Source organism: Oreochromis aureus, linkage group 23, assembly GCF_013358895.1.
Source record: "Oreochromis aureus strain Israel breed Guangdong linkage group 23, ZZ_aureus, whole genome shotgun sequence".
NCBI classification, from domain to species: domain Eukaryota; kingdom Metazoa; phylum Chordata; class Actinopteri; order Cichliformes; family Cichlidae; genus Oreochromis; species Oreochromis aureus.
The window spans coordinates 1,734,470-1,806,558 of NC_052963.1; the positions used below are offsets into that span (position 1 = coordinate 1,734,470).

Genomic DNA, 72,089 nt, shown 5'->3' on the forward strand with positions numbered 1-72,089 from the left:
CGAAGACAAAGACTATGAAGAAGATGAAGACTATGAAGAAGAAGAAGAGGACGAAGAAGACGACCTAGACCCGCGAGGACGAGGCCCCACCGAAGAGGCCGTGGCGGCGGCGCGAGACGAGGCCTCCTCATTCATGGCCTACTTTCCGCCAGAGCTAGAGGACTCGGTGATGGCCATGACCAACCTGGAAGCGGACAGGAGCAGGCCCGCCATCGACGGGTGGAAGCCCATGGGGCGCGTCGAGTTCCGGGCCTACGTGGGGCTGCTGGTGTTCGCCGGCGTGTACAGGTCCCGGGGAGAGGCCTGCGAGAGCCTGTGGGACGCCGAGAGCGGCAGGTCCGTGTTCAGAGCCGCGATGCCGCTCAAGACCTTTCGAGCCTACTCGGGCGCGCTGCGCTTCGACGACAGAGAGACCAGACAAGCCAGGCGAGGCGAGGGCGGCGGCCACGGCTACGACAAACTGGCCCCCATCAGAGCCGTGTGGGATGAGTGGTGCACGAGGCTGCCCGCCATGTACCGCCCGGGACTGGAGGTCACCGTCGACGAGAGACTGGTGCCGTTCAGAGGTACGTACGTGGTGCATGTTGTGTGTGTGTGTGTGTTGTGTGCGTGTTGTGTGCGTGCGTGTGTGACTGGGGAATGAGAGGAGGAAGAGGAGCCTGAACGGCGACAACGCTAGCTTTCTGGGCATTGTTGTCGTTGGGGTCTGCGTGTGTGCTTTTACATGACTCTTTATATCTTCCACGCTTGCAAGCACGTTCTCTGTCAAACTCACGTCTCTTCTTCCGTTTCTGCCCCAATCTCCCACACTTTCCCACATCGCTCTGGGGGACGAGAGGAGGAAGAGGAGCGGGGAACGGCGACAACGCTAGCTCGCTTTGTTGTATTTGTGTTGGATTCTGCGTTTGTGCTTTTACATGACTCTTTATATCTTCCACGCTTGCACGTGCGTTCTCTGTCAAACTCACGTCTCTTCTTCCGTTTCTGCCCCAATCTCCCACACTTTCCCACATCGCTCTCGCTCTCTTTCTGTCTCTCTCTCTCGCCATCAGGAAGGTGTCCGTTCAGACAGTACATGCCCAGCAAACCGGCCAGGTACGGGATCAAGATATGGGTGGCGTGCGACGCGCGTTCCAGCTTCGCGTGGAAGATGCAAGTCTACACCGGCAAGCCCGACAAGCGCGGCCCTCCTGAAAAGCACCTGGCCACTCGAGTGGTCGTGGACCTCACCGAGGGATTGCCGCCGGGACGCAACGTCACGTGCGACAACTTTCTCACCTCGCGCGAGCTTGCCGACAGGCTCTTTCGCGAAAGAGGCCACACCGTGCTGGGCATTCTGCGATCGAACAGACCCGAGATTAGGGCTGAACGAAATATCGCATTTGCCATAATATCGCGATATGATCAAGTGCAATTTTCTAACCGCAAAGGCTGCGATTATACTCTGTTTACGTGACATGCGCGAGTAAAACATGTGATATGATCAAACGAGATTGTCTAACCACAGAGGCTGCACTCTGGTCACGTGACACGGGGAGCAAAGTTTTGAAACAGTCTACCGAGAGTGAACTAGCAAGCAAAGCTGTAGCCTACACAATGGCCTCAGGTTCAACAGAACCAGAGCCTGCGGGGATGCTAGTACCAAAGAGGAACTGCACATCGGCCGTGTGGGAATATTTTGGGTTTAAAAGAGATGATGTCGCACAGAGTCAGGTACTGTGTAAAACCTGTCTTGGTAGAGTTTCTACATCTCGGGGAAACACTACAAATTTGTACCAGCACCTTAAGACTCAGCACAAAACAGAGTATGATAGATGTATGGCTAAAAAATCTAGTAGTGTGCAGAATAAACCTAGTAACGTTACTTGGCAAGGATTATTGACCGAACTGTTTGAAGGTGTTACGCCATATGAACGCACTTCAAAACGGCACGTGGAAATCACCAAAGCAGTAACCCACTGCATCGCGAAAGACATGATGCCCGTCAATACGGTGACCAAGCCTGGATTCAATAATGTGGTAACTACACTGGATAAGAGGTACAGAATGCCCTCCCGCACGTATTTCAGTCAGACTGCAATACCCGAGCTACATATGCAATGTAAGCGGAGGGTTGCAGCGGAGTTAAAGGCTGTTGAGTTTTTTGCGGCGACAACAGACATGTGGTCAAGCCGTACAGCAGAGCCCTATCAAAGTCTGACGGTGCATTACATTACCAAGACCTCCACCTCGAAGCTCGCAGCCTACAAACGGCCTACTTCCCGAAGACCACACAGGGGAAAACATTGCTGCTGGCCTGAGAGAGGGGCTTGCGTGTTGGGATCTCCTGAAGACAACCTTGTCTGCATAACGACGGACAATGCGTCAAATATGGTGAAAGCAGCACAGCTGAACGAATGGACCAGGCTCCAGTGTTTCGGACACAGATTACATCTTGCTATTGGTAAGTTACTGCCGTGAGAGAGAGAGAGAGAGAGAGAGAGAGAGAGAGGTGTGTGTGTGCAGTGCATGCATGTATGCGCGAGCCTGTGTATCACTCTCTCCCACAAACACACCACACTATTATTTATCTTGTTCTTTACTGCTGTTAATTCTAGATATGTTATGTCAACCCCACACTGATGTACCCACCTCTTCTTATGTATTTTCTTTTTGTTTTTTGTCTTATGGTCTTATGTTCTTGTATGTCATGATGTATGTAACAATAGCTTTGGCAACACTGTTCCCATAGTCATGCTAATAAAGCAACTTTGAATTTGAGAGAGAGAGAGAAATGGTGAAACCTTGCATCATAACTGCAATTGTATGTCTAACACTAATTTTACTTTTTACTTTATTTTTTTTTCCTCCAGAAAATGCAATCAAAGATGGTAGAGTATCAAGAGCAATTGGGCTGTGCAAGAAGTTGGTGGGGCACTTCTCGCACAGTTGGAAGAAAAAGGCAGCACTCACTGAGGCACAGAAGGAGCTTAAGCTTCCTGAGCACTCTCTCATTACTGAGTGCCCTACAAGATGGGGGTCCAAAGAGAAAATGATTGCCAGAGTGCTGGAACAGATGAAAGCCATATCGCAGGTATTGACAGGTGACCGACATGCACGCTCCCTCATCCCAACCTGGCAGGATGCTGAAGTGTTGGAGTCCATTCATAAGGCACTGCATCCTCTCTCCGAATTTACTGATGCTCTTTCTGGAGAAGAGTATGTGAGCATCTCCTACCTCAAGCCAGTTCTCCATCTTCTGGCAACATCAGTCTTGGCTGAAGATGCTGAGGACACTGATCTGACTAGATCAATTAAAACCAAGGTCCTGGCATACCTCAACGACAAGTATAGTGACCTCAACACCCAGGAGCTTTTGGATGTTGCGTCGTTCATGGACCCTAGGTTCAAAACGCATAATACATCAGCGCAGACAACCTTCCTGCCATTAAGGCCCGACTGAAGACAGAAATGGTGGAATCGGCTAGACGTACACATAATCAGGTAAATCCTTGAAAATTATATTTCCACAAACACATAATATTTATATATAAGCTAACTGCAAAACTAATGTCTCTTCCCATCTGGCAGGAGAAGAGGTCTCGCACTGAAACTGCTCAAAATTCTCCAAGTGCACAGGCCTCTGGGGAAAGGCAAAGAAGACTCTTGGTAGTCTTTTTAAAACCAGTGCGGCCTCTTCAGCTTTGCCTCTGCCACTTGAAGATGTCGTGGAGGCAGAGTTGAATAGTTACCTGTTGACCCCTGTCATTGACAGAGAGGATGATCCCTTAGCCTGGTGGAAGGTGCACAACATTCACTTTCCACGACTGTGCAAGATGGCCCGCAAATATCTGTGTGTGCCAGCCACAAGTGCCCCCTCAGAGCGTCTGTTCAGCACTGGAGGAATATAGTGACCTGCACTCGCTCATCCTTAAAGCCAGCAAAAGTAGATATGCTGGTCTTCCTAGCAAAAAAACCTGTGAGCTAGGATGATTATGGCTAGCTGAGCCATACTCATTGTGCACTTTAGTTTGTGCTGTGTTGCTGTTACTTACTGCAGATAATCAAGATGTTCAGCCAGTTTTAATTTAAAGGCGTGTTTGTGTGTGTGTTTATACAATTGCTATTATGTTTGCACTTTATGTGTAATGTTACTGACTGCAGAGATCAGTAAGATGTGTGTATTTTTTATTTTATTAGTTTTATTTATTTAATATTATTTTTAATTTAATGACTGTCTAGTAGTTCACAGATGTCGAAAAACTGAGTGTGGTAAAGCCACTGATTTTTTTATGTATATTTCTGCAATCTGCACATTGTACTGACTTTCATTTTAATGTTTACACCAGGGTTCCTTGTCAGCACTTTATGCTCAGATGTTTGTAAGCTAAAAATAAACTATTGTGTATGTTCAAATATACTGTTGTGATTGAAGAAGTTAAATAAAAATGTCAGTCATCAATTCATGCATCACCTCATGTCATCATAACAGAGGTCTGTCTTCCAGGAAAGAACAGTTTAAAATTAATGTAATATAGTATTGGCCATACTATATGATGTATTGCTTGTCTTTGTTTAATAATACAGAAGACAAAGACCTTAAAAAATAATCGCATCGCAATCGCAATATTGGGGCAAAAAATCGCAATTAGATTATTTTCCATAATCGTTCAGCCCTACCCGAGATCCCCAGAGAGCTGCGCTGCGTCAAGGGCAGGGCCGTGGGCTCCGTGGAATCCGTAGTACTCGGCGGCTCCGCGGCACAAGGAGGAGGAGAAGGAGGTGGAGGAAGAGGGCCAGACACGATCATCCTCTCCTACGTGGCCAAGAAGAACAAGAACGTGCTGCTCCTCACCACCGCTCCTCGCTACCACCACCGCTCCGGCCCCAAGTCCCGGCCTAGCCGCCGCAGCAGCAACAGCAAAAGCATCGGCAGCAGCAGCAGCGGCGGCAACGGCGGCGGCGGCAAACCTCCCTCCCTTGGTGCTGCATTACAACCGCACCAAGGGAGGCGTCGACAACCTGCACAAGCTTGAGCACGTACAGCTGCAGGAGAAAGACCTGCAGGTGGCCCGTGGCCCTTTTCCACAACATGGTCGACGTGGCGGCCTACAACGCGTTCGTGCTCTGGAGGGACCGACGTCGTAGTAACACAAGCGCCCCTCGGGGGTCCTAACAACCCCCTAGCGACCCCCACCCTAAACATCATAACACATATGCCCCGAGGGGGTCCTAGCGACCCCCACCCTAAACATCATCATAACGCATATGCCCCGAGGGGGTCCTAGCGACCCCCACCCTATCATCATCATAACGCATATGCCCCGAGGGGGTCCTAGCGACCCCCCCACACCCTATCACTATGATCATCATCATCATCATCAACACCATCATCATAATAACACACACGCCCCTCGGGGGTCTCCACGACATAGGCCCCGAGAACAGGCGGGCGCACAAGAGTTAACAGAACCGCAGAGAAAGACTGTTATGTTTGCTCACACATGCCGAGCGTATTAACACAACCATATATGGGAAACACCCCGAGAATGACTTTTGTAAAGTGCACAACAACATCAACATCCTCATCCAGGAAGAAGCGCTCAACTTTAACAAGTTTTAAAGAGACTGTTGATCGTAATTGGGCTTTTCCTGATTTTATTTTGTTTTCTTTACTTATGTTATTCTTTGTTTAAAGCTGTAATTTCACAGATGATAAGTTTGTCACTCACAGCATACGTAGATGTACCAAAACCGATGACGATCATGAAGACTTCATTTCATATTTGTTAGATAAAGATGAAGTGTAACTAATGAGGTGGTAACTGAGAATGTGAAAGACAAGTAGTTACCTATTATACATTTCATTTCTCTGATAAACAGGGCGGAATGTTACAAGATTATTGAACATATATGTGATCAGCTCCATGAAATGTGTTCCTTAATTTATCATGTCTACGTGACTTTTCACCTAGTAACTTGTGTGCAGCTACTAACCGCTTCCTGTCTTCAGAGAACATTTAGATATAGAGAAGTGAAACCTCAGCTCTTTTGCGAGTAGAGAAGGGAAAAACCTGCTGCTCTGAGTGACGTTGTTACCTTGACACACACACACACAGACACAGAATAAATAAAGAACGCAGACAGAGATGGGACGCAGATCCTGCGTTCCATGGCTGCCCTCGCGAGTTAAAGAAAATCTGCAGTGTTTGTGTTTTCTAACTCAGGTGTCTCAGCTGAACAAAGAACGGCAGGGTGATTTAAAGAAATCCCCTGTCAATTATTTTTCAAGAATAATTAAACAGAGTCAACATCTTTCTTCAACAGAATTGCAGACTGCACAGATGGTATCTTCCCAAAGGAAAAAGTACTATAGCTTACTAGGGTATATTAGACTTAACAGTTACTATATACAGTAATGGACTTCTATACATTTTACATCAGATTAAAACTTTGGGTGTAAGATTCAGATAATTATTTATTAAAAGCTAGACATTTTAAATGAGAATAAGAAAGAAAAGTATGTATTTGTGCCCCCTTTTCCCTGTTAATGCCCTATCAGCCCCCCTGGCTACACTTTGCTAGATCCGCCCCTGCACAGTTACCAGCCGTCAGCTACGTAGAAAAGGATCCTGGTGTAGAAAGTAATATTAAATACATTCTAACAACAGCTTATCAAGCTTAAACGTGCTGCTGTTGTTCAGCCGCTGGTTTCCTCTTTCTGGTGCAAAGTGGGCCAAAAACAAAGAAGAGAGACGGACTCGCGACAGAAAAGCCGATCAGCTGATCATTGATCAGTTTCATGATTGAAGTAGCAGCAGGAGAGGGAGAGAGAGAGGCAGTCGCTCCATATATCAGTTGTTAAGCTTAACGTGGGAACGCTTTACAAACATTCAGAGATGAACTTACACACTTGCTTTACTTCTCTCTGGGATAACTTCCTTGGAGATGAAGTGCTGGTTTGGTAGCGAGGCTACAAATACACACAGCCGCTCTATCACGTGACGCACACTGCTCCGACTTGCTACGGTTATGAGCCGAGTTACGCCGTGTCGCAAGTTTTGTGAGGTGCTTTTTTGATATTTAATGGATCGGATTACATTTTTTATTTCTCTCCGATATCCGATCCAGTAATTTACGTCAGTATCGGAGGGCTCGCGTGCGGAGTGAAGCGGAAAAAAAGTGCGAGAGAGAGGACGAGGGAAAGAAAAAAAAAAAACACGGCTCCCAATAAGGAGCCGGCTTGCATCGTTCACTTCAAAGAGTCAGCTGTATGGCGACAGAACGATGCCACCTTGAAATGAAACCGAAAAAAATATTGTAACTGAAATAAATGTAATGAAAAATCTTGTATTGAAACTGAAAAAAAAAATTGATAGTGAAAAACAATTAATTGAAACTGTAAATTTTTTGTTTTCGCTTACATTTTTTTTTTCAGTTTCAATCCATTTTTCAGTTTCAATCTGCTGGCACTGTTTTGGCGTCCGGGGGCGCGCTGGGGGGACGGGGATTCCGACCTGCATGTATTTGCATACATTATAGAGCCGACTAGTGCTGACCAAGCTGCCATCTTTCTCTCTTCCCGTCTTTCAATGGCTGCTTCAATTTCAGCTTGACCCTCTAAACCGCAGGTAAGTAATCATTTTTTGTCATCTTTCCTTGCTGTCCCACTGTACTGGAAATTAGTTTTTTTAGCTACATCTGGTGAAGTTGTGGTAAAATGCTGTTATTATCCTGTTTGTTGTAGCAAGCTAGCCTGAAGCTAATATTTGCTAAATTTAGGGATACCCGTATCTCTTTAGGAGTTGGAGGCCGGTGTTTTAGGAGCGGCACAAGATCTCATCAACAGGCAGTGTTGGGGAGTAACGTAATACATACGTATTTAATATACAAAATATGAGTAAATGTATCCGTTACAGTTACCGTTTAATAGGTGATATTGAGAATACAGTTACTTTGTTGAAATAAATGGATTACATGGCGGTATTTTCCTGTTTCATATGTTAGGCTATGGTCTCTCTATTTTTGGTAATTCTACGCCGGTGGAAACCCAAACAAAACACACAATAAGAGGCTCTAATGCCTGCGTCTCAATCTCACGGCTCATGTCACCCCTACTTAGTGAGTGAAGAAATATTTTTAAAAATTATTATACAAAAATTATTTAATATGAAGGCAATAGGCAGAGTGTTACAGGCAATGCCCTAATGCATGTAGCCTCATGGGCAGTGTAGTCCGTGCTGCAGGGAGAATGGACTGCCATACCCGTTATGTGTCTGTGAGTGAGGGAGGGAGAAAAAGGAAAAGTACGAGTTGTCACGGACCAGAAACGGGAGCTGGAAGCATGTAAATATAATAATAACCACTGCAGCCAAAAAGAGTGCCTGACGAGCCCAGTTGTAAGTAAGCTATTAAGACTCGACTGTACACTGTGCTCGTGTTTTCCTCCGAAACAATAAGTTCCGTTGGAGCAGCCTTTCAACGCCTCTCTCTGTCTCTCGCTAGCAAAGTTGACCCAGACAACAAAGTAAAGCTAGTTTTCGGCTACGAGTCCGGCACGAACCCGACGTATTAGCCAGAGGTCCCTTTGCTACGGTTCGGAGCCGCCGACCTGTTTTATATACGCGCGGAATAGTTTTCTATACAAGATCGCTGCAAAAAGTGCAGCCTTACCTAATGTTACTCTTTTATATTAAGATTTAAACATCTAGTTGGTATTGGTATGGTGAGTAACCTTCAGTAATAGTAATAAATCACACAGCAATAGTACATTCATGTAGTTGTAAAGTATTCAGAATACGTTACTTCTGTAATCTGTAGTGCAATACATTTTAAAAGTAACCTTCCCAACACTGTCAACAGGTTAGCACCTCATACTGCAGTGCACCAAAAGCAGCCTCATGAGCGCTGGGAAGGACAAGCCCAGAGCCCAGTGACAGTGCAGGAGATGACAAGGTTAGTATTTGTATGGTGAAAATGATACTTTTAGTTATTTTGATTGGCAAAAAAAAAGTAAATACAAAATCTGCTTCTCACATATAGGGCATTTCCAAGATTTTTTTCAAAACTTTATTTCATTACAGCTGTCCTGTGCCAGATGTTCTGTTGACCCACTGTGAGAGGCATCATTTCAGAAACACCAGGAAGACCGAAACTCATCGCAGGGATCAAGCAGGGCTCGTGATCTTCACCAGCAGCTCCCTCACAAGAGGGATAAACCCAGCATTTTATGAACATTGTGATGAAGACCTTTGCTTTGTGTAATGTAAAGGGTCTGGACTTTTACATAATATAATATCTTTAAGTCCTGTTGAAAGTTAAATATGTCATGGTCCCTGTGCCTTCCTGGCCAGCCCAGTGTGGCCACAAGTGTTTGTAGTTTCTCTCTCTCTCGCTCTCGCTCCCTCTCTCTCTCTCCCCCCTACCTGTCTGCCTGGGCGGAGCTCTGACTGGGCTCCCGCCCTTGGCCCACGCACCTGCAGCTGATCTCGAGTAATTTGCAGTTGATCTCTGGCTCATAAGGCTGGCGCTCTGAGCTATTCGTCGCTGGAATATTGAGTAACCCTCGTCAGTATTGCCTGGCTTCATTGTGAATCAGTTGTTCCCGTGCTTGCCGCCGACTAACCCTCGTCTATGTTTACAGGTTTATCTGGACCCCGTGAGTGTGAGTGGGTTGTTCGTGTGAGGAGTGTTTGGACAAGGAGCGGAGCAAGTGTGAAGAAGTGTGTTTCCCCGGGACCCTGGTGTTTCTCCCCCCCTTCACGTGTACATAGCGCACCGGAGTGATAAATAAAGTATTGTAGAACCGTGCTACCTCAGTCTGCGCCTGAGTCCGTCCACCACCGTGACAGAATATTCCAGCCACCATGGACTCAGCAGATTCAGCTTCCTCCGCCCCGGTCACACTGGAAGCAATCTTACAACGCCACGAGCAAATGCTTGTTCGCCTCAGTAAGAACGTCGCTGCCTTAACACTAGCAGCCGCTCAGCGCACTCCATTGCCGGAACCATCGCCTACCAGCGAACCCGCCCAGGCATCCTCAAGCTCCGCAGTAAGTGTTGTCTCACCGGCTCAAGTTCCGGCTGTGTGTGAGTTTAACCTCCCCACACCTGAACTGTTTTCAGGGGATGTAGGGAAGTGTGCGGGCTTTCTTATGCAGTGCTCACTTCAGTTTCGCCAGCGGCCTCATGCCTTCTCTAATGACGGGAGTAAGATCGCATATTTTGTTCAGTTGCTACGGGATCGTGCGCTGACCTGGGCACAAGCTGTGCTGAGCGCTAGTCCCGAAATTGCTTATGATGATTTTTTGTCTCTGTTTCGGAGTGTTTTTGATAAGGGCTCCACTGCTGCGGCGGCTGGGCTCCGCCTCATGAATCTGAAGCAAGGTAAGCAGAGCATGGCAGATTTTTCAGTTGACTTTTGGACACTAGCGACGCAAACCGGGTGGGGGCAGGAAGCATTAAAGACGACACTGCTAAATAATGTGTGTGAGGAGATTAAAGATGAACTGATGGTGCGTGAATTACCCTCCTCTTTAGATGAAATCATGTCCCTGTGCATCCGAATAGACGATCGCCTGCGTGCACGGCGAAGCACGCAACGCCGCTTCGCTCAGCCTCGGCCACCGAGGGACGCCTTACCGGAGCCTGGAGCGGCGCGCGAGCACGGCGAAGTTGAGGAGGGGGAGCAGCCCATGCAACTTGGACGTTCGCAGCTCTCGCCTGCAGAACGTCGACGGCGTATGGCCGCCGGTGAGTGTTTATATTGCGGCCGTAAGGGCCATTTTGCCTCTTCATGCCGGGCACGGGCAAAAGGGCGCGCTCGCCAGTAACTGAGAGAATACTGGTGGGCGATATAACGACTAAAAGTTCTCTCCCCCGGCTTATGTTACCTGCAAAACTCACCGTTAAGAACGTCACCCACTCTCTTCAGGCACTAGTGGATTCAGGTGCTGAGCAAAGTTTCATTGACGCAGCTCTGGCAAAAAAGCTAAACATCACACTCCATGCCTTACCCGATCCACTCGCTGTCACAGCCTTATCTGGGCAACGCTTGTCGGACATAACCCAAATCACCGAACCCCTGTCTCTTACTCTCTCGGGTAACCACTCAGAGCGCATCGAGCTTTTTGTGTTTCAAGCGCCGCGCACCCCCCTTTTATTGGGTTATCCATGGCTGTTCCAACACAATCCGCACATTGATTGGAAGAAAGAGAGAGTAACCGGGTGGAGCATTGACTGCCACATGAACTGTCTCCAAGCTGCACCTGCTCCACCCACGTCCAAAGGGTCTGACCAGCCGGTCGAGCCTCCAGATTTGACCTCGGTCCCGCGTGTTTATCATGATTTGGCTGAAGTGTTTAGTAAAGACAGAGCACGTTCACTTCCCCCTCACAGACCGTATGACTGCGCGATTGATCTCCTCCCTGGGGCTCCGCTTCCATCTGGTCGTTTGTACAGCATTTCTCAGCCAGAGAGGGAGTCTATGGAGAAATACATTACAGACTCTCTCGCTGCGGGCATCATTCGGCCGTCGTCCTCCCCAGTGGGAGCGGGGTTTTTCTTTGTTGCTAAGAAGGACAAGACCCTTCGCCCCTGCATCGACTATCGCGGGCTTAACAAAATCACTGTTCGTAACAAGTATCCTCTGCCCCTTCTTTCTTCTGCTTTTGAGTTACTTCAGGGCGCCACGATCTTCAGTAAGTTGGACTTGCGCAATGCCTACCATCTGGTGAGAATCCGTGAAGGGGATGAGTGGAAAACGGCCTTCAATACTCACCTGGGCCATTTCGAGTATCTTGTGATGCCGTTCGGCCTGACCAACGCCCCGGCCGTGTTCCAGGCTCTTGTTAATGATGTTCTCAGAGACTTTATTAACCGGTGTGCTTTTGTCTACTTAGATGACATTCTCATCTTCTCCAAATCTAGAGCGGAACATGAGGTCCATGTCCGGCAAATCCTGCAGCGCCTACTGGAAAATAGGCTTTTTGTTAAGGGGGAGAAATGTGAATTCCACATGGATTCGGTGGCGTTTCTGGGCTACATCATCACCAGGGGAGATTTGAAACCTGACCCGGCAAAAGTTCAAGCAGTGTTGGACTGGCCCAAACCACCCGATCGCCGGCAGCTTCAGCGCTTTCTGGGGTTTGCTAACTTCTACAGACGTTTCATTAGAGACTTCAGTAAGACTGCTCTGCCTCTCACTAGATTGACATCACCTAAGGTGTCGTTCCAATGGGACCAACCAGCTCAGGAAGCCTTCACCCATCTCAAGCAACGGTTCGCCACCGCTCCAATCCTTCGCCAGCCAGACCTCGCCCAGCAGTTCGTCGTGGAGGTGGATGCATCAGAGTCTGGAGTAGGGGCCGTGCTCTCTCAACGATTCGAGGGTAAGCTCCACCCCTGTGCCTTTTTTTCTCGTCGTCTTTCCCCAGCTGAGAAGAATTATGACATCGGAGATCGCGAACTGCTGGCCATAAAGCTCGCTCTGGAGGAGTGGAGACACTGGCTGGAGGGGGCCGCACAGCAGTTTATCGTATGGACTGATCATAAAAACCTAGAATACATCCGCTCGGCAAAACGGCTCAACTCACGGCAGGCCAGGTGGGCTTTGTTTTTCACCCGGTTTGATTTCACCATCACCTACAGGCCAGGCTCCCGAAACGTTAAACCAGACGCTCTTTCCCGGCAATTCGCCCCAGTCGGAGAAGAGTCCAACCCTGGATCTGTTCTGCCTGCTTCCTGTATTATCGGAGCCGTTACGTGGGAGATCGAACAGCTCATCCGGGAGGCACAAGAAACAGATCCTGATCCTGGCACGGGCCCCCCCGACCGACTCTTCGTTCCGGCGGCTGTCCGGTCCCGAGTGCTCCAGTGGGCTCACACGGCCCGTTTTTCCTGCCATCCAGGAGTTAACCGCACCACTGCATTCCTGCGCAGGTATTTCTGGTGGCCCACCCTCATTAAAGACTCACGGGAGTATGTAACCGCTTGCACCACTTGTGCTCAAAATAAGCACTCCAACCAACACCCGTCTGGACGTCTGCAGCCACTCTCCACACCCAGCCGACCCTGGTCCCACATCTCTCTGGATTTCGTCACTGGTCTGCCGCCATCTGCAGGTAACACTACAATATTGACCATTGTTGACCGTTTCTCCAAAGCTGCCCATTTCGTTGCGCTTCCTAAGCTTCCTACAGCCTTGGAGACTGCCCAACTCCTCACCACACATGTTTTTCGGCTCCATGGCATCCCTGAGGACATTGTCTCGGACCGGGGCCCTCAGTTCGCGTCACGGGTATGGAAGGAGTTCTGCTCTGCCATAGGTGCCAAAGTCAGCCTCTCCTCTGGCTTCCACCCACAAAGCAACGGCCAAACAGAGCGCATCAACCAAGAGTTGGAGGCCGCCCTCCGCTGTGTCGCCTCTCATAACCAGTCCGTCTGGAGCGAACACCTGCCATGGATAGAGTATGCTCACAACAGTCACACGTCCTCTGCTACTGGTGTGTCACCCTTCGAAGCGTCTCTGGGATACCAACCACCTCTGTTTCCCATGGTTGAAGGTGAGCATGCTGTTCCATCTGTCCAACATCACCTCCGCAGGTGTCGCAGGGCCTGGCGGGCCACTCGGGCGGCTTTACTCCGGACGAAGGAACGTAATAAAGAGCTCGCGGATCGCCACCGGACAGCCGCCCCTGAATATGTGGTGGGGCAGAAGGTATGGCTCTCCACTCGATTCGTGCCCTTACGTGCCGAATCTAAGAAACTCTCCCTAAGAAATCAGTGCTATAATCAACCCTGCATCCGTCCGATTGACACTGCCACGCAATATGCGTATTCATGATGTATTCCACGTCTCTCAGGTCAAGCCAGTGGTCTCCAGCCCGTTGTGCCCTCCTTCCAGGCCCCCGCCGCCTCCCCGGCTCGTGGATGGCCAGCTGGTTTACACCGTCTCGCGCATCATGGACTCCCGACGCCGGGGTCGGGGATTTCAGTACCTGGTTGACTGGGAGGGCTACGGGCTAGAGGAACGTTCCTGGGTGCCCCGATCGGCTGTCGTGGATAGGAGTATGCTTCGGGAATTCCACCGCCTGCACCCAGGTAAGCCTGGTGGGTCGCCGGGAGGCTCCCGTTGAGGGGGGGGTACTGTCATGGTCCCTGTGCCTTCCCGGCCAGCCCAGTGTGGCCACAAGTGTTTGTTGTTTCTCTCTCTCTCGCTCTCGCTCCCTCTCTCTCTCTCCCCCCTACCTGTCTGCCTGGGCGGAGCTCTGACTGGGCTCCCGCCCTTGGCCCACGCACCTGCAGCTGTTCTCGAGTAATTTGCAGTTGATCTCTGGCTCATAAGGCTGGCGCTCTGAGCTATTCGTCGCTGGAATATTGAGTAACCCTCGTCAGTATTGCCTGGCTTCATTGTGAATCAGTTGTTCCCGTGCTTGCCGCCGACTAACCCTCGTCTATGTTTACAGGTTTATCTGGACCCCGTGAGTGTGAGTGGGTTGTTCGTGTGAGGAGTGTTTGGACAAGGAGCGGAGCAAGTGTGAAGAAGTGTGTTTCCCCGGGACCCTGGTGTTTCTCCCCCCCTTCACGTGTACATAGCGCACCGGAGTGATAAATAAAGTATTGTAGAACCGTGCTACCTCAGTCTGCGCCTGAGTCCGTCCACCACCGTGACAAAATATATGTTGTGCTCTCTGGTTACTCTGGTATGAATGACTCTGAATTACTTTATGATAAATAACACACTATTGACAAAAAACAGTGAAAGAATTCCAGGTCACAAGTTTTTAGTTCAAAATACAAGTAACAACCTTTGACTTTAATCAGGTTTTATTTAATTGTGTCAGAGAAAACATCTTGTGCTCTTCGTGTAGCTGAGTACAGTTTTCTGAAACACCAAACTGAAGTACTATTAATGCTGATGTATAGTGACACAGTTACATGAGTGATTAATCCTTTTGACTTTTTGTCTTTAAATTTATCAATAAAACAGCTGCAGCTTTCACTGACAGCACATGTGGTACACTGTAAAAAAAAAAAAATCCCAATATAAAAGTATTTTACTGTGTATTTTACAGTTTTGTTCTGTTCTTCTAGAATATCATTAAATTTACATAAATAGACTGTGATTTCACATTTCAAATGTAAATTAACGTAAAATCACTGTAATGTAATAAAATATAATTTTCTTGTTTTTTAAATGTATCTGTCTGTACATATGCATATTTAGATTGTTAAAATACATTCACAAATGTATCATGATTTCACAAATATTTGTCCGTTATTTGAAAGATTGAACTGTTAAATTCAAATGTAATGCTATGGAAAAATATATAAAATGATTCTCATAAACTTTTTTTACATCAAATAATAATTATTATCATTGCTATTTAGGGCGATCGTGGCTCAGGAGTTGGCAGTTCACCTTAGTAACCAGAAGGTTGCCGGTTCGAGCCCCGGCTCGGACACTCTCGGTCGTTGTGTCCTTGGTCAAGACTCTTCACCTACCGCGTACTGGTGATGGCCAGAGGGGCCGATGGTGCGATATGGCAGACTTGCCTCCGTCAGTCTGTCCCAGGGCATGCAATCCATTATTATTATTTAAACCAACTGTTAACTGTATATTTCTGTACATTTAAGTATTATTATTCATATTGCCACATTCATTGACCTTGTTTATAGGTAATTTCATTGTTTAATCACATTAACATGTTCCTAATTTAATGTTTAAGAGCACTTGAAAAAGGCAAAATCCCATGTAAAATTAGGGCAACAAACTGTATTGTCATTACTGAAAATAACCGTATTTTTATGAGAAAGTTATTTTCTGTTATTTTATGGTATTATTTTGGCGCCCCAGCTGCCGGAATATTACTGTTTTTCTAGGATTTCTTTTTTAACAGTGTACTTTAACCTTTGTACTGTTTTCATCAGTTAATTTTGGAGTTACTACAAAGAGTGAAGATATAGGATGATTTGTCTGCTGTCACTGGGTGGTGCTGAGGTCTGAATCTGAGGACGGCTCCTGTAATCACAAAGAGAACAGAATCATCACAAACTGAAATATAAAGTTTATCTCTCAAATCTGAAATAAAGCTGATCCTCTCTGTCCTCACACACTCGGGATCTGAAGTTGTTCAGTCCTACAGTTCTGCCGACAGCTGACATATGAGCTGTTTATTATTATTATTTTTTAAAGGCCTTATATACTAACACATTTTCCAGTATCATGTTTACCTTAGAGTTGTTGATGCTTTATAAATGGACATCTGCAAAGATGAGATGATGGAGCAGGTTTCAGTCCTGGTTCAGTCTGCTGCTGCATCCTGGTCAAAACATACGGAGGCGCTATCAGCAGTGGTACTGCACAAGAAATATTAATGCTTCAAATTATTTGTCTTAAAGGATGCAAGCTGTACAGAGTACTGCACATGTGACTTTGTGAACATAACTCATTAACAATAATTTCGGACAGTTTTTTAACCTGAATATTTGCAACAAACTCAGTAAAAAAATATATACAGAGTCAGTGCTAAAAAAATAATCAGAGGAAAAATTAAACATTTTAACTTAAGCTGCCAAGCGGAAGTAGTTGGTTTCAGTACATAAATATCAGGCATTGCTATTTAATCTGTAGCTATTGACTAATGAGGGGTTACTGAAGTGCCAGCTTTTTAAAAGTTGGTGTTAATGTCCTTCCACATGTGGCAAGCGAGAGAAAATACGCTGCTTTTTGCACATATTTAATAATCAGCTCTGCATAGGAGCAGAAGCAGAGTCCAGCCTGTTGCTCTTACAGTATAATACTCACCATATGTATATAGCGCTGCAGAACTGTACCCCCCCAGCATGTTTGCACTGAGTAGGAGATGCTCTGTATCTCATTGTACAACTGTATAGTGACAATAAAGGCATTCTATTCTATTCTATAATAAAAGTACAGTAACCGTGGTTAGTCACTGAGCAGCCCGGTGCGTTTCTCTTGATTTCTTTAGTCAGGGTAAATTCATTCACCTGCCACGGGTTAGCTAAACGAACTTTACAAAACAAGTTTCCCCTACAGCCGAGTGCTCATCTTAGCTAGCTAGCTAAGGACCTAAATTACGGATTAGCTTACAAACACATTTAACTTACCGAAAATATTGCGGTGGGGCCTCAGGTCCTCCTGTCCGGTAGTCCAATTTACTGAAGAACACCTCAGGCTGTCGGTAATGTAAACGTTAGACCTCTCAGCATCTGCCATTCCCGAACAGACACATGCAAGTTTGTCCGTGACCGTGGCCGCGTCGTCCGTGTTTTCTACAGTCATTGGTCAGCATTATAATATATGCAAATACATGCAGGTCGGAATCCCCGCCCCCCCCCCCCGCGGTGCCTCCGGACGCCAAAAAAGTGCCAGCAGATTGAAACTGAAAAAAATGGATTGAAACTGAAAAAAAAAATTGTAAGCGAAAACAAAAACTTTACAGTTTCAATTAATTGTTTTTCACTATCAATTTTTTTTTTCAGTTTCAATACAAGATTTTTCAGTACATTTATTTCAGTTACAATATTTTTTTTCAGTTTCAATATTTTTTTCGGTTTCATTTTAAAGTGGAATCGTTCTGATCCCATACGGCTCTAAGAGCCGTCTCGTTCGCGACCGACACATCACTGGTATAGGTCTGAACCCTGGAAAGTCACCAAAACAAGCCCCAACAGGCCACAGACCTCACCAACAGATCCTCTGCCATCCTCTGTAGTTCAATAGAGTAACAAGTCCAAACCTGTGGACGAGGGCGCACTGAGAGCCTATAGTTAGGATAAGAAAATGGCCAAACCCACCTTGCAGATGAACCACTCAAATGTTAATTGACTGAAACACATGAGAAAAGTAAAGATGAGGATGCCCTAAGCAGAGATGGAGGCGTCTCTCATCGATACTTTAAAAGCTGCGAGCCAAAAGTGGGAGACAGTGTTGGGCTTTAACAGTCTCTGATTGTTGGGTTTGGCTGAGTAAAGAGGGTTAAGCTAGCTGATAAGAGTACATGTTACAGCTGGACAATGAAAATGTGAAGTAGACATCATAAAAACACCAATATTTTATCAAAATTTCCCCCCACCATTCGGTGAAAGAACTCTAGTCTGCTCATTTAAACTAGGTTCATTATCTGAGGCAGAAATGCAAAGGACAGGCATAACAGCAAATGCACAATCTGCCTTCTATTCTGCCTCTCTTCTCACAAAACCTGCAAATTCCTGCCGTCAGGTCTCACACTCTTTAGCACTTTCTCAGGCTGTGACACCTGAAAGCTGTGTTCAGTCTCATTTAGTCTCTCATCTCCTCCAAAAGGGCAACAAACTGTCAAGACTACCAAAGCAGGTAGGGCTCAAACAATATTGAGTGGCAAAAATTTTATTTACCCAAATACACTTCACAAGGCGAAGGCAGGGAGTCAAGTCAGTATTTATATATTTATATAGTCCATTAGAAGTGAAAAGTACAGGTTCTGAAATGTACTCAAATAAAGTAGAAAATAGCTCCTTTGAGAACAATTCAAAGAATGTACAATATGTACAATACAGAAAGGCCTGAAACACTGGAAACTCTGTTTCTCCTAATCTATGATCAGGGGTGCACATAAGTGGTCCGCAGGTGCGCATTCGCTGTCAAAATAAAAGACGCGCACCAGATAAGAAGTTGCAACGGGCGTTTGAGTACATAAGATTTTCTGGAGGAGGACAGACATTTGTTTAGAACTCTTAAAGATGTCGAAGAAGCTCCTTTAAGCAATTACTTTGCTGTTCCTCCACCTCCAAAGAAATGTCAGAAGGAGTCCGAACCGCAAAAGAAGTGCGCATTCTCAGAAAAGTGGTTGCAGGAGGTTAGCTGGCTTCAAACAAATGATGAACGCACAGAGATGTGGTGCAGAATATGCTGTGAAAATCCCACTCAAGTGGACAAAAACAGTGCCTTTTATATGTAAGCAAACGCGCGTTGCAACTTCTTATGTGGTGCGCGTCTTTTATTTTGACAGCGAATGCGCACCTGCGGACCACTTATGTGCACCCCTGTCTATGATCCTGTGAGTATTACCCTTCAGGCAAACAGAGCTGAGATGGAGCTGTGGAGGGGACTCACTCAGCTCTAACTGCTGCTCAGTCCTCCGGATGTTGGTCCTGCTCCCTCTGAAGGTGTGCTTGCTAGGGTGGCCCCCCAGTCAAGTCATCTGTCTTTTCAGCCACACCCATTATCAGCAGCTTGCCTTCATATCCATGCACTTGGTAACTAACTGGGTTAACTTTAGTGGCCCAGTAACCTATGCCCCAAGGTTCTGTGATATTTAATATATATTGTATGATATAATACATGTATTCATTATAATTCATTCATATATATTCAGATTTTTACCTTTACTGTTTCACAGAAGGGTAAAAAGGGAATATCCACAATTTAGACTTTTTGAATGCAGAATATTTTATTAAAGCAGTTTAGTAGAAGGAAAGAAAAAGCCTATAATAAATAATCACAGAATGAAATTAAGTATTAAACTCTAAGCTAAAGGTTGTTTGGAGGGGAGAGGTTGAGAGAATACTTATCTCTTCCATGTAGATGTAGTCCAACAGGAAAGCAGCATCCCCTGGAAATTTAACGCCCAGGAATACAGCAGTAAATGGTAAACTGAATGATTTTAAATAGCACTTTTCTACTCTCCCTGAGCACTCAGTGCTTTATACATCATTCCTCATTTACCCATTCACACAAGTACTTTCTACTACCTTCTTCTTAGGTGCTTTCTATCTAACATTCACTCACATTCTTACTCCGATGGGTACATTGGAGAGCAACATGGGGTTAATGTCTCACCCAATGATATTTGACAGATGACATCTAATCACCTGATGTCCAGCCACACCACATCATCCTCTCTGTCTGTCACATTACTTCTATGATTTGAATCAATATTCAAGCTTTAAAAAATCACTTAATTACATTTTGTAAGTTGTACTTCAACATGATTTATCAACAACTATCGCATATGAATATTCAGCTACATATGGGTATACTTTCCTTCATGCTTCACCGTGATTTATCATGATCCCATATGGACATCATGACTGATTACATGGGAATACTTTCTCAGTTTTCTCTTCATGACTCCGTTTGTCAGTCACATTATACTCATAACTTTTTATCAAATTATACATATTAAAGTCAGATTCTCTGAGATTTCCCTGGGAAATAGAGCAGCTGTGTGACAAACTTATGGACAGCTGCACTTGTTCCAGCCCACTTTAACCCCTGAGTAGGTAAATGAACCTAAAGTAACAAGTCTATCTTGAAAATATAAGGAGTAGAAAGTAGAGAAAGTGCAGTAAAAGTAAAAAGTTGTCAGAATAATATTAGGTAAAATTTCAAGAAATAGGTAGATTTTCCGGGATACCTGGATATTCTACCTATGTACAGTAACAAAGTATTTGTACTCACTTTACTTCCCATCTCTGCTGACTGCCAGTGCTTTCTCCACAGAGGAACAAAGGGTAAATAACAAACCAGGACACAGTGATAGAATAAATAGGTATGTATGAGAATACAATAGAATAGAATAAACCTTTATTATCCCAAGGATGAGAAATTGGGTGTTACAGAGCTCTTATAACAAGGGGAATATAAAATATTAAAGGAAGACACAAAGTGGTCCTTGATACATAAGCAACTGAAGTTCGTATATACAGGTAACAATGTACAGAAATATATATAGAAAAATTGTACGGAGATATGTATAAAATGTACAGTGAATAAGATAACTATGTTAAACTGTGTAACAGAGTCTGACAGCTGCTGGTAAGAATGGCCTGCGGTAGTGCTCCTTCCTACACTGTGGGTGTAAAAGTCTACTGCTGAACGAGTTGCTCAGTGTTCAGTCTCATGCAGGGGGTGGGAGGTGTTGTCCATGATGGATGTTAGCTTAGACAACATCCTCTCCTCCCCAACCTGCTTGATGGGCTTCAGCGGACAGTCCAGGACAGAGCTGACCAGTTTGTTGAGTTTCCCCCGTCCCTCTCTGCCATTCGACCACTCCAGCAGACCACAGCATAGAAAATAGCAGACGCCACCACAGTGTCATAAAATGTCCTTAGGAGTGTCCTGTTCACCCCGAAGGATCTCAGCCACCGTAGCAGGTGGAGACGACTTAGACCCTTTTTATAAAGTGCATTTGTGTTTGTGGACCAGTCCATTTTGTTATTGAGGTGAACTCCCAGGTGTTTGTGCTCCTCCACTGTTTCAATGTCCAACCCCTGGATGTTTGCTGGTGTAATAGGGGGTGGCTCCTTCATCTTGCTGGCATTGATGCAAAGATGGTTCTGTTTGCACTAGCTGACAAAGTCATTATGACCCCCCTGTATTCCAGTTCTCTTCCCTCCGACACCCGACCCACAATGGCGGTGTCGTCTGAGAACTTCTGGAGATGGCAAGTGTCTGTGTTATAACTGAAGTCTGCAGTGTACAGGGTGAAGAGGAAAGGGGCAAGTACTGGCTGGTAGGCAAACTGCAGCAGGTCTAGTCTTTAGGACCGGCACCAGGCAGGAGGTCTTCCACAGAGTGGGGACCCTCTCCAGGCTGAGACTGAGGTTAAAGATGTATGTGATAACCTCACAGAGTTGATCTGCACAGTCCCTCAAAAGTCTGGAGCTGATTCCATCGGGACCCGTGGCCTTCCTGGTTTTCATCTGTACCAGCTGACTCCGCACCTGTTCACTTGTGATGGAGAGGCTGCAGTGTAGGGTGTGGGTGGGTGGCTCCTGATGACTGGCATGGGGGGAGGAGGCAGTAGAGTCGTTGAAGGAAAAGGAAAAGGAAAAAGGGGGCAGGCGAGGTGCATCTGATGTCCCCAGTGCTATGGGGAGTTGCAGAGAGGTGTGAAGGAGGTGTGAAGAGCTCTGGTGGATGGGGGCTTCTGAATCAAACCGGTTAAAAAACTGGTTCAATCTGTTAGCCCAAACCTGGGCTCCAGACTCTGGACCCCCTCTGCTCACTGTGCTTCATCCAGTGATAGTTTTCAGTCCTCTTCACACACCTCTGGTGTTGCTCTGCTGGAGCTGCTCCTCCAGCTTCCTCCTCTAGCTATCCTTTCCCCTCCTTATCTCTCTCCTTAGCTCCTTCTGGACTCTCCTCATTTCCTCTCTGTTTCCAGATCTGAATGCCCTCCTTTTCTGCTCCAGCAGGGTCCTCAGATCTGGAGTCAGCCATGGCTTGTTGTTGGAGTAACACCGTACTTTCCTGGTCGGTACAGTGTTGTCCACGCAGAAGTTGATATAATCTGTTATGCAGGTGGTTAGTGTTTCGATATCCTCCCCATGTGGGCTGCATAGCACCTCCCAGTCTGTAGTTTGGAAGCAGTCTTTCAGACCATGCTCTCACATACCTTGTGGTGGGGGGTTGTTTGCACACCAAAGGTATGTATTAGGGAACCAGATGGACCAGGTTATGGTCTGAGCGACCCAGTGGGGTGATGATGTAAATGCATCCTTAGTATATGCATACAGTAGGTCCAGTCTCTTGTTTTCGCTGGTAAAACAATCCACATACTGGGTGAAAGTAGGGAGAGTTGAGGACAAGGAAACATGATTGAAATCTCCAGAGATGAAAAGGAAGGCTTGGGGGTGTGACGCCTGCAGCTGGGACACTACTGTGTGGGTTGTCTCACGTGCTGCTGCCGCATCTGCCACTGGCAAGATGTACACGGTTACCGCGATGACTTGCGAGAACTCCTGCGGTAGGTAATACAGTCGGATGCTAACCGCTAATAGCTCCACATCTCGAGTAAAGCGCTGCTCCTTAACACTGATGTGCCCCGATTTACACCACCTCTCATTCACATACATCACAATCCCTCCACCTTTCCTCTTGCCGGTCTCCTTCGCGTCCCGATCCACTCTCACCAGGTGGAATCCCAGTACAGTCACGTGAGAGTCTGGAGTGAGGTGTGTTAGCCACGACTCTGTGTAGCACATCATGCTAACCTCCCGGTACTCCCTCTGGAGTCTGGTCAGCGCTACCAATACTTCGATCTTATTAGGGGGAGATCTGACATTTCCCATAATGATGAGGGTACATATGGTTTGTACTGTCTCTTCCACTCTCTTTTTTTTTTTTTTTTTTTTTTTTTTTTTTTTTTTAACCTGTCCCGTTTGGTTCTTTTGCCATCAGAATTATTGTCTAAAGGCGAAGACAGATGCCCAACGGATTTACTTTACCAAATGGACCATCCCAGCCTTGCCGTAATGGTCCATTTGATTCACCTTTTATTGTTTATTTTATTTTCACTTGCTGAATACGGGACAGACTTGACTGGTGGAAAGAAAAGGGGAGAAAGAAAGAGGGAAAGAAAAACAGCTGAGAAGAGGGACGGGGGAGAAGGGCAAAAACCAAAAACCAACAGAATAAGCAGACAAAAAATACATATATCGATCACCTGGATCACCTGTTAAGAAAAAAAGAAAGCAAGCAGAAGAAAACGAGAGTAATAAACAACATCACAATGATCTATGGGAATATGACAGTAAATACTAAATATTAAACATTATTGTGCAGCACGTGAGATCGACAGCGCACAGTGTGCTTTGAGGTAGGAGCCAAAAGGGTGTAGTTTGTGTGTGTGATCACCCGTGTGTGCACCTGTGAGCATGAACGCTTTGTTTTTAAAAGGTTCCTTCATGTAATGATCTGCTAGAGGGTGTGGGGGCCACTGCCCCATCCTCCAGGGCATGAAGCAGGTATGGAGGAGATCAAAACTCCAGACATCCAGAGGCCCCAGAACACAAGAGACCAAGGAAGACCAACAGAGGGGCAGCAGCGCCACTATCCCAGAAAGAGCTGAGGAGAGTCCCAGATGAGGGGTCACTCAGCAGCCGCGGAGCAGAAGCCGGGGGTTGCAGTGGCGTGCCCGTGAGCTCCGCCGGCAGCCAGCTGTGCCTGAGTGACCGAGCCCCGGCCGAGGCCGAGGCACCCCATCCCGGTGGCCCGGCGAGCCCCAGGCTCCAGGCCCCGATAAGCAGCCGCCAAGGAGTGAGCCGGTGGGTACCTGGGCGCCCACCCCGGACACAAAGAACCACCAACGCACCGATGTCTGAGGGCGTCTGCCACCGGCAGGGGAAGTGGTGGGGGGAGATGGGCCTCCAAACCTTGGAGGGCCTGAGATGTCCCCAGAGAGGTGGGGTCTGATACCCAACCTGACATATAGACACAGACAAACAGGCACACACAGATACAAACATCTATTCCCACCCTCATGCTCTCATATACAATTACTCAACACTCACCCAACGTGGAGACGGACATAAAGAGACGCTGTACACACAATCACACTCCCCAAGCGTCTCTTCCACTCTCGACACTTAGCGCCAGCTCTAACACCCTTCTCCTCCTCCATAACTCCCTGGGGATCTCTGGTCTTTCTCTGGGATGAATCAGCTGGTTGCTAAGGGCTAACAGCTGATCCTGGGTGTAAACAATGAAGATGCTGCTTGATGGATCTCCGCATACTGGGTTAAACAGTCCGTATATGATTAAAAACCACAAAAGTAACAAGTTGCTTCTGGCTAGCATTCTTGTGACAGGTTACAAGAAAGAGTGAAAAAAGCAAGGAAAAGAGATTAAATAAGTTAAAAGAATGGAAGTTGGTCAGAGCTCCTGTAACTGGCAGCCTCTCCTGTGGCGCCATCTTTATGGCGATGGTCCAGTGATGGTCCATTTGAAGCTGGAGCTCCAGTGCATGTGTCTAAAAAAAACCAACACAATGTTTCACGTGATCAGAGACGTCTGAAGTTTCACTCAGGATGTCACAGCTTCAGTATCCAATTCAGATATTTATAAAGAAGTGAATCACGTGGCAGAAAAGATTTTATGTGAGAGAGAGCGAGCCAGTGTTCTACATAATGACACATGGAGCCAGCGAGGATTAGAGGACGTTCTGCCTATTCCTACATAAAAACCAAATAACATTATGCTATGTTTTTTTACTAGTTCATAAACAATTCTACTCCCAGGTCATAACATAAATAAAAAATACACTATACATATAATCAAATAACCATGTCGAGGCAGGACCTCACAACCTATTATAAGATTGTTTTATATAATGTCATCTATAATGTGTTTTTTATCTATTATCTTTACAAATGCCAAATAAGCAAAGGGAGATCACACCCATGGTGCATGTTTAAACAAGGAAGGTTTATTAATCAAACTGATGTATTAATTAAATAGACATAACATAGTTTTTTTTCACATATTCAAAGCACCACAACGGTAGCCTGATATCATGCAGAACTGTCACAGGATATTAAGCATAAGCTGGAAACTTAGCTCTCTCGAGTGGGCAAACATAATGAAGCAGTTCATTTAATTTGTAGATTCAAGATGCTTTACATATTTTTGGCCACCAGATGTCACCAAAGAGGACTGTGTTGCTTTGAGTGGTGAACCGTTTTTCAACACAAGCTTCCATGCTTCAGAAAGCTTTATCTGACATTACTACCAGAACAAATGCAAGCAACACAGCAAATGAGAGACTGCTATTATGGTATGGTTGGAATGACCCAGAACAGATACAAGGCAACTCACCATGTTAAATAATACTGCAGATGAGCTAATTACAAACAGGTGAGCTCATTGCATGGTGTACAGGGAAGTGGCACATTCACAAAAAGGGACAGAGAACAGAGAGACAGAGAAATAATGACAAAGACATGAGCTCTGAAGGAGATCGACATGGTGATGAAGCAGTTAGAACTTATGCTTCACAGCCAGAAAGTTCTGGGTTCAAATCCCAGCTGAGGCATTTCTTTGCATGTTTAACTCAGTCCAGAGTACCTAAAGTCCACTGATGCCCCACGGTAGAAGTGAGTGCCTTGATACAGAGCTCATATCTGTCTCAAGTCATCCTCTGATCTCTTTATGGACATACAGACAAAAGTTTTAGGCAGGTGACAAAAAGTGCTGTAAACTTTCAAAAATGGAAGTGTTAATTATTCATTTTTATCAATCAACAAAATGCAGTGAATGAACAAAAGAGAAATCTAAATCACATCAATATTTGGTGTGACCACCCTTTGCCTTCTTTGAGGTAAACTTGCACACAGTTTTTGAAGGAATTCAATTCAATTTTATTTATACAGCACCAAATCACAACAGCAGTCGCCTCAAGGCGCTTTATATTGTATAGACCCTACAATAATACATACAGAGAAAAACCCAACAATCATATGACCCCCTATGAGCAAGCACTTTGGCGACAGTGGGAAGGAAAAACTCCCTTTTAACAGGAAGAAACCTCCGACAGAACCAGGCTCAGGGAGGGGCGGGGCCATCTGCTGTGATTGGTTGGGGTGAGAGAAGGAAGACAGGATAAAGACATGCTGTGGAAGAGAGACAGAGATTAATAACAGATATGATTCAATGCAGAGAGGTCTATTAAGACATAGTGAGTGAGAAAGGTGATTGGAAAGGAAAAACTCAATGCATCATGGGAATCCCCGGCAGCCTACGCCTACTGCAGCATAACTAACAGTGTGTTCACACCGAACGCGATAGAGGCGAGCGAAAACGCCCCGGACGCCCCTAATTTGACACGTGCACATTCGCACCTCGACGTGTGTCCAACAGAAATCCATTGCGCCTCAAAATTGCATATTTTGACGCACGTGAACCGGAAATGTGGGAGGGATGTGGGAGGAAGTTGCGCCAGACGGTATCTTTGCAAGATGGCAGCTGTCGAGCAAGCACTTCAAGAGAGAGTTTCCCTTCTCTATCTACTGTGGAGAGCAGAGCAGCGGGGAAAAAGACGTCCTCGCCATACCTGGGTCCATCAGGTCCTCCAGAGGCGTGAGCACTTTGGTGAGTTTCACCACTTGCTCCAGGAGCAGCGCCTGGATGACGGCCGATTCCAGCGATATCACCGTCTTTCACTCGGCCAGTTTGAGGACCTGCTGTCCCGCGTCGGTCCCAGAGTCGCCCGCCTAGACACCAACTACAGGCGCTCAATCCCACCTGCAGAGCGCCTGTCCATCTGTCTGAGGTTAGTAAAAGTGTTTAATACAGTAGTCCTTTATTGATACCTGTGCTAATATATGCTAAACTATCGTTTATACACTGCTAACATGGATGTGCTATGCTAACAGTGAATGCTCTCGGTGTTTACTGAAAGCAAACTGTGGTACGGTGACGACTGTATTTTTAATATTTCTACTGATACTCGAAAGTTCTCATCAAGTCCCGATTTAATTCGATTTATGCTGTTATCAGTGTTTGCAATGATAGCATGGCTGTGGTGTCTATCAGTGCATGCTCTCTGTGTTTGCTGATATCAAACAGTGGACCACTGTGTGCTAATCTTTGTTGTGATACTCTCCCTTTTTTTTTTTTTAGACCTGGTTTAATTCATGTATAGCTGAATTTTTTTTATATAATCCCCGCAGACTGTTTTAGATATTATCTAATAATTACATAGTGTATATTAGATAATATCTAATATATTTGTAATTGAAATCTAACATCACCAAAGTGTTTTGGAATTTGAATAATGTATTTGTAACTGCAGTACACATCATACTAATTTTAAACAATTTTGTCCAGGTTCCTTGCCACCGGGGACTCCTTCAGGACCATTGCGTTCAGTTTTCGAGTTGGTGTGTCCACGGTGAGCCAGATCATCCCCCAGGTAGCGACAGCCATCTGGGACTGTCTAGTGGATGATTTCATGACTGTGCCTTCACCGGGAGACTGGCCAACACGTTCTCACTCCCAACTCGTCAAATGTGTGACGCATGGTCAGGCTCCCTCTGCTTCACTTATCGACGCAGGGGTACCCCCTCCCGTCGAGAATTGACATGCAGGGTCCTCTTATTGAATACTATAGAGCTCCCTAAACGTTGTTTATTGACGACAAGAGATTGCCGCGGAAGAGCCTGTTGTCCGTATATTTATATATTTCCGAAATCACATTGTAGTGACGTGTACTGAACACAATAAATGATATAATGTAAACAACTATCTGAGAAACAGCAGATACATTAATTATAGGCCATTACTTTTGTATCGTTTATTGTATTTATGGAGGGAGAGGTGTATGCTGGGTAATGGCACAGCTAGCGACTGGGTGACTTTATTCACCCGCTTCGGCTGTTATCAGTCCATACAATGGGCGTTATTAGCAGAAATTAGTCCCATAGATATGGACCATCTCCACCTGCTAGATTGTTCAGAAGGTTGTTCTCATCCATCCAGATGGAGGATCACTAACAGGAGCGTGGGAAGACTCCAGAATCCACTCTGGCTGGAATCCGGTGGATACAGCAGTGTTACAGGTAAGACCATTTAAACGGACAGCATTTATAGAATGACTATTAAAAGTCAGCGAGTGTCAATAATGTTAATGTGCTTATGTTAGTAATACACAGAGTGCTAATATAACAGCTTTAAGATGCAGTTGTAGATATTATTACGTGTTTTACCGTCTTTATGGTGCTAGCTTAAAGTTACGGTGGAAACGTTAGCTTATATTGTAGTAAAGCTGTTACTGTTTAAACGATGTTAGCACAGAAATATTAGCTTCTGTCATGACTGATGAAGTTACTAGTTAATAAAGTTTCCAGTAAAGTGATTAATCGCAGCCACAGATTAACAGTAAATATCCCGATTAGCTTCAATGCATCTGTAATAAATATGTGCAAGTTTCAGTGCTTCGTTTAAACTGTATGATACTTATACTGACCCAGGGTCAGTGTAAAATACAATCCTAGCTGTGTGAACAAAGTCTGGCTCCTTTAATCCTGCATGACAAACCTCAGGATGCAGGTTATTATTACTCTTTCCTGCTGGCACACCTGTCACACCTGAGAGTCAGCTAGAAACTTACAGTGACGTGGACATCATGCAAAGACTGCCAGACTCTGTAATACTGTAAATGATCAGTGACTCAGGTTAACACTAAACTTTAAACAGTCCCTCTGTGTCTCTGTGTGTGCTGAACATTTAGAATCAGATTGAGTCAGGTTGCATCAGCTGAATCTGTTATATGTAAATATCAGTATTTTTTAATTCAGGTGTGGGGAAAATATGTAAGATTACAGTGAAGCGATGTACCAGATTAATCCCTGGCCAAAGGCATCGTACTTAAATCAGACTACTGATCCAGCCACATCAGCCTTTTGTGAGGTCTGTTTAAAGTAGACTAAAAATGAACTGCAGGTTCCTGAGAGGTGGACTGTGAGCACAGAAACACATGTTCATACATACAGCTGCAGCAAGCTTACATTAATTTTAAATCGATTTGTTACTCTGATGTCTGTCTCTCTGTTAGTCCTCTGACAGACTGGTACCTGTCCAGGTGTGCTCTACCTATGACTACTGGGACAGGCTACTGATAAGAGATTTTTTAGGATTTTGGGATTTGTATTATGTTATGCTTAAAAGTACGTTTCATTATCTAAATGTGTTTGCTCTTTTCAGCATTCAGCTTAAACTCTGCAACTCTGTGCAGACTCCTAAATGGGGAAGTTACACAGGAAGCCTGCAGTTCTATTTTCTCTCTTCCTGTATGTGCTCTCTGAATAAAGACTCTTTCTTTTTATTACATGGCGCGAGTCTCCCTGAGTCTCACCCGTGTACACGTAAACCTGTCTGAGCGTTTTATTCCGACCTGAGTTGCAATACAGGAAAACTCCTGACATTTCTTGGTCCTTCGAGGCGGATGGGATACAGCATTTTTGTGTGACCCCACAGGAAAGCCTCATCGAGTCCTGCCGTCGTGAGAAGCCCGCGCTGAAGTCTGTCGACAGCTCCTCTCTAGGTAGAGGATATAAAGTCCAGAGACGTGACATTCGGGTTCTGGCCGGCGTTCTTATAAGTGGTCCACGGCGGTGGGGGTCGATGAGGTAGACCTGAGAGACCGGGCTCTAGGCTCGCCCAGAGGGGCTGGTAGCATTCCTAAAAGTAAACGCTCGCCTGAAAAAGGGGCTAGAAGCTATTTTAGATAAACCTGGTCCGTAAGACGTAGTACGCGTTGAAAAGGTATTGTTGTTGTTTTATTTTTGTTGGTGGAATAAGTTGAATTTACAGCACAATAAGGAGGCTGAACCATTCCACTGTTTTGTTTGCTGTTGGCCACCCAAGTACTGGTGAAAAGAGAGAAACAGGTCGTGTTTCATCACGTAAAGGTGACACCGCTTTCAAGAATAGCTTGAAAGTAGAAGGCCGTGTCAACTACCTCTCTCGATTCTCGTGCCAGAGAAGGTGCCGCAGTTGTGTAGTTGTAAAGTGTTAAAATTAAAAGGATTAAAATGGGTAACTCACTGCTGATGAGCAGTGGTTAGAAAAGAAATGTCCAGGAGCTGGACAAATTAGTGCATATAGATGGAGAAATCCAAAGAAAACCTAAATGTCCCACGTGGGAGGGAAAATGCATTGACTAAATTATAAGAAACCCTCCAAGCAGAAATAAATGCTGAAAAGGAAGCTAAAAAGAAAACAAAGAGTACACAGGAGTTGTATTTTAAAGCATGGAAAGAGGAATGAAGTGGAATAAACAAAAGGTTAAATTAAGGTTAACTTAAATTAAAGCATGATAATAGGAGATAATAGGAAGGTTAACAACCTGTAAACTGGTATTAACAATGAAACATAGTTGGCATGACGACCGTGCCTAGAATGAATAGAATGCATGAAACCAGATAATTCACAAAAAAGGTATATCAAATAAAAAAGAGAGATGCATAAGGTATATTACGGCTGCGTCATTGTTCAGCCAAGGAAAAGCAAATGTCTCCAGCTTGGGAAGGTGTGAAGCTGCAGATTCACACAGACCCGTGATGGATACATAATAAAATATAAACTAATAAACTATTGTATATTAGTAGTAAAGTAGTGTATTGTGATATACTATTGCTGTTATAAAAAAGGAAAAACAATACAATGATAACATTAATAATGACATACTATTAATAGGAAGAGGCACCTCAGTCAGTTATGATGTGAGGTGGAAGATTGTTAGAAGTAGTCTAAATCAAGCTTAAGGTTTGCTCAAACTCAGTACAATGATATATGAGATGAAGAAAATAAGGAACTAACTACACTAATCAGGTGCATAGAGACACTTGACCTGCTTGTAAACCTGTCATCTTAGATGAGACTTTAAGATGAAGACCCAACCCTGTATACAACAGCTACAAGATTGAGAAGCTGGATTAAATAAATATGTGGACACTACCAAGCTAATGAGGAGCGGTGACGCGCATGGAGATGCTGGTTTTGCTCACTACAATTGTATAAATAGAGTTTGAATTCAGTACTGTGGATGTACAGTGAGTGACCTCTATATATCTTGAAAAGCATGTCTGAAATACTCGTATGGAAGCATATTTTGAGTGATTTTAACTGTGTAAATGCTGTGAGTAGTAGGTTTTGAGTGATTGGGTGTGATCTGCACAAAAATAATAAAGAAAAAAGAAAGTATATCACTACAAAGGTTCATAGTGGAGTGAGTGAACGAGTGGAAGTGTGTGTGATGATTCCTGATGTCTGAAAGAGCTCAATTTAAAAGTGTGTGTGAAATAAAGGTGTATTGTTTTTAGATCAAGATTTAGTAGAATTAAAGAGGGTTTATAGACTATGAATACAAAGAGAAACAAAAGAGTTCGATTAGTCTGCAGAAACAGGAAATATGTGTGCCTGTGGAGTGTCAAGACAGCTCACAGAGAGAAACAGAACTCTATGAATAGACAACACATACTCAACTTGTTATATGTGAAATTATTTCTGGAAAGGGTCAGAAGAGATAATTTGAACCTAGAACTCAGTGATATGATGCACGGATTAAACCTTATGGCAATAAACACTTGCAATGAAGAAAGCAGCTTACACTCAATTAATATGAACGCAAAGCCTTGATGCCATAGGCAATTTGTTTTGTTTTTGTTTGTTTGTTTTGTAAGTTTGGAAAACAAATTTGTGATCATACTTGTGGATCACAGTGACATATAATGATTAGGCACATGATTTAACAATGACGAGTTTTAGAGCTGTGAGCTATGAGCTATAAGCAATGCAAAGTTTTTCCTAACTTAAAAGTTTGAAATATGTAAGATGTATGAATTCTTTGAGAAATAGGAATTGCCTAAAATGCCTTAAGTCAAAATGTAGTGTTGCATCTACAAAGAAGAAAGCGGAAGAAGCATTCAGTAACTTGAAGCTGGTTTCAGTGATGTTTTTGTAGACAGTTCAGTGTCTAAGAATAGCCTAGGACGAAACTGTGTAGGCTATGCAGTAACCACAGCAGATAGAGTTGTAGAAGCGAAACCGTTGACATCCTCACACACGCAGGCCAAGATATAAATATATACACTGACAGACAGTATGTTTTTTCAGCTGTGCAACACTTTGAGATCTTCTAAAGACACTATTAGAAGTAATTATATTGCCAAAACAGTTAGCATTTTGTAAATGTGCTGCACACCAGAAAGGATGCTCAGAGGTCACTAAAGGCAATAACTTGGCAGACCAAAGCCGCAAAAGCAGCAGCACGACAAATTATAGACACATTAATGTCTGACTCCTCAATGCAAATACCACTTGATGTGCTTATAAACGAACAGAAAGCCGCACCAACTAGAGAACAAAAGAGGTGGTTAAAATGTGGAGCACAGCTAGAAAGTGGTTTGATGACTCGTAATAGCAAACCAAAGTCCCTACACATATCAGCAGCATTATTGTCAACAGGAGGGGGGGTAGGAGTGGTAGATAAAATTTCGGAAATTTGTCGGAACATGCATGATTTGCCAAAAACATAATGCACATAATGCACACCACCTCATCCTTTTCATACAATCCACATGAGTTTTATTGAGCTAAATGAATGCCAAGGCTCAGAATACGCTCTAGTGATCATAGACGTGATCTCAAAATAAAATAGAAATCTATCCAGTAAAAAAGCAGACGCAAAATGTTTGTGCAACCATTTTATTTCAATAGATGGCATCCCCACTCTGATAAGATCAGACGATGGGACACATTTTGTTAATGAAGTAATCAGTAAGGTCTCTGAAGCACTAGGAAATAAAACAGAGACTGAGAAAATGCATGGAAGAAACAGGGAGACCATGGCCTGAGTGTATAGGCCTGGTAAAAATGTGGATGAGACTGACACAAAGTTCTCAGAAACTCACAACTTGAAATTACTTGAAAATAAAGAGATTGTTCTAAACAACTCTCCAGTATCTTGCAGGTTGAAACCAGGTGATCGGATCCTGATCAAAGTACTCCAAAAGAAAAATCGGAGTTCACCAAGGTGGGAAGGTCCTTATCAAGTGCTACTCACCACACCTACTGCCTGCAAAATAGCAGAAAGACCGTCTTGGATCCATCAAAGCCACTGCAAAGGAGTGAGTGACGACCTAAAACGTTTAGACGCCGACACCCCTAACTCCTGTATGGTGAGCTATTGGTGGAGGGAGGGCTGATCGGGTATACCCCGCCTTCTTCTTCTTGCCAGTAGTCTACTCATCAGAGGTCACAGGTGTGTCTGGTCATCATGAAGACACTCGTCCTCCTAGTGGCTAATGTTGCACTCCTGGTGAGTTTCTTAACACTCACCCGAAAGAAAGAAGATGAACAACGCATGGTATCGATATATACATGACAGCACACCCAGAAAAGACTGCTATGTTTGCTCCTATATGTGCTAACGACACAAGACGCCGCCTTGTGTGCGAAGGGAATGGACATAATTCAAGCAAAGTGTGCATAAGCTACGCCAGCCGTGGGCATCAATTCCAGGGAATCGTGGTCAACCATGAGGAACCTCTCCAGATAGGACTGTGAAATGGCACATGTGACGAATGGTTCTGGGTTGAAGTGAAGCACAGAAGTAAGGCTAAATCATTCCCAGTCTTTCTTGGAAACAATGGGAATTTGAGCCACAGCCTATGCTACCGCCAAGAGAACGGATCCACGCCAATGGGAAACACCACCTCATCTCAAATGGCACCTTCTGGGTGCAAGGGATGGCCTGGGATATCCTTCCTGGGAATTGGACAGGTCAGTGCGCTCCCATTTTCATATCTGACCACACTTTCAAGATAACCATGGACGCCACGTCAACTTCAACGTCAACAACAAGGAAAAGACGAAGCACCCCAGACCTCAAGCAGCATGATTCCATATGGGGTTCCGATGTCCCAGAGGAATTTAAACTTTGGACTGAAAGACAAAAGGTTCTGAATGCTTCATGTAAATTCAACGACGAATGGGATCAAGAGATTGACGCTCTGCGCATTGCAGTAATGCAACACAGGGTAGCGTTGGACATGATTCTCGCTGAGAAAGGAGAAAGGTGTCCTCTTTAACAACACATGTTGCACATACATTCCAGATAATGTGCACTCACCGAACATGAATGATGCTCTGAAAACACTCAGACAACTTCGGGATGCACAACAACGAGACTATGCCGCAAACACAGAAGACTGGCTTACGTGGCTTTTAAGCGGCTCTTGGAAGTCCCTGCTGATTAAAGGACTTGGTTTTGTTGGTGTTATAATACTGTTATTCTGCTTCAATTCATGCTTACATCACCCTATCACAGAATGAGGAAGGTGATAATGAGATAGACACTTGGATACAACATGAACCGTCTACGACTCACGAAGCCCACTATTTTATGATATCTTGACTACTAATGTTTACAAGTGGCCGTAGGCTGATACACTGTTAGTGGTTGCTATGTACATATCATATGTACAACAGGAGGGAATGATAAGAGATTTTTTAGGATTTGGGGATTTTTATTATGTTATGCTTTAAAGTACGTTTCATTATCTAAATGTGTTTGCTCTTTTCAGTATTCAGCTTAAACTCTGCAACTCTGTGCAGACTCCTAAATGGGGAAGTTACACAGGAAGCCTGCAGTTCTATTTTCTCTGTTCCTGTATGTGCTCTCTGAATAAAGACTCTTTCTTTTTATTACATGGCGCGAGTCTCCCTGAGTCTCACCCGTGTACACGTAAACCTGTCTGAGCGTTTTATTCCGACCTGAGTTGCAATACAGGAAAACTCCTGACAGGCTCTAATAGAAAGTTTCTATTATTCTCATTTAAGGTATTTAAGTGCTTATGCATATGCTTAGTTGTGACACTGTTATAGACTGTTCAGTGAAAGTTTCTAAAACTAGATGAACTTACTTCAGCATCAGCAGTTTGAGAAAACAACTCCTTTTACAGGTGCTGATAAGGCCAAGGGCACAAAACAGCTTAACCATTGATCCGTTAGGTTTCATAGTGAGGCGCGTGAAGTGTGGTATGATCAGTTTGTAACTTCCTCCCTCTTTCTTGGAATGCATAAAGGAGTAGGAGCACCACTTCTGTGGCAGAGCTGACATGACTGTGAACTGTGATGTTTGATGTGTGTTGGCTCCCCTGCACGCAGTAATAAATAGCTTGATCACAGCAGATTTTATTTACAAAATTCCACAACACCCCCCCCCCCCCACCCCCCCACCCTCCCACTGTGAACCTGAATTGAATATTCAGAAGAAAATGAATGGATAGACTGACATTTGTTTAAATACTTCTAGAAATCTGAGCTGTTGGTGTGTCCTTGGATTGTGTGGTAATAATATTAGAGCTGGCAATCTTTCTTACTGAATCTCTACTGTGAGTCATGCTACCTGAGATTAATTCTATGTTTACCTGACAGCCTGGACAAATGTGCTGTGTGAAGGATGTAAATCAAATCAGATCTTAACTGCTTACATTTAAGGAGCCTGGTCATATTTAATTGTAATATGAACCAATGATTTTCTGATTGCTGATTCTAAGAGAGTCTTTGTGGAAATCCTGTTTGGCTTTTTGTCATTTTAATTCTCTTTTCCGTTTGCCAGAACAGTTCTCCACAGTCACTGTCTACATGGGTCAGTGGGACCAAGAAGCACTCTGCTAATGTGTGGACTCTGACCAGCAACATCCAGCAAGACCCAGGCAGCGTTTTCTATCTCCCAGCTGGAGTTTTTTGTTTGTGACGGGAGAGTCAGATTTTTGTTGAGGCTGGAGGAACAGCCTCACACTTGCAGAGGTAAGTCAGTTTGCAGAGATCCCTCCCACCCTGGCTTTTATGTGCTAGATTTCTTATCTGAAACAGTAATATTTCACTGACTGCTGCTTATACCACAGGTTAATACACGCTACTGATCCCTGATGGGAGAATCATCACCTCTGCCAACAAAGAAGCCTGGTGGATGTTTGTTTGCAGTCTGATGATGGGACACCATGCTCTGCATCTTCAAAGTTTGTCTCTTGCTTATTATTCATACACAGTAATGTGAAGTATGCTTATATCTAGTATAACTGGACCAACCTGGTGCTCTTCATTTATGGAGGCTGTTGAGTCTGAATGTTGGATGTTGTGTATCTCGTGTTCTCTGGGCTTTGTTGTCCTCAGTCTTTTTGCAGGCTCAGAAAACAAAACCAGGAGGCCTGTAAATGTTTCTTCTCCAATTGGATGATGATAAGACTGTGACACGGGATGCCACCTTTAGTCTTGTGATGAAGCAAAGCTCAGGAAGAAGTGTGATTAAATGGTACCCACATGTGTGCTGCTGAGAAGGATGTACAGGGGCACCTGCAGCCAAATCCAAGCCTCCTCAGGTTAGTTGTAGTTGCAGAATGCTTTAGGACTGAGACAGCTGAGGCATCAAATGTTTGATTAAACGGATGAAAAAGAGAAGTTTCTTCCCTGTAATTATCACTTTTTAAAATCTGTAGCAACTTCAAGTCTGTCAGCGTGCTGAGGTCACAGAAACAAGAAAAGCAGCTTCAGACTTCAGAGTGTTGTTTACAGTTTTCTGTCATCATGAGCTCCCCTGAAGTTTATCAAGCATTAAGTCCACAATACTGTAATGATGATTCTGACTTTGGTCATGGTTGCATAATATTTTAATAATATACAATTATTTTTTGTAATTCATATTTTTTATGTTAATCAAAAATTTACTTTGTGAAATTTGTATTTGAGAATGAAGAATGTGACAACATATTTTGGTTCAATATTTAATTCATTCAGATGCAATTGTTAAATGAAAGAAAAAGAAAAATATATTCTAATTTAGCAAACTAATTTATCAAATATATATATATTACTTTTAATACATTAATTTCACACCTGTATTGACAATACTATATTGTATTCATGTATCATTGTTTGTCTGTTCACTGATTGCTGAGACTAAGAGCTACTTTGATCTATTTAGATCTAATGTATCCAAAGTTGAGCTCTAATGTTTCTTCACCCTTGTGTGTGTGATATCTGATTTCCTACATCTCCCCTTTAAAGGAGATACTGTTAGAGAGAGACGATCCGAGTCATCCTTAAATGTTAGTGCTTTCAAATAGACAAACATTTTTAAAGGACAAAAACGAACATCCAACTTTGACTGTAACACAAAATAAATCTTTGCATGTGTGTTTTCAAACTCTCAGATGGGCAGGATATCAGTCTTGGACTGTCTAACCTGCCGGAGCAGCACTGAATGATCACCACACATGAGCATGTTCCTGCAACATTCAGCATCTGATCTGCCATCTGTGTGCTTCTGCTTTTGGTAAGTAGAGTTACCTAACTACAGTAACTCCAAACACATGCCATCCATTTCTAACGGCCTGGTTACTTCCTGTCAGTTATTTTAGAAACCATGTGGTCACCTGACCTAACACTGTTTCTTCTTCTTCCCCTTAATGTTGAAGTGTCAAATGTCAACCAGCTGGAGAGGAAACTACACCAGTGTACTGGGATGTTTCAGCAACACGTGCCAGATGCTGTTCCTTCATGGTGACATCACCAGAGACAGCCCCGCCCACCTCAGGACCTCGCCATTGATCATGATGATTATAATGATGACAGCGAGCGGAACTAAGACTGTAAAAATCCACGACCAGAATGTTTAGATGCTTTCTAATTATTCATGAATACTGAGAGCCTCTTTCTGTGTTTTGTCTGTTTTGGTTTTTTTACCTCATTTGTTACTAACAAAGTTCACCAAACTCACTCAGTTTACATTCTGTATGTTTCCATCTTTACCAGCCACACTCTTAACTGCAATTAAGAAAACAAACCGTAGAAATTGTCGTTTTTCTCTTTTGTAATTGATGATAATTCAGTGAATATACGGCGCTGCTTCCTTTTATTTCGTCTCACATTGCTTTAAGTTTTTCAGTGCTCAGTTATTTTTTACTGTTGTTTGAATTCTCTAAAGATTTGGATTTCTGACTTTAACACAGCCTCTGCGTGTCCTCCCTTTGTGTCCTCTTCCTCTGTGAATGTGTTGCATGTGTCACAGATTCATTTATTAACAGCTTTCCCACAGTGAGTTGCATCAGCAGTCATTCACAGCACATTTCAGAAGGATCAGATTAATACAGTGATCTTATAGTCAGAATTATCCTGACAGACTGCCACTGTAAATTATCTTTCATCAGGTCAATTTTAAAGTTCAGTATTTCAAAGCAGGCGTTATGAAGAATCATATTGGCATTAGGACTGTAACAATATGTACTTACAAAGTCAAAGTTTTTTAATTATGCTAGAATATTGGAAGACAATCAACTTTTAGTGTTTTCTGCATATTAATTATACTGAAATAGAGATGGTGACCCTAACTGTACAGAAGCACTAAACAACTGACAATCTAACAAACATTACTGGCCTGAGCCGTCATGCACAGTGAGTCTGATCCTGTGCTGTGAGAGTCTGACAAGCATGTTTCTGGTCAGTTTGGAAGAAATAATATCACAATGTTGATCTTTTTTTTAATATTCCTTCTCTTTTACAACATAAACTGTGATCAAAGCTACTTATGTTCACAGCATGTAATAATACTGACAGTCCAGGGCATTGTGGTCTGTTGAGCTAGGGTTAGGGTTAGCAATTCAGACATATGTAATCAATATTACTCTTGCTGGAACAAACGCCTAGGAATTTGTATTATAATTCATGAAATATTCAAATTCAGTATCAGTCATTTTATATTAGAACCACGTATCCACCCAGGCTCATGGTGGGGCAGGGCTCTGTCCTGGGATGCTTGAGTGAAAGGTAATGTACACCCTGACCAGGTATCCAGTCTGTCACAGTTGTTTTCAATATTTGGTTCTAAAATATGAGTGAAAACAAAAATCCAACTAGGATTCTTGCATATGATGGGTGAAGTCTGTCTTTGACTGTATTGTCCAGCTGATCCATCAAACCCCCAGCAGGTGAACCTTCTTCACGACATGGTAACAATGTAAAAAATTAAACAGCAACAGTCTAAATGTAAAGTGCATTCTAAACTCCTCTTCAATAAATTATATGGATGTGCAGTGAGTCATTCAGGACTGTAAAACGTGAACTACAGAACCCAGAGTCTTCACCATTAAATCTCTGGTTGCTTCATTTTTCTATCCTATATCAGATACTTTAAAGGTTTTAGTAAAGTTGCATTCTCATGGTGAGGCAAAGTGTTTTATGTGTGTGTGCGTGTGTGTCATGAACGGCTGTAAAAGCCCTTTAATTAAAGAACAAAACCGGGTTTGAGTTCGAGTTACGGCAGACTGGCGCTACTTCTAAACGGAACGCAGCCTTCCTACGGCGGACAGCTAATAACAGGAATCAGACACGCGGTCCACCCTAGTCCACAGCAACCACCATAGCAACCGCCTAGCATGTCTTTAAAAACATATTCTGTCTTCATAACTATCAAAAACGTGAAATGATTTGCAAAGCGTTAGTGTTACAGCTGCAGAGAGCTATGGCGGTATCTTTGGAAGCTGTTTACATAGCTAACAATATACGATGTAACCATGGAGACAGTCAGTCACGTGAGCTAGCGGTGCATGTTTACCACAGTGAATAAGGTGATTGTGTGCACAGCGTCCACACGCTGCAGAGGGTAAAGACATTACTTCAATATTGTTTTATATTTATATATATTTGCCTTCTGTTGACCATCACCTCAGGTTCACCATTACAGTTTCAGCATACAGATGCACACTGTCTAAATGTGAACACGTTCAAAAACAATCATGTCTCAGAAATAAGCACAGCTGTTCATGTTTGTCATTATAGTTTTATTTGTAAGAAAATTGTGAACTTGATATTGTGTATCAAGTCAAAGAACATTTGACAAGTCTGAGTCATTTCTTTGCCCTATGAGAGCTGGAATAAATATATATCCTGACAGTTACAGTTGAAACAGCAGAGACAGGTAGAAATGGGATCGGACTAATCTTTGCTTAGTCAGATACCTCCTGTGTTCAGTCCATCATATTAAAAAACAAACAATAGCACGATCCATGTGATTTTGCATCCATTTCCAAATCGTAGTCAAGCAGCCCAGTCTCATACATAGGTAACAGAAACGTCTCTTATGTAGATGTGCACAGTGTAGCGTAAGCATTAAAAGATCATAAAGGAAACACTAACATTTATGTGAAACTAATTGTAATAAAAAATGAACAGGTGCTTTATAGATTTAAAAAGAAAGAATCTGAAAACAACACTTTTTTTGGTCTAAGTGGTCAAAGTAGAAAACAGAACTGATGTTCAAGAACAAACCGTAGCTGCACTAATATTACACATCTCCATTGTTGTGGTGAACAGATATGTTGCTTTTAAAACCACATGCAGTGTGTGACCATGACTGTCCACTGAGACCATGAATGCCACTTCGCTGAAGTCTTCTCCTTCTTCTTCTTCTTGCCATCAGAATGGAAGCAGACAGAGCACGAGCTGCTTTGATCTACTGAAAGGAAAAAGCAGAACATCTGAGCTGAAACCATTCAGATAGAAACAATCGCTCAATGCAGTCTCTCAGGTAGCTTAGCCTGTTACAACTGTTGATACAAGCTAAATATAGTTAAAACACAGTGTCAGGGAACTCCAGTGTGGGAACTAGTGGCTTTAGGTTTGTAGTCATTTAACTTTCATCCATCCATCCATTTAATTCAGGAGGAAGAAATGTCAGGTTGGTGCAGGCTGGCATTTGCTCCCATGCTGTCTCTAACTAAATGACTTGGTTCACTTTATGGCTGGGCTGTATGTGGGATTATATCATGTTATTTGGGCAGGAGTACCTGTCCTCTGTTAGACTTAGAAAGTTTCTCCAAGGGTTTCTCCATAAGCAGAGCTTCTAACTGTTATAGCTTTTAGCACATCTGTAGCTGTGCAGGCTGACAGGTTTTTAGTGGCTCTTTTTACCCCACACTGGTTGTGAGTGTGTAAATACCCCCACTAGTTCTTTTGGGTTGCAGTTTACTTGGGAGGAAGGGGTGGGTCTGCCATGACTAGATGAATAACAATGATCTGGGATACATAAATTTCATAATGCATGCATATATCTCTATCAATTAAACCTGGCCTGAGGGCTGCCGTTTTTTACATTCAGTTATTTCTCTTAGAAATGTTGGATCTAAATAATGAATGTGTTACAGTTAAACTGAACTGGTCAGTGTAAATGGCTCATTGGGACAAAGAAACCTTTAAATTAGATACCATCACCTGACATCGAGTGTCAAACAATATCAAAGCTGTAAAAGCTGTTTACAGTCAGAATTTATAAAAACTATGATTGTAAATAAATTCAAACTAGTGAGCTTTTCTCTTTTTGCTGAATATCAACACTGTGGCTTCTTAGGCTGTAAGCTTTACTTCAGTACAGTTGTAGAAGCCGTCACTCAAAATGTCTTTTGATAACAAGAAAAAAATACCTTTTCAGTCCACGGCCTGAAGTTCTTCTCCAAACATCTTCTGCCATCGGCTTTGTCTGCTGGTTTGAAGACAATAAACCACAAAAAAGATGATTTAGTCACTTTGTCTGCAACATGCAGCTCGACTGTGTCATGTAACGATGTTGAATAGCCGTCGTTATCCCTCTGCTGTGTCAGTAGGATTGTACTGTACAGCATCTCATTCATATGTGAGGAATGCTAATGTAACAGGATAACAGACGTCTGGTCTTACATCATTAAAATATAAAGGGCAGGAGATATTTATATATTTTTATATTTATATTATATTTTATAGCTGACAGATATTACTAAATAGATAGAATTTACTAAATAGCTGGATGAACATGAAAAATATGTCCATAATCACAAATGACCATGAGAGCCAGTAGAATTAATTCAACTAGACACTCAAAAGACGTCCTTAAATGCTCTTTAAGTGGCAGAACAAACAAACAAACAGTTAATGGTTTACTTGAGATGAAATCTGCTCAGCTACTTTGAAAACAGCTTCTAACTGGTTCCTCCTTTAACAGGATGACTGCTCAGGGGTAAGGCCATCATGCAGTCCAGCAACCTTTATGGTCCTGCTTTGATTCACCAGGAACTATTAGGGAAACCTTTCAGCGCCTCCTGTGAAAGACACAGGAATAAACACACAAACATTTATTAACATGTTCCACAGTCTTCCAGTTCGATTTTCTCATCCTGTAGACAACAACGTACAGAGATGCAGGTTTATTGTTAACTTTTGTAAGGTTTCTTTACTGAACACATCCAGCTGCAGCTCCACTGTGATCCTGAACTGGATAAGCACTTAAGAAAGTGTGTCAATAAATGCACATACATCAGCTTACTATATTTATCCAAACAGACGGGACCAATAATGCTTCACTGAGTTAGACTTTAACAGTCTCTTCTATGTAAGAATGTCTCGTGATAGACCTGCAAACTTGACAACAAAGGTTTTTCAGACTACATGTAGCTGTCCTCTATGTCAGCTAACACATTTACATTCATGTCACACTTATTTCTGCTTTCCCATTTTATAATTATTACTAACATTTTGATTGGATACCTTGAGTTTGTGAATGATCAGATTACATAATTGGAATACAATTCAATACAATTCATGTATCCAATTCAAGATCGCGGGAGGATGAAGCCTATCCCAGCTGATACAGGACAAAAACAGGCTGCCAGTTATCGCAGGGCTAAGACAATATGTGTAACAGAAAATCCACTTAAATGTTTGATATTTCTAATAATAATCATAATTATGACTATTATTTAAAGGTTTCTTTATAAATACATTTCGATTTTTTTTATAACCCCTAGGATATAAACCTGAGCTGTTTCAGATTCTGACCTCTGACCTCAGTGACCAGGCTGTGTCCTCACTGCAGCCCCCTCATCACACTGACAAATGAAACTTCTGTGGAAGAAAAATCTGGAATTTTTTTATTTCCAATCCACTTAAACTATTAAGGATTAAGCAACAGTGCTCATCTTTGCTCTTCTGAAATCTGTGTTAAACAACAACAAACATAAATTAGTAACAAAAATACAGCTGAGTAGAAGCTTTACACACCACGAGCAGCCATAATGCTAAATTTTAATCTTCAAATGTTTCTGAGCGTCTTCAACTTGCTTTTAACACAGAAAAGTCCCACAGTCAATGCAGCCTGACTCAGTCCTACATGTTTAGCACACACAGAGACACAGAGGGACTGTTTAAAGTTTAGTGTTAACCTGAGTCACTGATCATTTACAGTATTACAGAGTCTGGCAGTCTTTGCATGATGTCCACGTCACTGTAAGTTTCTAGCTGACTCTCAGGTGTGACAGGTGTGCCAGCAGGAAAGAGTAATAATAACCTGCATCCTGAGGTTTGTCATGCAGGATTAAAGGAGCCAGGCTTTGTTCACACAGCTAGGATTGTATTTTACACTGACCCTGGGTCAGTATAAGTATCATACAGTTTAAACGAAGCACTGAAACTTGCACATATTTATTACAGATGCATTGAAGCTAATCGAGATATTTACTGTCAACCTGTGGCTGCGATTAATCACTTTACTGGAAACTTTATTAACTAGTAACTTCATCAGTCATGACAGAAGCTAATATTTCTGTGCTAACATCGTTTAAACAGTAACAGCTTTACTACAATATAAGCTAACGTTTCCACCCTAACTTTAAGCTAGCACCATAAAGACGGTAAAACACGTAATAATATCTACAACTGCATCTTAAAGCTGTTATATTAGCACTCGGTGTATTACTAACATAACCACATTAACATTATTGACACTCGCTGACTTTTAATAGTCCTTCTATAAATGCCGTCCGTTTAAATGGTCTTACCTGTAACACTGCTGTATCCACTGGATTCCAGCCAGAGTGGATTCTGGAGTCTTCCCACGCTCCTGTTAGTGATCCTCCATCTGGATGGATGATAACAACCTTCTGAACAATCTAGCAGGTGGAGATGGCCCATATCTATGGGACTGATTTCTGCTAATAACGCCCATTGTATGGACTGATAACAGCGTGTCGCTAGCTGTGCCATTACCCAGCATACACCTCTCCCTCCATAAATGCAATAAACGATACAAAAGTAATAGCCTATAATTAATGTATCTGCTGTATCTGCTGTTTCTCAGGTAGTTGTTTACATTATATAATATATTGTGTTCAGTACAGGTCACTACAATGTGATTTCGGAAATATATAAATATACGGACAACAGGCTCTTCCGCGGCAATCTCTTGTCGTCAATAAACAACGTTTAGGGAGCTCTATAGTATTCAATAGGAGGACCCTGCACGTCAATTCTCGACGCGAGGGGGGTACCCTGCGCGTCGATAAGTGAAACAGAGGGAGCCTGACCATGCGTCACACATTTGACGAGTTGGGAGTGAGAACGTGTTGGACTGGCAGTCCATTGCAGAGGAATTCCAGGAGCGCTGGCATTTCCCTCTCTGCTGTGGAGCTCTGGATGGGAAGCACGTCCAGATGAAGGCACCCCCCAACTCAGGATCCATGTTCCACAACTACAAGGGAACATTCTCCATTGTTCTCCTTGCGGTTGTGGATGCAAGGTATCGCTTCCGAGTTATTGATGTTGGGGGGTACGGGAGGACCAGCGACGGTGGTATTCTGGCCAACTCCCCCTTTGGTCAGGCTCTTCGGGCTGGGACTCTCCATCTGCCTCCTGACCAGCCTCTACCTGGTGGAGAACACCGTGGAGCCCAGCCCCATGTGTTTGTGGCTGATGAAGCGTTCCCGCTGCGGCGTGAGCTCATGAGGCCTTTCCCTGGACACCTCCTCCCTTTAGAGAAGAGGATCTTTAACTATCGCCTTTCCAGGGCTCGGATGATAGTGGAGGGTGCCTTTGGTGTCCTCTCCTCACAGTGGAGGTTGTATCGGCGCTCCATGGAGCTCCGTCCTGAAATTGCGGAGAAGTGTGTGAAGGCAACGTGTGTTCTCCACAATTTTCTGCGCTGTTTGGACGAGAGAGGGGCACCTGCTGTGAGGAGTGTGGCACCTGCTGTGGTGGAGCCGTTGCAAAGCCTGGGCCGTGTAGCAGCAAACAACTCCTCCAGAGAGGCTGTCCTGGTGAAGGAGAAATTCATGGCCCACTTCTCGGCGGAGGGAGCTGTGTCTTGGCAACCAAAGGAGTAGCCTGTTTGAAGTCCGAGTGACTTCCCCACAATGGCTCTTTTAAGAGCCACCCACAAACCTGTAAAGAGTCTTCCTGCCTTTTTAAAATTTTCTTAATAAATGGAGCTCTACTCCAAAATAAAATAACCTCTCTTTACTCTCTTAAATAACTTGTCTTCACTATGTTCCTATATACTGTGTGATGCAAAATTTTGGGCAACCTTATTAATAGTCATTATTTTCCTGTATGAATCGCTGTTACAATTGAAAATGTCACTTGCATATATCATATAGGAGACACACACATTGATATACACTAAATTTTCATTTCATTTGTCTTTTTTAAGTTGCCAATTTATGCACCTGCTTGATTTTGTTTAAACAGTTATTTCACACTTTATGTAAATCCAGTGAACTTCATTTCACTTCTCAAATATCACTGTGCGTCTTCCATATGATATATTTAACTGACAATTTTTATTGTAACAACCAACGATTTGTACAGGAAAATAATGACTTTTACCAAGGTTGCCCAAACTTTCCCATCCCACTGTATTAGTATATTTTGTCATTAGTATAATAAGAAATACATTCTACATGTGTCAAGTCGGGTGCGAATATTTGCTGTGTAGTAAAACTGAGACATTAGTCATTAAAAATGTTTATTTGAAAAAATATATAAATTCAATAACAACAACATTAAACATAAATATATAACATTTAACTATTTACAGAAAGCCAGGAATAAAAAGGACCCAGCTTGGAGTGGAAGAGCCTCAGGGAGAATGAGGAGAAAAATAAGAACATTGTTTCTGCCCTGGAGAGCCTGCTGCCTCATCAGAAAACTACTGATCACTAGGGTCCAATGTTTCCAAATTTAACACAGCTGTGCTGCTTTCAAAAACTAATTTGTGCATTTGGAATTTCACGAATTCTCGTGTCTGAGGCGGCATGCTCTCCAGAGCAGGAACAAGGCCAAGGAGGAAATACTCCGTTGGAGACGGGCATGGCCTCTTCAGTGACTCCAGGATGGCCAGCTCCACCGCCGATGGACCATCCTGGTACCCGTCCCTCGACCACTTTTGAGCTGTCCTCCTCTGTGGGCCTGTAAAACACAAAGAATTGAGAAGGCTGCTACTAGATTTTCATTTTCAAAATTGAAGCAGCCAGGTATGACCTCCGAAAGTCCATAAAAAAGGCCAGAAAGGACTACAGGGACAAAATGGAGTCCAGCTACCACAGCTTTGACACCAGGCGACTGTGGAATGGACTGCGCTGCATCACTGACTACAAGAAGGTGAACACAGTCAGTGTTCAGCCCACTGCATCTCTCGCAGACGAGCTTAACAACTTCTATGCTAGTTTTGATGCAGACAACAGAGAGCAGATCCTCTACCCTCAGGAGGACAGTGAGGCTGCAACTTTAACTCTGAAAACAGAAGCTGTGAGATGGACCTTTAAAAGGTCAATCCTCACAAAAGCTCCAGGACCGGACGGCATCCCAGGCCGGCTACTCAGAGTGTGTGCAGACGAGCTGGCAGAGGTGTTCACCAACATCTTCAACCTCTCCCTGAGGCAGTCAGTGGTCCCCACGTCCCTCAAAGCATCCACCATCATTCCTGTTCCCAAAAAATCAGTGGTCTCCTGTCTGAATGACTACCGTCCTGTTGCACTGACATCCGTCATCATGAAGTGCCTGGAGCGGCTGGTCAAAGGTCACATCTGCTCCTCCCTCCCTGACACACTGGACCCTCCTCAGTTCGCCTATCGGACAAACAGAGCCACAGAGGATGCCATCGCCCTGGCAACGCACACCACCCTCACTCACCTGGAAAAAGGGAATACATATGCAAGGATGCTCTTCATCGACTACAGCTCGGCATTTAACACCATCATCCCCTCAAAACTTGCCACGAAGCTCGTCGACCTTGGGCTGGGAACACCAATCTGCAGATGGATTCTAAACTTCCTCACAAACAGGCCCCAGGTGGTGAAAGTTGGTAAGCACACCTCCTCATCACTCATCCTAAACACAGGTACACCACAGGGTTGTGTGCTTAGCCCCCTCCTATGTTCGCTGTTCACACACGACTGTGTTGCGAGTCCAACATCATCATCAAGTTTGCGGATGACACAACCATCATAGGCCTCATCACAGGCAACGATGAGACGGCCTATAGAGAGGAGGTGATGGCACTGTACAAGTGGTGCCTGGAAAATAACCTGACTCTCAACATCAGCAAAACTAGTGAAATGATAGTGGACTACCAGAAACGACCAGTCAGAGAACACCAGCCCATCCACATCAACGGTGTCGAGGTCGAAAGGGTCAGCAGCTTCAAGTTCCTTGGAGTCAACATCACTGAGGACTTCTCCTGGACCCTTCACACAGACACTGCTATCAGGAAAGCTCGCCAGCGGCTTTACTTCCTGAGGAGGCTGAGGAAGTTTAGCATGAACGCCAACATCACCTCAAATTTCTACAGGTGTGCGATCGAGAGCTTGCTGACGAGCTGCATCACAGTTTGGTACGGAAGCTGCTCTGCCAGCAGCTGTAAATCACTACAGAGGGTGGTGAAGACAGCAGAGCACATCACTGGCACGAGGCTTCCTGCCATTCAGGACATTTATCTCCAGCGATGCCTCCGTAAAGCACACAGCATCATCAAGGGCCACAGCCACCCAGCACATCAGCTCTTCTCCTTGTTACCATCTGGCAGACGTTACAGGAGTCTGTCTGCTCCGACTACAAGACTTAAAAACTGTTTTTACCATCAAGCCATACGACACCTCAACCACAACACTTAAACACACACAACACAGTCCACAGGACGCACTCAGAAGCTACCCTGCAGCTTCACAAGTACTCTGTTTAATCTGCACTGGTCACTTCACTTTATTGTTATTGATATTTATATTTAAAAAGTGCAATACTGTAATTTTCTGCTGCTCATTCCTGTGCAATATCCCATCTGCCCTCCCGTCATATTTCTTTTCAAGATTTTCTTATTTAATCACTAGTGTACATATATTTATATTTATAGATACATATATATTTAGTCATCTTTTCTCTTTTACCATGTCTCTCTAATATTTTGCTCTTTACTATTTTTCTATTTTTTATTTTATTATATTTTATTATATTTTCTCCTACTGTATCATGCTGCTGAGTGACTGCTGCTCGTCAAACACATTTCATTGCAATGTTGACCCTGTGCTAACTTGCATATGACAAATAAAACTGAAAACTGAACTGAAAACTGAAAAAAAACAGGATATGAACAGATTGGTTGTGAATATTTAGTAAAGGTGATCACCAGGGAATCCAAGTGACTAAAAAGCTATCAGTGCTTGATGTACATACCTGTGGGTGCAGCAGCAGGAGTGGAGGGACCAGGGACTGGGGAGCCAGAAGAAGCAGCAGGGGATGGCTCTGCTGCATAATCAGTTGACTCTATCAAGACAATATTAAATGTTAACAGGTTGAAAACAATAGTCATTCAGAAATTATATACAGTGGTCCCTCATTTATTACAGCACATGAACAATAGTCGGAGTTCTCATAAGTTCATTCTCAAAGTGCAAACCTTTGTCGATTATTAAACGGTAAAAGTATTATTATGCCGCGCTTTTTCTCCGTCTGTGGCGCCACTTTTGTGCGCCTTTTTCCCTCCCAGTGCAGGTGTCTATTTCCGAATGAGGGTCATAGTTATGAGTGTCTTTGTGCTGTTTTTTCTATTGGACGTGATGGTTATCAAAACCAAACATGGTAAATTTGGCGCAGGAGACACGACACGGAGGAGATTTGTCAATCAGGCTGCAGAATGCAATGCGCATTGTTGAAAGCTGTACGGTGCACTAAAAAAAAATCAGCAAAAAGGCGAGGCAGTGACGGATGAACAGCGGGACCACTGTATACTGTTTATTAATAAACAAAATATATTCCTATATGACAACACGCATAAATTAACTACCTACATTAATTCATTGTAAACATACCTTCTGACTGAAACTCCCCTGCTGCCTCTCCGGGCTGTCCCTCGTCCTCGGGGGCGAAGTTCTCCACGGTCTGCACCATATTGCCGCTAGTCTCCCGCGGGGTGAGGAAGGGGTCCAGAAACCCCATGACCGCGTAAAATTTCCATCTCCTTCCCGATCCTGCTGCAGACCCACTCCTCTTCTCCTTCCATGTCCTCTTCTCCTTATTATACGTGTCCCTGAGGCACTTCCACTTTTTCCTGCAGATGTCCTCTGAATAAACACATTATCTTGTTAGCGGAAAGGTATTTGTACATCAGTGGGAAAATAGCGGGACAGTAGGCATGCTTGCTAGCTTTTGCGCACCTTCATCGGGTCAGTCTGAAAATTAAAAAGAAGAACAAATGAACTTACCAGGTTGCCCGATCTCCTCACTTACGTGCCTCCAAGCTAGGTCCTTTTTATTCCTGTCCCGGTAGAAGTAGCAGCTAGCATCGTATAGTTCTGGATGATTAGCCACTGCGCTGATGAGTTTTTCCTCCATACTGAATGAAGGGCTTTGGTTTGATCTGCCCCTTTGACCTAGGTTACAGCCATGTCACCAGGCTCCTGATTGGTTGTCGCTGCGCGATTTGACGCTGGAGTTCAGATTTTTCCAACTCGAGCGGTAGAGGCGAAACACGCGTATGCACAAAATGCAACACAAAAACTGACGCGCGTGATTTTTTTCGCAAGTCCAACGCGCCAATGCGCCAGACGCGTGTTTCACGAGTTTTGGCGTTTTCGCAACGCAAATCTGCTTCTGAATTTTCGCCGGACGCGCAATCGCGTGTCATCGCGCTTTTCCATTAACTTTACATGTAAACCTGACGCTCTGGCCGCCTCTATCGCGTTCGGTGTGAACACACCGTAAGGGAGGATTCAGGGTCACCTGGTCCAGCCCTAACTATATGCTTTAGCAAAAAGGAAAGTTTGAAGCCTAATCTTAAAAGTAACTTGACTGGTAGGTAGTTCCAAACATCCCGGGAAGTAAGCACAGATCTTCTGTGGATGTCGGCTTCCTCACATCCTTCTGTCTCTTCATGTAATCCCAGACACACTCGATGATGTTGAGATCAGGGCTCTGTGGAGGCCATACCATCACTTCCAGTACTTCTTGTTCTTTTTCATGCTGAAGATAGTTCTCAATGAGTTTGGCTGTGTGTTTGGGGCCGTTGTCCTGCTGCAGAATACATTTGGGGCCAGTAAAGAATCATTTATATTTCTGAAAGCTTTCTTGTTTTTACAGCATTTTTTCACAACTGCCTAAAACTTGCACAGTACTGCACATGTGCGCTATTTCACAGTTTTTCAGATTCCATGACCAGCTGGTGGCAGGTGTGTAGAATTTTAAGATATTTCAATATTTGTGTATTTTGGGATATAAATTTTAGGCTAAAACTATGATATTTAGGGTACTTTTACTTCTTAATTTGACCTGAACATTACATAAGACTCAAGTGTGTGTCCTGTGTATCCTCAATGTCGTGGACTGGAAGATTCTGCACCTCATTTACTTTAACTGAGGCTACAAACACTGTGCTGTTCCTAAAGTGTGTAAGAAAGTATAGGTTTACATTCTGGGGTCACCTTTCTATATAATAATCCTGTTGTTCTTGTTTCGAGTTAACGAGTTATTGGTCACAGGCATAATATTCTCAAATGCTTTCCATGTCCATCGTAGAATATTGAAAGTCAGTATGGATATCTTTAGCATCCACAGTAATTATATGTTTTGTTATCACTTTAGACAGAGGTAGATATGTGAATAGATTTATGGAGGTGTTGAATTTGTTCGTTTCACCTCTCATCCGAGAAGCTTCTTCAGTTCTAAGGTCAAATGGCCGAGAGTCCCAGATTTAAACCCAGTGGGAGTATCCCCCCAAAGAGGGACAAAGGACCCCCTGGTGATCCTGTAATCACATGAGCCAAGTGAGCCCGCTTTCACACCTTGGCTCATGTGATTACAGGATCACCAGGGGTCCTTGTCCCTCTTTGGGGATACTCCCACTGGGTTTAAATCTGGGACTCTCGCCATTTGACCTTAGAACTGAAGAAGCTTCTCGGATGAGAGGTGAAACGTCTTCAAGCAACTTAAAGAAGTCCAGACGCTTTTCTTTGCAAATTCCTTTGACTATTGAGGGTTTATTGTCTTGTGAACAATGAGTCTGTTTTCTAAAATTCACTTCAACGGCCCAGCAAACGTCAAAGAAATCGTTTGGCTTATTTTTAAACATCTAAATTTTTAATTTATCAAATGCAGAAACAAAAAGACATGAGACCTAATATGACATATGTGAGATGCATAAACTTAAGAATGTTAAGAAGATTCCAATCTCATAAATCCTCTACACTCGGCTGAACACCAGTGAAAGGTCACTATGAGTATCTGCTGTGAAGCACAAGCTGTAGGAGGGGACAGAGATTTTCCACTTCCACTAAGTTAACACTGTCAATCAAGAAGATTTATAAAGTTCAGGCTGTCTTTGCTGACGATTAAGCAGGGTACAGTCATGTTTGGATGGCTCCATCTATCAACCACTAAAAGTGAAGCAGATATGCACTGGGTCATCCTTCTTCTTGTCACACCATAAAAGTATCCGGGTGTGTACATAAGTCTTCACCATGTTTGCCATCGAGAATTTGCTTCACACTTTGCAATGACCCTGCAGCAAAAGAAGCTTTTCTTAATGTTTATAAATCAATGATATTACACGCTACATTATGAACGACAAGCGGTCCTCTTGACACACTTACGGAGCCCTGCAAGAAAAATTGTCATCTAGGTTAATGTTTTACAATGACTATATGAACTGTATATAGGCTATATTTTAAACTAGATTAAGTGATCCATGTGCATCAAATAAAATATAAATAAAATGAACACAGACTAAAAGCTGAGCAGCTAGTAACTGAATCGATTCACCATAGCTAGTGATTTGATAAGATTTGATTTTATTTGAATATTCAACTAAATGACTTCCCTCAAAATGGTTTTGAAATATGCAGACCTACAGGGAGTGCAGAATTATTAGGCAAATGAGTACTTTGTCCACATCATCCTCTTCATGCATGTTGTCTTACTCCAAGCTGTATAGGCTCGAAAGCCTACTACCAATTAAGCATATTAGGTGATGTGCATCTCTGTAATGAGAAGGGGTGTGGTCTAATGACATCAACACCCTATATCAGGTGTGCATAATTATTAGGCAACTTCCTTTCCTTTGGCAAAATGGGTCAAAAGAAGGACTTGACAGGCTCAGAAAAGTCAAAAATAGTGAGATATCTTGCAGAGGGATGCAGCAGTCTTAAAATTGCAAAGCTTCTGAAGCGTGATCATCGAACAATCAAGCGTTTCATTCAAAATAGTCAACAGGGTCCCAAGAAGCGTGTGGAAAAACTAAGGCGCAAAATAACTGCCCATGAACTGAGAAAAATCAAGCGTGCAGCTGCCAAGATGCCACTTGCCACCAGTTTGGCCATATTTCAGAGCTGCAACATCACTGGAGTGCCCAAAAGCACAAGGTGTGCAATACTCAGAGACATGGCCAAGGTAAGAAAGGCTGAAAGACGACCACCACTGAACAAGACACACAAGCTGAAACGTCAAGACTGGGCCAAGAAATATCTCAAGACTGATTTTTCTAAGGTTTTATGGACTGATGAAATGAGAGTGAGTCTTGATGGGCCAGATGGATGGGCCCGTGGCTGGATTGGTAAAGGGCAGAGAGCTCCAGTCCGACTTGGACGCCAGCAAGGTGGAGGTGGAGTACTGGTTTGGGCTGGTATCATCAAAGATGAGCTTGTGGGGCCTTTTCGGGTTGAGGATGGAGTCAGGCTCAACTCCCAGTCCTACTGCCAGTTTCTGGAAGACACCTTCTTCAAGCAGTGGTACAGGAAGAAGTCTGCATCCTTCAAGAAAAACGTGATTTTCATGCAGGACAATGCTCCATCACACGCGTCCAAGTACTCCACAGCGTGGCTGGCAAGAAAGGGTATAAAAGAAGAAAAACTAATGACATGGCCTCCTTGTTCACCTGATCTGAACCCCATTGAGAACCTGTGGTCCATCATCAAATGTGAGATTTACAAGGAGGGAAAACAGTACACCTCTCTGAACAGTGTCTGGGAGGCTGTGGTTGCTGCTGCACGCAATGTTGATGGTGAACAGATCAAAACACTGACAGAATCCATGGATGGCAGGCTTTTGAGTGTCCTTGCAAAGAAAGGTGGCTATATTGGTCGCTGATTTGTTTTTGTTTTGTTTTTTTTGAATGTCAGAAATGTATATTTGTGAATGTGGAGATGTTATATTGGTTTCACTGGTAAAATAAATAATTGAAATGGGTATATATTTGTTTTTGTTAAGTTGCCTAATAATTATGCACAGTAATAGTCACCTGCACACACAGATATCCCCTAAAATAGCTAAAACTAAAACAAACTAAAAACTACTTCCAAAAACATTCAGCTTTGATATTAATGAGTTTTTGGGTTCATTGAGAACATGGTTGTTGTTCAATAATAAAATTATTCCTCAAAAATACAACTTGCCTAATAATTCTGCACTCCCTGTATATTGATTAGCTTCTGACATTGCCGTTGAATAATTTGAGTATTGACACTGATGCCATGTACGTGCCTACGTACGTACGTATGTGCGCACCACCTGTGTCTTCGTGAATTGCTGGGAACCATCTTGGATTCTTCGCTTCGGGTGCGAATGCCCGCTCATTACTCCAAAAGAAACTTGTGAAACGTTAATATCCGAACAGAAATCAAATCATTTGTGAAGGTTTTTTTTGCTGCATTGCCTTTGACGCTGGATAAAGGAGGACGTGCTGTGGCATGTTACAGACTTTTGAACTGAAACAGCTAACGCTTTGCACTTGGCTAGCTGCATTTACTGCCTTTGCAGCAATTTTGTCTCCAGGAGTGCTTTTGTGGTAAGTTTTATTTTTTCTGAAACTATATTTCTCCATTGTAATATGAGTTTTTATTGTCATAAATGTACAATTGTAGCAGACATTTAAGAATTACATGCATGAGTTATTTTTTCCATCTCCTTGGCCCCAAAGTGTTTTGCATGATGCTAATAAGCTCACATTTAGTATAACACATTATTAGTCCCAGCAGAGGCACTGCTCATGCTTTTCTAATCTCTTACTATTTTAAAAAAAATCTTTAGAAGGTGTTTCTGGATTTGCAGATTATAAACTGCCTTGTGGATAAATTGTTGAATCAATGTGCACTGTTGCACTGCTTCACACTTAGCCAAAGTCACTATCCATGTATGTGCTAACCCATTTGCTAACTGGTGGAACTTGAAACTTGCGTTTTTTTTCCCTCTGGAATTGTACATATTAAAATGGGGACAGCAAAATTGTAGGCACAGCAGGATAGTTACAAAAGCAGCATTACATAATTAGGCGGTAGAACGTATGGAATGTAGAAGCTGAAATGTTGAAATGTAGAAGCTTCTGAACTGTAAAATGTTTGTGCCTGGTCTATTTTAGGTTAACTTAAGGGTGAATCCATCAATAATATATTTACCAAACAGTTATTTTTTCGTTTTATTTTATTCTGAACCCCAGTGTACATTAGTGAAAGACATTAGTGATTTTTTTTTCTGTCGGGGCAGGGTCTGTCACCCAGCATTCTGAGTTTATTTTGTATTTTTGCTTTCTTATGTTATATTGAAATGAGGTAAAGTTCTTGTATTGTTGTTATTATTAGTTAAGGTTTAGTTGAGTTCTGGGGTCCGTTCTTCGTACCTCGCTAAGTAAGTTAGCCGGATTTGATTGTTGACGATTTCGCGTGATCTTGGATCGTTCGGTTCTCCGAAGCTCATCCGGGACTTGCTGCCATAGCAACAGATCCGTAAGCGCAAACCTGCTCGGGAGCAGGTTTACTTTATGTAAACAGGATTAGATCGCGGCCACTCAGGTATGTCCGCTGCAGTTATATGAAAGCAACAGCGATATTTCTCCACTGTTTTACCATAAATAAATATTATCAATGTAACTAAAGATAATGCAGTATTTGATTCTTTCATTGATTCCATACAGATACATACAGGTCATTTCCTAAAAAAGGGAAATGTACTATTAATCATGCTATGTCATGTATGTGATTATGTCAGATGTAATTCATATTTTAGAGTCTTAATAGTAAATTACTTCGTGTAATCAAGATGAGAGACCACGGCTATAAAAGCGAAGGTGGATTTGGGAAGTCTGTCGCAGCCATGTCCTGTCCGTTTGTACGCGAGCAAGGAAGGTGCAAGATTGATAAGGAGAGTTTTCAGAATTCAGCGGATATTGCGGGATAGACAGGATCCTTTAGCTCAGCGCGACAGTGTCCTCATAGGGAGATATCGATTTTCCCGTCAGGGTATTATTTACTTAACACTCTCTCTCTCTCTCTCTCTCTCTCTCTCTATATATATATATATGTAGATATATATATATCTCCCAACTTACTGTGCATGCTTCAGTCACCCCTTGCATGGGAACAGGTAAAAGTGATGGAGTGTTATGTAAAACTACACACAAAAAAACCCACCACCTGTCTTTATTTGCTCAGCCCTTTTCTTGGTTGCTGTTATGAACAAACAAACAGATTATTTCAGGGTCTCTTTTCAAGAGACTAAAAGCAATATAAGTGATAAATATTACCATTCTGTAGAATATTCTTATATTTCACTTTTACTTTTTCCCATGTTCTAGTGGGTCCTGTTGTGGCTCTAATGTGAAAGAGGATATGATGTAATATAATATAATGTGGTATAATATAATATCACATGATATAATGTAATATCATGGATCACTTACGAGTTTAATTTGTCAGCAACTTTCTGCCAGCCCTCTCTCCTTGCTTTTGCAGCCTTTGCAGTGTTCCCTTGCATTTTAATTAGACTCTGAAACTCCTGAAATCCCTCAATCAAGAGTTCTTGCTCTGCTGCCGAAAAATACTGAGCGTGCTCCTTCTACATCTTTGCCGACCAATCACAGGGTTGCCGATCAATGTTTCTACTATCGATGCGTAGCCCCTTTTAAGCCACCCAGTGATCTCAGATTACTTCATCCAGCTATACTAATCGTCAACAACAGGTGTGTTCGGAGAACCGGATTAGCGAGCTCACGGTTAGCGCGATGATTTGATCTTGGATGTGTCATTTGATCTTGGATGTAGTAAGCGAGATACGAAGAACGGACCCCTGGGCTAGTTATGTTTCATCGGTGTTGTTAAGATTCAGAAATTAAGGAGGGGATACTGGAGGAAATCCAAATAACACACTGACCCTGCCAGGTGGAGTCAAACGATGATTTTAATGAACACACGCGTGGGAGATGCACCCTGGAGAACATCAGAGGTGGATCTCCCAAACAATGCACAAAACAAAGGTTTTATAGGGTTGGGGTAATACAACGCCCCTTCATGCATTAAGCAGATACAATACTTGCATACGTCAAATCAAAACCACAATGACTTTTAACACAGTTTGAAAAGATCATCGTCTCGTCTCTATCCCAGGTGTCTTCCTGTTGTCACCGGACGCTCGCTTATCTGTCTGGAACATCAAGCTCAGTTCTGCAACAAACTGTCACGTATGCAGGCACAATTTTGCAGTTGCAAGCAAAACATGATTAAACTTTCACCTATAAATGAACCCACTAACTGTATGTGTGTCTCGCCCTTAAATGCTCTCTCATCTCACCCGTTGGACTTCTGACCTTTCACCAGAACAGAGGCTCATCCTTACATGTAATAACCTAACTGGAACTATATATGTAATATGTTGAATAAATGTTTTAATCAAGAACCTCTACTAAAAGCTTAAGCCAAAGATATAAATGAATAAAAGATAATAAAGAATAACCTGGTTGTTCAGATAACATCATCCAAACAACTGCTTGCACTCAAACTCTGCTTTCTTATTTTGGCACAGAGTATACTCAGCGTTAGGCCTTTTCTTTCACAATGCAGTCTGCCTATAAACATTTAAGATTATAGATTCAACTCAACAGTTTAAAGTGGTTACTTACTGGACCTGTAAGAAAGGCTAATATGATACCAATATGTTTGAACATCTGAATGCAATATCACTATTAATAATTAATACATTGGTAATGAAGATTATAAAAATAGCAGCAAATAATAGCAGCAAAATATCTTCCTACGCCTTCCAGTGTCTCCTTGGTTATGTGTCTTTTCTGTTCTCTGTGTAGTCTGTCTTGTCTTCTGTGTTTTCCTGTTATGTCCATGCCAGGCCAGAAGTAAGTTTTCTGGGGTGAAGTGCTGTTCACCTTGACCAGCTAAGACTGCACATTATAGATAAAGTCAAAAAAAGTGGAAAGAATCCTGTCCTGATTACAAAGCTGATGCACGCCACTTTGGCCTTGCGATGCAGAGATCATCAGTGATGACCTACCAGTAGGTCAGATCCTGGATCGCTGCCCTACTCTGAAATTGGAGTCCCAGGTAAGACTGTATATAGATGTATCTAACAGGATGTATTTTATGTTGACTTCTGTTATCTGGCCTGTCTGAACAAGTTATGCCTTTGGAGTGTAAGGATTTTGATGTATTTTGCAAAGATTTGTAGACTAATTGAAACTTGTAAATGTAAATTTATCCTGTGTGTTCAGATCTGTGCAGAATTCCACAGGATTACAAACCTCCACCTGAAGAACCACTTTTATGCTGTGTTGGACCAACATGCTCCCCCGGATCCAGAGCTTATTCAGAAAGAAAGCTGTTTGCACAGGGAACCTGTCTGATGTTCTGTCTCAGCTCCCCAGAAGCTATAATCTCCAGGTTAGTGGGGTTTTGTCTTGTTTTTTGAGCTTTATTTAATTTGATCAATTTTTCAATTTTAACTACCATTACTGACTAGGTAAGCCAATCATTTAAAAAAATGTTCTTGTGATGTAGGAACAAGCTGATATCCATGCCCAATGTGCTGGTGTGCTTCATGCCCTCCCTGCCTATTTGTATGAAGACACCTCTACCTTCATCAAAACTTAGGATGTAAGTTTTGGACAAAGTTGTGAACAATATCCTGGTATCAACCTTGTTTAGATTTCACAAAAAATTATGACACTTTGACAGTGTGAGAAGTATGTCCATGCTTTGGGTCTGTCTACAACAGTGTCCATGTCACATAATGGGAAACACTACATATTTTTAATGTGTGTACACCTTCTGTAATGTTCCTAGCCCAACCATACATCACTATACAAATAAAAAAAATATAGAACTCCTATTGACTTTCTGTAGTTATTGCTACGAAGAGGTATGACTTTGCTTTATTAAAAGTACTAGTTCTGTCAATTTTTTTCTCAAATCTTTGGTGTGTTGTGGCTTTTTGTTGTTCAAACAATTGATTTCTGAGCTAGTAATAATCCAGAAATGTGACTTGTATAGATGAAACTAAGAGAAATAGGAATGCACTGACATGTAGTAATTTTGTTTTCTACAGATTAGGCATTCAGATGAACCAGATATTGGTGAAGTGCCACTTGCACTCCTCCTGATCAGAGCCAATTCCAGCGATGCAACTTTCCTCTGCCCTGAGAAGACTGCAGTTTTGGTCAAGGGTAACATGATCATTGATTTCCCCACCCTGGCTTATGGATTTCTAGTAATATTTGGAGTGACTTACGCCCTGCTTCTCAGCTACTCAAAATGTTTGGCCACCATTTTTGATTTTATTCAGAAAGTTTTGATGGGTCTGGAGGATGGGAAGTTGAAGCCCAAAGTGCTGAGTCTTAAAAATGAGCTTTTGGCAGCAGAATAATGTCCAGGGATCCTACACAGCCCTCAAGGTCCTGTTAAAGCAAGTAATTCAGTTTATCATGTTTCCAAATCCGGATAAGTTTTTTAAAAAAGAGAATAGAATAATCTATCTATCTAGAATAGAATAGAATAGAATAGAATAGCTTTTTATTGTCACTGTTACAAGAACAGTGAAAGGCAGTTTGGCATCTCTCCATGTGTGTGAAGTACACAATAGCGTAAGTATTTACACAATGACAAATTTACATTTACACAAGAAAGATATGTACAAGTTATACATACACCTGCAAACATACACGCACATACATATATGTATATATACATATTTGCATCCGTACATGCATACACACACATATTTCCACATACACGCTTACATCTATATACATACACATACATGCCATCTAACTAGCAGGTGCATTGAGAGGTGCAGTGTGATCAGTGATATTGCACATTGAGTGTGTGGCGGGGGATGATATTGCACATTGAGTGAGGGTGGGGTGGGGGTGCTGTGGAACTATACTAAATAATGTTATAATAAATACAGTTTAAAGAGGTAGGGGTGTTGTTTGCATTGAAGTATAAACAGAAATACGATTTATAAATAAGGTGTAATGTCCATGAGTGTTGGCAGTGCAGTTATCCTCCAATCAGGGTGGAGGTAGGGCATGTTTGACAGCCTGTGGGTAAAAACTTCTGTTGAGTCTGTTTGTCTTCGACCTGATGGACCTGTAGCGTTTACCAGAGGGAAGGGGGAAAAAGTGAGTGTCCAGGGTGCGAGGGGTCTTTAATGATGATGCTGGCTTTCTGCTGAAGTCTGCCAGTATAGATGTCTCTGAGGGAGTTAGTGAAGTGCCGATTGCCCGCTCTGCTGCCCTCACCACCCGCTGCAGTTTCCTCTTGTCCTCCGCAGTGCAGCAGTTGAACCACAGAGTGTGCAGCAGTAAGTCAGAAGGCTCTCAATGGTGGAGCGGTAGAAGTTTACTAGCAGTTTTTGGGGTAATTGAGCCTGACGTAGTTTCCTGAGGAAGTACAGCCTTTGGTGTGCTTTCCCTACCTGGTGGGAGATGTTTGTGGACCAGGTAAGGTCGGCCGAGATGTGGACTCCGAGAAACTTGAAGCTTTCTACCCTTTCTATCTATATCTAAAAGCCACATCCAAAGTAAAAGGGGAAGGTGATTTTTTCCCCCCATCAAGACTTGTGTTTTAGTTGATTATGATTGTGTTTTTTAGTCAGATAACTGTAAATCCATACAGAAAATTAAGGACAATCTCACTACATTTCTGGCTTCTAGGTGGGATCTTGAATGTCACTTAAGTTCCTCCTGAACTACTTATAACTGACATAAGGCACTAAGGAGGTTTCTAATACTTTATTTTATATGGTTCTAAAGAAGTATTTTTCTATTTAAAGTTTTATTGCTCTGTTATTGAGAGCATGATTGCACTCTACAAATGTGCATATTGGTTTCAGCAGTAACCCTTTGCTGTTTTTGCAAAACCACAGTATTGGCATATTACAAAGGTTACCAATTATATTTCAGTGTATTAGCTGTAATTCACTTTCCTTCAATTTTCCCGCCTAATAATACAGGATTTCCTTTTCCTTTTGTTTGTTTTTTAAATAAAAATGCTATACCCATGTGTTAATCAAATCTGAATACTGTTAAAACATGCTGTGAAATTCTTTATTTCTAATATTGTAACCTTGTGTCTAAACTGGACATTTCTGAAATTATTCCCTATAAAATGTGGTGGATTTGTCTCTGGGCTTGCCAGAGATTTAAGAAAAGGTTGTTTTATGAACAAACATGGAAGGAAATGTAATTTTGCATTCATTATTGTCCACAATTTGTCATTGTGAAAGAGGATCTCAGCGCTATCCCCTTGCTACACGTTTTTTGTTCTCTCAAGTGATGCAAATGTTAAGACATTTTGTCAGAAAAGCTATGTGCTAAAGTTACTCAATAAATTTGTAACTTGATTTTAGATTTTTTGTCTTATGTTTTAACAAGTGTAACTGCTAATTTTGACCACATTTTTATTTTTATATCAAATTCAAAACACAGTAGATTTGGATATTACAAGAGTTTGCATGTATTTTAAATTTTTGAGTCCTATTAGCTTAAAATGGTTAACATTTTAAAATTAAATATTAATTGCTAAAAGTTGTTTGAGCTAGATTTGTACTTGAAACTCAAAATATCAAGTAGAGAGTAATAAACCAAAAATGTGGATATAACATAAAAACATTTATCATTGGTACTTAAAAATATTTATCTAAAGCTAATAAATAAATTGTGTTTATTTACCTTTTGTTTTTAAGTTTTAGTTACTTAAAACTTTTGATGAAACTGATTACATAAAATGTTTTGAGTTAAATTAACTTCTTGGGTTTTACAGTGTAGTAGGGTGAAATTTACATTTGCAGTAATGATTTATCCACTTCACCTTCATATTCTCCGACCAGGTCAAAATGAACCATTCTGTTTTGACTGTTCCTTCCTTTCTCCCTTCTTCCTTTCCTTCATTTATTCCTAATTTTAACAGTTCAAACACTAAATATGCAACTCTTGGTAACAGGTGACTGATTATATAGAGGGAAAGGGGTTTAACTACTGTTTTTTTACATGACTCAACTACAGTGCACTTTAACAGGCTAAAGAACACAAGTTAAAGTCATGTCTAGCTTCCCCATTAACAGTCACAGCAAAAGCTTTGTTCTCAGAGACCTTATGCACTGTGAGCATTGAGAGCCACCAAGCTCAAATAAGATGGCCTGAATTGCTTCAAAGGTATAACTCATCTGCTTTGGATAATCAATGTTGAGGGCATACACAAGACCAAAGAGGTATGCCAGCACAGTAGAGAGGTCTGGAATGTTATGTTGCACGATGTCCCCTTCCACACAACTGCATGTTCTCGCACAGACATACTGGCATCGTCATCTTGGTGAGGATGGTGAGGATGGCAACAGATGCACCTTTCGACACTGGTTCCAAAATGTCAGTGTCCTGAAGAGAAGTAAAATATGAATTATTGAAAGCTAAGAAAAACTAAAGACAAAATACATTTCTACAGATTTTAACTTAAACCTCCGTACCATGCTGGTCATTTGACTCATGGAGGTTTTAAAAAGAAAAAGCTTATTTTCCTTTTATTAATGACGCATTATCCTTCACCCACCAACCTTGTGATGATTTTTGTACAAAAATATTTTCTGCTATGGAACACCCACTAACAATGCCCAGCTGTTCCTCAGCAAAAAAAAAGCAGCGAGAATTATGACAACTGCAATCCTCACCATAAAATTATCTGGACTGCACTGAGTATTCTTTTAAAACAAATCAAATCAAAATCAAATCACCTTTATTGTCACGTCACATGTGCAGGTACACTGGTACAGTACATGCGAGTGAAATTCTTGTGTGCAAGCTTCACAAGCAACAGAGTTGTGCAAAATACAATAACGTGCAACAAGCAAAATATAAAAATGGTTAATCTAAAAAGTAATAAATATATGTACCATATATAAAGGTATATACATTACTGAATGTGTACTAAATATGTTTTTCTACGTGTGTGTGTGTGTGTGTGTGTGTGTGTGTGTGTGTATATATACATGTTTTACAAATGAAATAGAGTAAACAATAAAATAAGATATATAAAATATAAAATATACAGAGGTAGGTATGTGCAAAACAGTGGCATTAATGTACAGTATGGAGTGCATAATGTTGAAGTTCCAGTAGTGAGGGTGAGGTGTCTATGACGTGTTCAGCAGTCTGATGGCCTGGTGGAAAAAGCTGTCTCTCAGTCTGCTGGTTCGGGACCGGATGCTGCAGAACCTCCTTCCTGATGGAAGTAGTCTGAACAGTTTATGGCTGGGGTGACTGGAGTCCTTGATGATCCTCCCGCTTTCCTCAGGCACCGCTTCCTGTAGATGTCTTGGAGGAGGGAAGCTCACCTCCAATTATCCGTTCAGCACACCGCACTACTCTCTGGAGAGCTTTGCGGTTGTAAGCGGTGGTGTTGCCGTACCAGGTGGTGATGCATCCAGTGAGGATGCTCTCAATGGCACAGCGATAGAAGGTCCTGAGGATGCGGGGGCATCTCATAGGAATTAGTTTTACTTGCATTACTTTTTTGTACTTACTAAGCACTTCAGGAAAACCTCTGTTGCATCTCTGGGGAAATTGGGCAGGCCTCTCAGTGCTGCTGTCTTTCGGTGGGACACAATGTCAGATGTCTAAAGAGTATTGAGTGGAAAACAAGCATTTCAATTAGTATAGTATTGTGGTGTACTTATACACAATGCAAAATCAGAACTCTTATAGTAATTAAAATAAAGCACAGGTCAGACCCAGCAACACGTAAAACTAAAAAAACCCATGTTAACAATTTTCTTTTTACAAATTAAATAAAATACTGCCAAATAAGAACAAAGCAATGACTCATGACATTCATTTTTACTGACATATCCACTGATGTGTTTTGTTTGAAGCCAACATCTTTTTCAGTTTCTGTTAAGAGAAAAGTATACTCTCTTCTAAAAATGTCAGATAAAGGAGCACTTCACTCACCTGTTCATCAAGTTTATCCAGGAGGTCTTCCATCTCCTCACCAAGAGCTCCCTTCTTAGACCGGTACAGTTTCAGCAGGCCAGGCACAAATTTGTCAAGGGATGCATTGAAGGTCCCCAGGATGTCTTTGCTTGTGATCCGATGAAATTTTTCAGATATCTAAACAATACATTCACCAAAATATTGTCATTTATTCAGCACAGAAAATTCCTGAGTAGCTGTGTTGTACAGTCTGCACCATGTTATATGCCTGATTGTGTTATCAACACCAAAACCTACTTCAAAAATCTCTCATGAATACATCTTTTGCACAGGAATAGAAATACCCTCCACAAAACCCAGTATCAATATGAAAATACATATTATGTTCTAAGTTGCACCAAAATCTGTGACCAATCAGATTCTGTGACCTGCCTTAGTATTCTTTCCCTAACCGTCTCAGTCTATAGAAATCCTATTTCTAGCACAAAAAGAAAAAAAACATGCTAAGTCAAAATTATGAGATTGCCTTTCTGTTTCACAATTTCAATTTAGCATGGGGACTCTTTTCTTGTACTGGCAGAAATGGGTGTCCATAGGTATGAAATGTTCAGGGTAGGAATATTAGGACAGATCAAAGAATCTAATGGGTCACAGATTTCAATGTAACACTGGCAAGGGCCTTGAGTGGAGTGGTAGGACATAATAAAGTTTGCCAATGCATTACCCCAGCAAATGCTGTATTACTTCAAAAATAGTCAATCTATTATAAATCACGCCCAATTTAAATAACAATTAAATTATAAATAAATTAGGACACTCTTACACCCTCAGAGGAAAACAGCGCAGGCCATCTCTCCTGGACCTCAGATACCATAGGCTGACACTCCACGACCTCTCTCCGCCTGAGGGAAAATGTCAGCACCTTCCTCTGCTGTATGTTCCTTTGTTTCTTCTTCATTTCATTGACCAGAGCAACTTTTTCCTCTTTAAGAGTAGAATCATCATGGTGTTGTGGATAATCTGGGACATAACTGACCTCTCCACATTAGGGCTTTTTAAGGGTGAAAGGACTGCCGGCTTCATCTCCCCCTTTTCTTTTCCTGTTTACATTTACCTCATTGCAGCCTGCCCGACGAAGCTTTGATCTGTAGTTTCCAAGTTTGTGCTTGATACTTGCTGTCCATCCCTCGTAGCCTGTGATGCTACCTGGCTCCTTCAGGCATGGATACTTGAGAACCAGTGCAGATAGCACTGACTCAAGCTCATCTTTCTCAGGGTACACTCAGAAAAATAAAGGTGCCAGCTCTAACGAAAAGGGGTTCTTTAGACTGATGCCATAGAAGAACCTTTTTTGGTGCCAAAAAGAACCTTTCAAACAATGGTTCTCTGAAGAACCATTTCTTTCAGTGGCTCATTGAAGAACCTTTAAAGGTGCCCCAAAGAACCATCAAGAAATGGTTCTTTAAAGAACCATTTTTAAAAAGCTCCTTCAAATGGTTCTTTAAAAAACCATGTCAAAGAACCTTTTTTGAAATGGTTCTTTAAAGAACCATTTTAAATCTTTCAAAATAAAATGTATCATGAATTGAATAGGAGTAGGGTAAAATAAATACGAGCACAGCATAGACATATATCATTGGTTTATTGCTATTTCGTAATATACCAAAAGCCAAAAAGGCATTTTAACCCTCAGCACAACATCACTACTAATACATGTGACATATTAGTCATTTAAAAAGCAATAATTAAACATTTTTACTATACTATAAATAAATATATATATGAATATATCTATAGATAACACAGCCTTACCTTATGTAAGGTAAGTTTCATGTTGGACTCATGGTCCTTTATTAGTCCAGTTTAGGACAATGTCTCTGACGTATGTATCATATCAAATATATGTCATATCAAAACAAGCCCACACCTGCAGTTGTTTCAGTTTTTCACAGGTGTTTCCTGTCAGCTGGTCAACCTCACTCAGGTGGACATCCATATCAGCCAACCAAACGACAAGCTCCTCCCTTTGTGCTTCAAATCCCTCCCACTCTGAGACAAGGAGCTGAGAGAGAGAAAACAAGGGTCAATTATAAAGAAGAGAGAAAAGTGAAACCCTCCTCAGAAGGTCTGACTCGCATACCTGCAGTCGACCTGTGATGGACTCCAGTTTGGCGTTCACGTCATCCCAGCGGCGGCCGCACTCCCTCGCTGTTGCCAGCAGCCGAGTCTGCAGGGTGCCCTGGAAGAGCAGAGTTAATGTTCGACTCCTCCTGGTCAGGCTGTCCAGCTGGATGAGCCGAGGTCCCACCTCTCGCCGCCGCCTCTGAACACACAAGCACAAATTGCATGTGAAGCAGGAGGTGCAGATTTTTTTGCTATTCTTTTCTAAATCCAGACTTGATTAGGTGGAGGTATTTGGAAAACTTTTTTGGCCAGTGCATGACTGTTGTCTCACAGAAAGTCAAATCAAATGTATGCGATACACAATTAATTCACAAGAACACATTATGAAAAACAAGTCCAGTTCTTCCCTGATTTCAACTGAATTCTGCATCAAAACAGGGTAAAACGAGTGTTTGCAGCAAATGTGAGCACAAAGCCTCACTTTGTACAAGCCTGCTATTAAAGTTCTCCTCTATGCAGACGACTTTCCTGTTTTCAAGGCACAACTTGGATCTGCTGTACAAATCTTATGGATACACACTAAATGAAACAGTAGTGTGCATGACTCCAGATTCTGATCCCTCGTCCTAATATGGTCCCAAAAGGCTCACAAAAACCAACATAGCAATAGAAATAAAGCAAATGTTGAGGCTTCAAAATACAAAGTCCATAAACCAATGGCTGACATGGGTTTTATCATAAGGGTGATAAATATACAACATATGTTTTTAAGACTAAAAGTATAATACAGATTTTAGTCTGAGAGATTTGATGTTCATTTACCTGCAGATGCACTATACGTGCCTGCTCTGTGGTTTTCCACAACGTTTTGCAAATCACTATTTAATACAGGAAGTAGGTGAACTAAAACAAGTCATCTTTCTTTGTGAGAGGACAATATTAATGAAACAAACCTCAATGAGATCATAGAGATCCCCAAAGATGCTCCTGCTGCTTTTCTTCCTCCTCATCCTAAGCTTCCTTCTCCTTGTCCTCGACTTCCATCAAATTGTTTTTCTCCCTCCTCTTCCTCATTTTGTTGGAGCTGTGAAAAGAATTAGTGTGAATCTGAATTAATTTGTGGAAGCAAGAAAAATCTACAGCTTTTTGGTCAGAGGTGGTCTTGTGATTTAAGCCGGGTAGAGTAGATTTATGTGTTGATGCTACCTGCTTCAGCTCTATGACTGGCTGCTGAGTGATATTTACACCCTGGCTGGATTACAAACTTTAACCACGTGCTGAATTTCGGCCCAGTGTTGATACGTCTTGTTAGTATAATGACCTCTTCTTGGCTTAATGTACGATGGTGGATAAATGAAATGTACAAAGAAAATTTAACTAGATTACAAAAAGGACTTATATCTTGGTAACATCAAATGACCGGAGCATAATTTGTCAACTAGTCTGAAAATAAGTTACACAGGAACAGTCAAAGACACACCTTCTCATGTGTCACATTTCTATTCATTCAAAACACTTATGCACAGCTGTGTTTTATACAGCTCTTACAGAATGCAAAGTACAGGCTGATGTGAGTATTTAATGTACGGCTCAGATCTACTGAATTTCTGAGTTTCTAGAGCAGACACAGAGCTCACGTCACAACAGGCTTCAGGCGCCATTTTAGTGACTTTAACAATATTATAAATTTTAATATCGGTCTAGTGACATTAGGTTATGTACACAGCACGCAATAGGACCACATATTTTAGAAGCCAAAGGTTTAAAATAGTTGGGAGCACCTTCACTTAATTATAACAGTGGTTTTGTTAGGAAAACAGTTCTGTATACACTCAAAAAAATGAACTCAGCCTATCTCTGCTTTTACTAAAGTAGATTTTGTTGTTTGTTCTTAATAAACTCGATTTTGCAAAAATTCTTAAAGTGTTTGTGCAAATTTAATGAAATGTTGTTACTTTTTGTTGTTACACAAAGTCATTGAACTGTGTCAACGTAACATTGTTGAGTAAATTCACAGGTTTGTCCCTCTGCACATACTGCTGCGTGCAGAGCCCGCCTAAGTAAGGGCCAATGCGCATGCGCACCACCCTCTTTCTCAAGCTTGCTTTTTCTTCGCCATGTGGCCTGGTTCAGCCGCATTTTTGTCCAAAAATCAGGTAAGAAGTCATTTTTCTTGTAAAGCCCGTCTACATATATATGTTCACATGTCAGTTAATGTCGCAAGTGCTACTAAGAAAAGAGTACAGGCAGGGTTTTGCCCGGTAAAGGTTTGCTAACGTGGACTTGCTGCACGTGAGTTTCCAAATGATTTTGGAGGGACTCCATTGCAATAGCAAAGCTCTGTTTTCAGCCCAAATGTAGTGTAGCGCTAGCGTCGGTATGCGTCGATGCGCGTCGGTACAGGCAGCGCATTCGGTCCGGCACGCACTTTCGCGCGAGTTTATACTCGGACGCCTGACTGCGCTTGCACTTTAGCCAACAACAGTGGAGAAGCGCTCCTCGCTAGCAGACAGGTTAGGGTGTATTTTCTGTCTAATATTTCAGCTTACGTTTTGATGTAGCTTGCAGAAAGCATTTAGTAAGCTGGTGTAAGATGAACTGCATTAATGTTGTACAATGTCCATGGGATTTCTCACTCGACTTTTAATGTCAGATTACACACACATTTACACAATATGCAGTGGTGATGATGTAGATCAATAAATTCATTGTTGTAGCATACAATATTAAAAATAAAACTGATTAATATGAAACATTAACAATGTGCAAATTATTTAGTTTTTTTTCAGGGACAGTGTAATGAAAATGTCTTTTGTGCTTCTCCCCAGATACGTTGATGTGGCAGTGCAAATTGTGCAAAAAAAGTGGTGTCATCACGAGCTCTGTTATTAAAACACTACAGGTTAGTTCATAGTAGACAGCAGTATCCATGTGCCTATTCTGATTGTGTCTGTGTTTTCAAAACATGGAATGCTCTACATAGCCACTTAAGCAGATCACATACCCAAAGAACTCTAGACAAGTCTGTGAGTTTGGCAACATTTAACTGCCATTTGTGTTCCTGCTGCAACATAGCTTCAGAGCAGGAGTATTTTTCTCACATTAACAACCATCTAAAATGTAACGAGACTGTGCATTGCATGTTTGAGGTTGTTCTTTCAAAACAAATATCTATGGTACATTCAAGTCTCATCGAAATAGGAAACACAATCCTTATACCTTAAAAGACTTTAAAATCGGTATTGCTAACACTATTGTAGGCCAAACATCAGCTGATGACAGTACAGACACTATTGTAGAAGAGGACATAAGTGCAAATATTGATCACGATACAACTACAAGTGAGACTGAAGATTTGGCAAATGTAATAGAACTTAATTTTGCATCTCTTTTACTTAAGTTGGAAAACTATTTTCATGTTCCCAGCATAGCAATTGACGAGTTGCTTTCAGAATTGCACTACCTGATAAGCTGTGCATCAGTGCCTTTGACAAATCAAGTAATTGTAGACATACTCAAGAATCATAACCTTTGTCTAGACCAGCCTGTTATTGAAGAACTGACAAAGGCAGTTTCTTTTAACCCTTTGTTAAAAGCCATAGAAAAGGACAGCACACTTGCCACTGCCTTCAAACGCAGACAGTATTACAGAAAACATTTTGAAGTAATTGATCCAATTGAATACATTCTCGACTCCCAAAGCAAGAGGACCTTTCAGTATATTCCTATTCTAAAATCATTACAGCAGATATTTAAACAAGAAAACATACTGAACAAATTTGTCACTAGCCACAATCAGAATCCTTTTGTAAATAAGGAAAAGTATACATCATATAAAGATGGTCTACATTTTCAAAATAATGAGTTTTTCTCAGGCGGTGAACTAAGAATCTCTATTTGTCTTTATGTTGATGATTTTGAAATTTGCAATCCATTGGGGACATCACGGAAAAAGCATAAACTTTGCTCAGTTTACTGGATTTTAGGTAACTTGCCACCAGGTAGTCATTCATCCCTCTCTTCTATTTATTTGGCTCTCTTGTGCAAAAGTGAGGACCTTAGGACCTTTGGCTATCCAAAAATATTTGAGCCACTTTTGCAAGACCTTGTCATTTTAGAGCAGCAGGGAGTGTTCATTGACAATTTAGGGGTCAACTTTAAAGGCACTGTCCAATATGTAGTGGCAGACAGCCTCGGAGCTCATGGATTGGCGGTTTTGTGGAAAGTTTTTCTGGAGATTACTTTTGCAGGTTTTGTACTGCTACACGCTCAGAGATTGAATCAAAAGCTACAAATAGTGACTTTTCTCTGAGAACTGAGGAGCTCCATCGTGTACACATAGCAACTGCACGTGAGACAGGGGTAGCTTGTTGTGGTGTGAAAAGCTCGTGTGTCTTGGCAGACAGTCTGTCTTTCTTCAAGGTCACTGCAGGATTCCCCTGATCTTGCACATGACCTTTTGAAGGTATTGTGCCTTTTGAGATAGCTGAGTGCCTTGAATACTAATAGGCAAGAAGTACATCACTTTTGAAAATCTAAATAGACTTGTTCAGTCATTTCCCTACAAAGGAGGGATCAGACTAATCGCCCTCAGAAATTGCCTCACAATTTTCTTAGTAAAAAACTGTTGGTGGCAATGCACATGAAAATTGGTGTTTACTAAGACTTCTGCCACTTATTATTGGACAACACATACCTGAAAACGAACCAGCTTGGGAACTTCTACTAGATTTGCAGGATATTGTTGAGCTTGTTGTGTGTCCTGTTCATAACAGTGACTCAGTTGCATACCTGGAGAGTAAGATTTTAGACCACCATCAAAGGTACAAAGAAGTATGCCCAGATAGAAGACCATTGCCAAAACATCACTTTCTGGCTCATTATCCCTCAATAATTCGCCATTTTGGTCCACTTGCCTTATTATGGACAATCAGATTCGAGGCAAAGCACATTTTTTAAAAAGTTGCTAGACACACAAACTGCTTCAAAAACATAACCCTGTCTTTGTCAACCAAACACCAGCTCATGATTGGCCATTACATGCATTCATCAGGCTGTAGCAAAGCCACTTTTGAGGTTTCACGAGTCTCGGCAGTCCCAGTAGAACTTCTCAAACGTGAAATTGCACATTGTCTTGCTGAAAAGTACCCTGACACAGCTGTAGTTAGCCTTGCCCAGAGTGTGTCTGTTGCGGGCATCTACTACAGGAAGGGCATGTTAATAGTACATGGATCACTGGGGGTCTGCCAGAGTTTGCTGAAATCCTGCAGATGTGTATTTTGGCAGATTCGTTGGTGTTTATAGTAAAAAACTGAGCTCGTGGTACACTGAACACTATAGATCCTTCAAAATTGACCCATCTCCAAAGGAAATTTCTCTTGTTGCACATGAGGATCTGGTGGATTGTTATCCACTTTGTGACTACCAAGTCGGAGCTTCTCGCATGGTTACATTAAAGAGATACATACACTGTTCAGGTAATTTTAATGTCCATGTTGCCGATTTAATTTTTGTGCTGTATAGCAGTTCTTCTCAAAGTTTGGTTCTTAAAAATAGTTGGACCAGAACTTAAATCTACTCGGATATGTTTCAAGCCTTGTAAAAATACTAGAAAAAAAATTGTGCTGCAAAATTCTGAATACCACTAAAAACATACCTGCTTCACCATTGTAACATGTACTGAAGTTTGGGAACCACCTGCTCATGTTCTTGCACTTATTTTTTAGAGTAACAGTTGGAGATTGGGACATCAGAAATGACAGCCCCAACAAAGCTTCTGATAATCCTGGGGGAGAACAACGCACTCAAGTTAACCCTTCCTTTGGGGATACCAAAGAATGTTAACGAGCTCAAAGCGGAGATTGAAAATCAGTGCGGAGTTTCTGAACAGTTCAGATTGCAGTACATGGACACAGATTTTAATCAGTTCCTTAACCTGACATCCACATTTGATCTAAAAGACATGGACAAAATAAAAGTGATTAAAACAGGTGTACCAGAAACATCCACTGGTAGTAATGAAAGCAGTGTGTCCTCATTTAACTTGGGTAGCCCCTGCTCTGGCCACAACCCTGATTGTGACACAGATATACTGTCATCGCCAGAATCCAGGTCATCAAGCTCCTCGAGCTCAGCAAACTCCACGCTGCGATCAGA

The 72,089-nt window shown here is 42.4% G+C and overlaps 2 protein-coding genes and 4 long non-coding RNA genes across 9 annotated transcripts in view; 3 read left to right on the top strand and 3 right to left on the bottom strand.

The window, feature by feature from the left end:
* The window catches only part of LOC120436178, an 18,905-nt gene extending 13,890 nt beyond the window's left edge, over nucleotides 1-5,015 (top strand). The window contains exons 3-5 of the mRNA XM_039606643.1: nucleotides 1-566; nucleotides 2,853-3,384; nucleotides 4,673-5,015. The exon at nucleotides 1-566 is cut by the window's left edge and continues 452 nt beyond it. Of these exons, the coding sequence (XP_039462577.1) occupies nucleotides 1-566; nucleotides 2,853-3,384; nucleotides 4,673-5,015 (1,441 nt within the window). The remainder of the gene's footprint in view (nucleotides 567-2,852; nucleotides 3,385-4,672) is intronic.
* A 10,830-nt stretch (nucleotides 5,016-15,845) lies between these two features.
* On the bottom strand, nucleotides 15,846-17,214 carry LOC120436183. The gene is made up of 3 exons (XR_005610219.1): nucleotides 17,110-17,214; nucleotides 16,213-16,301; nucleotides 15,846-16,000 (listed from the first exon to the last, which is right to left on the bottom strand). It is a non-coding gene; the product is annotated as an uncharacterized LOC120436183 (long non-coding RNA).
* An 18,473-nt stretch (nucleotides 17,215-35,687) lies between these two features.
* Nucleotides 35,688-36,883, top strand: LOC120436384. Its single transcript, XR_005610370.1, has 3 exons — nucleotides 35,688-36,079; nucleotides 36,178-36,651; nucleotides 36,769-36,883. It is a non-coding gene; the product is annotated as an uncharacterized LOC120436384 (long non-coding RNA).
* A 445-nt stretch (nucleotides 36,884-37,328) lies between these two features.
* On the top strand, nucleotides 37,329-38,262 carry LOC120436435. Its single transcript, XR_005610420.1, has 3 exons — nucleotides 37,329-37,377; nucleotides 37,483-37,604; nucleotides 37,747-38,262. It is a non-coding gene; the product is annotated as an uncharacterized LOC120436435 (long non-coding RNA).
* Nucleotides 38,263-40,125: 1,863 nt separating this feature from the next.
* LOC120436390 lies at nucleotides 40,126-43,529 on the bottom strand. 4 transcript variants are annotated; one of them, XR_005610374.1, is made up of 4 exons: nucleotides 43,133-43,529; nucleotides 42,239-42,396; nucleotides 41,746-41,801; nucleotides 40,746-40,781 (listed from the first exon to the last, which is right to left on the bottom strand). It is a non-coding gene; the product is annotated as an uncharacterized LOC120436390 (long non-coding RNA). The 4 variants fall into 4 exon arrangements; XR_005610375.1 differs by having other exon boundaries at nucleotides 40,760-40,778; XR_005610376.1 differs by having other exon boundaries at nucleotides 40,760-40,778; nucleotides 41,746-41,804.
* A 22,144-nt stretch (nucleotides 43,530-65,673) lies between these two features.
* LOC116309438 (nesprin-2-like) lies at nucleotides 65,674-66,943 on the bottom strand. The gene is made up of 3 exons (XM_039606644.1): nucleotides 66,887-66,943; nucleotides 65,950-66,132; nucleotides 65,674-65,871 (listed from the first exon to the last, which is right to left on the bottom strand). The coding sequence occupies exons 1-3, from the start codon at nucleotides 66,941-66,943 to the stop codon at nucleotides 65,704-65,706; spliced, it is 408 nt and encodes a 135-aa protein (XP_039462578.1). The 3' UTR covers nucleotides 65,674-65,703.
* Between the last annotated feature and the right edge of the window lie 5,146 nt (nucleotides 66,944-72,089).

Coding starts and splice junctions, on each gene's coding strand:
- LOC116309438 (XM_039606644.1), bottom strand. CDS start 66,943: ATGAGGAGGAAGAAAAGCAGCAGGAGCATCTTTGGGGATCTCTATGAT. Junction 66,133..66,886: donor ATCTCTATGATCTCATTGAG/GTTTGTTTCATT, acceptor TTGTGTGTTCAG/AGGCGGCGGCGAGAGGTGGG. Junction 65,872..65,949: donor CCATCACAGGTCGACTGCAG/GTATGCGAGTCA, acceptor TCTCTCTCTCAG/CTCCTTGTCTCAGAGTGGGA.